Source organism: Glandiceps talaboti, chromosome 18 (assembly GCF_964340395.1).
Source record: "Glandiceps talaboti chromosome 18, keGlaTala1.1, whole genome shotgun sequence".
Classification (NCBI taxonomy): Eukaryota; Metazoa; Hemichordata; class Enteropneusta; family Spengelidae; genus Glandiceps; species Glandiceps talaboti.
The window spans coordinates 19,188,167-19,260,255 of NC_135566.1; the positions used below are offsets into that span (position 1 = coordinate 19,188,167).

The window sequence follows — 72,089 nt, forward strand, 5'->3', positions numbered from 1 at the left end:
AAGCTCAATACCAAAATCACTTGCATCATCTACAAGACAGACAGACAGACAGACAGACAGACAGACACAGACAGACAGACAGACAGACAGACAGACAGACATGCATTTTACCTTGAACCAATCTGTAGTTGTGTTAAAGCAATGTTTCCAAGCAACCTCAAGGAGAGATTAATCCAAGTGCCATTCACATACACTTGTTACATTATGTTAAGTACCCATGAAAATTTAATGGTTTAATGAGATCAATAAACTAATAATTTTTGTACACTCCTTTCTGCCTAAATATTCTTGACAGACATTTAACCAAAAAATCCAGGTTTTTAGCCCTAATTTGCATATCGCTAATGGGATCATCATGCGATTAATGTCACTTGATCTGTACATCCCCAGAAACATGCATTCCTGTGAAGTATCAGCCAAATCAACCAAGTACTTTTGAAATTATAGACTTTTGACTAAAACACTACATTTTTAGCCCTAATTTGCATATCACTGATGGGATCATCGTGTCATGAACATTTCTTAAACTAAACATACCCAAAGAACATTTCCATCAAATTTCAGGCCAATCTGTCGAGTAGTTTTTGACCAAATCACATTTTTTGACCCAAAACGCACATCTCTGATGTGATCATTTTCATTTGAACAATTTTCCAACTAGATACCAAAATTAATGTCCCCACCAAATACCAAGCCAGGCGATTTTTGACTTTAAGTTTTACACACACACACACACACGCGCGCGCGCACACACACACACACATACACACACAGACAGACAGACAGACAGACAGACAGACAGACAGACACGGACACCATGCCTATAGCACTACTGAACCTATCAGTTCAGCTGTGCTAATAAACCAGCCACTGTATGGGCTGATATAAACAAACAGCGCGGTATTATCGATTCTCCTCAATCTTCCCGTCTTCATCCTCGCCTGTCATCACATTCACTTTTTTTTAAGCACAAACCGATGTAAATCTGGGGCATAGTGATATCGAGAAATAGTTGACATACTAACGAAGTATTGCCAGACCTAATTCTGTAAGTCGGTTTCGTTTTCTAGGCTATTCGGTCAAAAGTTAATCTGACCGGGATGTCTGGCATACAAAAGTTCATTTCAGGTGCAGGACATACGTTAACATTTATATGTAACGGAACTCCCTAGTCTCTCTGCACTTAGCTTGTCGTGGCTATTAAAACAATGAAACCTGCAACAAAATGTCGTCTGGTTCGACAAGAATATCTCTTACCAACAGTGCTACATTTTGTCGTCTGACTTAACAAATATCTTACCAAGAAAAATATTTCTCGTGGAAGACGATGAAATGTAGCACTGTTGGTATGATATTTATTGAACCAGACGATAAAATGTAGCAGTGTTGGAAAGCTATAAGTTGAACCAGACGATAAAATGTAGCACTGTTGGTAAGATATTTATTGAACCAGACGATAAAATGTAACAGTGTTTAACTTTAAGATTTTTGTCGAACCAGACCATTTTGTTTCAGGTTTTCGTGATTTTAATTGCAAAAGTGAAAATCACCGAGTCAGAGACTAGCCTTGGATATGATACCTAACACACTGTATGTAATTTACAATAAATTAAATATAATTCTACCATATTTTCACGGTTAAACCAGTAATGATGAAAGCTCTCGACTTAAATCTAACAAGTTATCTAAGGCCCGCAGATATTATTTTTTCTGTATTTTTTTTGCAACGCATGAAATCATAACTCTCCTGAGTAATAAGGTTTTGCTAAATGGGGAACACAAGTTACGTTTACCGACCCTGCAACATGCAACCGTGTGGGGGGGGGGGGGGGTAAATGAGATAGGGATATAGAAAAAACCTTAGACCGAAATTACAGTCTCTCTCCTGATTCATTTATTTGCTGCAACTTTGTAAACACAACAATCCAACTTCTCAAGTCAAATTACGTCAGGGCAACCATCCAGTCACCACAAAAACAAAAGAAACACACTGAACTAGCGCGTGTGGCGCTCGACAACGTCCACAGGTAAAGTGTCATCAATGCCAGAACGTTTGTTAATTTTCTTCAAAAACTCTCGGACAAATGATTAACATTTCATATTATTACAATAACAGACTGGTCCTGATTATGGAAGGGGATTTCCTGGTAACATACATTACTAGTGACATCAGAAACAATATCTGGCATAGACTGTCACTCTAAAACAAACATACTTTTGTTTTTAAATAAACCCCCTGAGCTGTCTCTCCTAATCAATATACACACGATATATCACTCAATTTACACAACTGAGTATTCTTACTAAGGAAAATCCTGAAACACTTTTTACAGTAATAATTTTTTAAAGTTCAAAAACAAATGTCTACAATGAGTTTTGAATACATGTAACTCGTATGTTCACATTTTTAATATTAATAATTCTACTCTGTTTTTCTATTACTAGACTGCACCATACAACCGTTTTGGACACTATATATTTAAAATCATAGAAGTGCCATTGGACACTGTATCTTACTATCTATCTTGTCATTTCCTTTCAAGGAATTTCATTTTGGGGGTAACTGAAGATTGGTGGACACAAACAGTATGTACCAATCAAAAGAATTTGTATAGTGCCAAAATCCAATATGACGTAATGTTCTATGGTGCTAATAAAGTTTTCACAGATATTTGAAAAGTGTCAGAAAAATATGGCACAAAAAACTCGTGTTTTAAATTTTTTTGTTTGCTTCATTGCCATGGGTAGCCATGTCCATTAATCTTTATTTCCCCCCCCCCCCACTGTTTTCGAGAAAATGACTAAATTGACAGATGGGGGGGGGGGGGGTTACATCAAAGAGCAAGAACTAAGAACACTGGTCTGGTTGTACAATAGATACTATTTTCTTTTTCTTTCTTTTTTCTTACACACAAAAAAAATAGATACTTTTTGTAGTCACACTTGATAGTTATGTAAGGTGCCAGTTCAACTTGACTGTTACCTTCCTCAGGATGAACTGACAATCACAGTTCACTACTAGGAGACAGTCTGGCGAAAATGTCCCAGATGTAAATGCGCCAATCCACCCCCCCCCCCCCTTTGTATTGTTATTGTTTCTCAACGAACATTATTCTCATTATTTCAAGTTCAAAACTTATGAACCTGTTTACTGTTATTCTCAAATCACAAATCACAATAGCAATCTTTGCCATGTCATCTTACTTTGGTAACTTACACCTCTAGGATTCAGTGATAATAATAATGTTAGTTTTTATACAGTGCTGAGGCTTTTCCAATCTGAGCTCAAAGTGCTTACAATCATTACCCCTAGCACAGATCTAATCATGAATAAACCAAGTTTCAATAAGAAAAAAAACAAAAAACAAAAAACAAAAATGGAATTCGTGAATCTTACAAGAAATTCATCATTCTTTTTATTTAGATTGATATCCATGTAAAGAAAAGTCACAATGGCAAGCTTTGTAAGTTTTCAGTCGCTACCAAAACTAAATCAATTTTTTAAATTTTAAAACAGTAGTGGATTCTATGAAAGCTTCTCTTAACACCCTGACTTAAATAAACTGTGTGCGAAGTGCTGTAAATAAAATGTACACTAAGTGAAAACAAAACAAGTCTTCATCACGGACACATCCCCCAACCCATACTTACATAGCATTGTTTGAATTCAACAAAAAGAAATTACCAATGGTGGACAATAATAACTTCCTGTAATCAGAACACAATCACTTACAATTAAATGTTAACTTGAACAAAAGTCAAGGTAATCTTTGAACAATAACTAAAACATGGTTGCAGTGTTATAATGTAGCTAAACATACCCTGGTTTAGGACAGAACATCGAAAATATGCCCTCACTGTATATTTGACCTTGACAAAATTCCAAGGTCAAATTCAAGTTTAATGGGAAGTACCGTGGTTCAAGCATACTTGAGGAAACATAGTACTGTACGCTTGAACCACAGTCCAAGTTGCCATGGATGTGAGAAACAGTTTTAGAAGGTGTCATACTACATTCGTGACAGCCAGTGCTCATTAGGATGAATGGTGTTAAACGCTTGAACCACTGCGAGTTACTAAACTTTAGAACTTGACCTTTTGACATGAACTTTGAAACTTGACCTTTGACATGAGGAAAGGTTTCACAATGGTGTGACTGTGTCTTATTTGTAATCAGATAGAGTAACAGAGATTACATACAATCCTGCAGTTCTGTTTAACGTGAACAAAGCTTAGTCCTATGTCTACCAGAAATTGACTATCAACAGTTTCTTTTGGACTAGATTTCTTGTAAAAATACTGTCTATGTTGAGGATGATTTGGTCAAAAATAGACATCTCTCTGGGTAATAAAGGTAAAACAATCCTAGAAATAGAGAAAGAATTGTAATGGATGGCCTTGCTGGTGTTAACTATGGTACAAGTGATAAATCATAACACTCAATGCATGCATATGAGATGAAGTGGTATTTGTAAGTTTTCATCACTCAGACAACTATACTGAAGTGAGGGGTGGGTTTCAAAAAATAAACAGCATGGATCTGATATAAACTTATGGTACAATCTCCCTACAGGATGATTAGGATAAGAACTTCACCCCCTACATTTTTTTGTTGTAATCTCAAGTGGTTGTCTAACTTAAGTCTGAACACAGATCTCTGCGGTTAATGAAGGTGAAAATTTGGAAACATAACATAAAGGCTTTAAGAATAAAGGGCTGTACACAGTTGTACTGTCTTCAAAGGACGTCATTTATTGTAAGGGCGAGTGTTTAAACGGCACCATGATACGGGATTCCATTTTACGAATCAACGGAACTGCAAGAGAAGGAGAAATGCTCAAATTATTGCCCAATGTTGTCGGAGAAGGAAAAAAATATACATACTTCAATCGATTATCAAACCCCAAGAGACAGAAAAGATATTAAATAAGGCCATTATTTCATAAAACTTAAAGAAGCTGTATGATCAGCGCCCTCTAGTGGCTAATTAGGGTATTGCTGCATTGTATGGAGTGACATGGGCTTTCCTTTGATTTGATCACAACAAAAGTGTCTATTTGGTGTTTATGAAAAATAAGTTTAACGGCTACAATGACAAAGGTGAGCATTTTTTGGTCTGATCTTGTACTATTCATAACATGTTGTTGTTCTTTCCTGTGAGTACAGTTTATGTAACTACTTACCAGTGTATGCCACACACTGATCCCAACCTGGTTTCTGCCATGTGTTTTCACGGATATCCTTACGAGCTTGTAAATTCTCATAAGCTAGGATGAAAACAAAGAGAAACATGAGAAGTTACCTTACATATGAAACCTTGCAAAATAATAACGAGAGCAGTTCTACGTGGGTAAATCATAGTTGATGTTTATTTTCAGGTTATCTCTGGTTATTCAGACTAAGAAGATTTTCAATAATATAACACGTATACTAATTCTTATAGTCGATAATGATTTGTAATTACTCTCTTGTTGATGCTTTGCAGCAGTTATTTATTCATTTATTCATTTATTTTTTGTTTGTTTATTTATTTATTTTGTTTTGTTTGTTTTTGTAAACATAATTAACTAAGACTGCATGCCCTGTGATAATACAACCAAGACTAAAGTTGTGGGGAAAGTGGAGAGTGGAGAGTGGAGAGACCCAAAAGACAATTTGATTTGATTGATCACTGAGTATATAGCTACAAAAAAATGCATTGTTAAATTCTATTCTATCTAACAAACCAGTAGTAAAATGTTCATTCTACTAGTTCAAAGTACTTTTCACAAGTTACCAATGATATAATGAATAGTGCTAACAGAAGCTGCTTTCATCTGTACATGAGCTAGCACAATCGAAACCAGTGCCGAATTTGAAATGGGTAACAACTTGAAGTTATCAGTAATGACTCGCACAACTGTGGCACTTCTTTGAACTTACAGTGCTAAATTTTGTAGAAAGACACAAAACTACTTTTATAAGTAAGGTATCAATATGTTGCACAAGTTGATCATTCAAAGCATTTTAAAACGTCTAAACTACCATAATAACTATGATTTCCTACAGGAAACATTCACACTTGACAAAACTGTGCTGATATATAGAATGAAAACTGTAGACAATGTCATGTGGAGCTTCTGCCAACTGTGGACATTCTAAATGTCAGTGTTTTGTTTATCTATCAAGACTATGATGACAAAGATGGATACAAAAATGTGAGTCCACAGTTGAAAGAAACTCCCTCTAGATAGTTACATCAGATAAGATCATGATATACATTGACATTATGTTATTTGTACAGATTGACAGTATGTTATTTGTACAGATTGACAGTATGTTATTTGTACAGATTGATAGTATGTTATTTGTACAGATTGATAGTATGTTATTTGTACAGATCATTGATAGTATGTTATGTGTACACATTGACAGTATATTATTTGTACAGATTGACAGTATATTATTTGTACAGATTGACAGTATGTTATTTGTACAGATTGACAGTGTGTTATTTGTACAGATTGACAGTATGTTATTTGTACAGATTGATAGTATGTTATTTGTACAGGTTGACAGTATGTTATTTGTACAGATTGATAATATGTTATTTGTACAGATTGAGAGTATGTTATTTGTACAGATTGACAGTATGTTATTTGTACAGATTGACAGTATGTTATTTGTACAGATTGACAGTATGTTATTTGTACAGATTGACTGTGTTATTTGTACAGATTGACAGTATGTTATTTGTACAGATTGACAGTATGTTATTTGTACAGATTGACAGTATGTTATTTGTACAGATTGACAGAAAGTTATTTGTACAGATTGACAGAAAGTTATTTGTACAGATTGACAGAATGTTATTTGTACAGATTGACAGAATGTTATTTGTAAGGTAGAAATGTAGGTATCTTTCATCTTGACCCAAATCCTGGATTACTAGGATAGAGATAAAGAATGAATTAATGATGAAATATTAATGTTTGTATCAGTAAAGAGACATGATTTGAGGTATAAACACTGAAAGGATCTGTTGAAAAATGGCAGGAAAACTCAATTACAATGAAGATGATACCAGTTCTATTCTTGAAAACTCAAAGTGGCTAAGGATCTCAATAAATTATTTTAGCTGAATTTTATCACAACATGGTAGACACCATATCTGTTATAGTACATTGTATGTTGTAGTATAGTAATGAAGTGTCCATCCTTAGGTGAATGACTAAAATACTGTATTGTTATCAACCTTTCTGTTTGTTTATTTATGAATTTATTTGTGCAGTGATGTTATTTTCTTGTACAAATGGTGTTTGACACTCTTATTACATGGATGAAATCATTACCGATACATACTGTAAACATGGACGTTTTTGCTAAAGACTTATTTTCGCTAATTTCGCTTGAAAAAATATCCCCCAAAATAAGAAGTGACTAAAATGCCTTTTTGTACATGAACACAATGTACCAGTCTGGTAATTAGTAAAAATTAGTCTTTGAGAACAAGCTGAAGACTGTCAAATTGCAAAATGAAAATATTTAGGTTTTACTGTATTCTGATACAGCAAGGTTTAAATAAGGCGTTATATTGCATGTCCCCAGGTTTCTTTTGTTTATTTGCAGAAGACTACCCAAAATACAGTGAGCAGGGAGTATAAGAGTTTAAGAGTATCTCTCAAATTTGGTGTGTTTGCGTATTCCAGTTTGTGAGAAGAATCTTTAAGTAAAGGAGAACATTAACAAATGTATTGTGTGATACCTCCACACAAGTTTGATGGACACCATGCTTTGAGCTATCAGAAACCTAACACAAATGTATTGTGTGATACCCTCCACACAAGTGTGATGAAAATGATTCACAGAAACAGACTCTCCTTAAACACCAAAAAGAAATTAGGAAATAGTGTTATGTCACCAACACCAGTACAATCTATGCATACAACACATTATGACTTTGAACTGAGAACACAGACTATTGCATTGACGTTTAACATTTCACAAGGCGACAAGAATTTTACCAAATATATGATGGACCATATAGAGTTGACCAATTTGGGTAAACAGTCCTCTCACGGCTTCCTGGTTCTCGTTGCGCAATTTTATAGCTTTGGCCCTGTGATGTTCAAAAGTATAAAAATACAATTTATAATACATAGAAAAAATATAAACAATTGTCTTTGCATTCAGAGTGTTGGCTGAGAAGAAACAATGATACCATATGGTCACTTGCGATAGAGTTGGGACACATCTATATAGTGCGCCCCCAACGTCATGATGATAAAATCTTTTTTCTTTCATAGTTGATAAGTCATTAGCACCCTCTAATTGCACAGTAAATTCTGTTTGGAATGCTGTATATCCCTGCATGTCACCATTATTGTACATTATTTTGGTAAATTTCTATCATTTGGGGTGAGATGGGTGACAATAGAACAATCAAATAGGGTAAATCATAGATAGTAGAGGGGATACTGATACATGTTTCAAATCATCATCAAGCATATAACTTCAGTCACAATATGCAAATTTAACTCCTATCAGTGAACAGAAGTAATACTTTAACAAAGTTTGTTTATTCTGTGACTTTTAAACTGAACACAGGATGGCACTATCAGACATTTCCTCTCAGCAAACATTCAGAAAGAAAGACCAAATGACTATGTTATTATAAAACGAAGAGTTCCTCCTACCCCAGACGTGATGAACCTGATATAAATCACCAATTTGGGTGAAAAGTCCAGTAATGTTCTCACCGTGAGCACGACGACACTCTATACCACGTGCCCTTAGAAGGAAGAAAACAGTTTCTCAAACATACATTAGGAGTCAGTACTGGCTATGTCTGTTGCAATTGTATGTTTCATTGTAACAATTATATCATATACCAAATATGGTAATTGTATGTTTCATTGTAACAATTTTATCATATACCAAATATGGCAATTGTATGTTTCATTGTAACAATTTTATCATATACCAAATATGGCAATTGTATGTTTCATTGTAACAATTTTATCATATACCAAATATGGCAAGTGTATGTTTCATTGTAACAATTTATCATATACCAAATATGGCAAGTGTATGTTTCATTGGGACAATTTTATCATATATCAAATATGGCAAGTGTATGTTTCATTGGGACAATTTTATCATATACCAAATATGGCAAGTGTATGTTTCATTGTAACAATTTATCATATACCAAATATGGCAAGTGTATGTTTCATTGTAACAATTTTATCATATACCAAATATGGCAATTGTATGTTTCATTGTAACAATTTTATCATATACCAAATATGGCAATTGTATGTTTCATTGTAACAATTTTATCATATACCAAATATGGCAAGTGTATGTTTCATTGGGACAATTTTATCATATACCAAATATGGCAAGTGTATGTTTCATTGGGACAATTTTATCATATATCAAATATGGCAAGTGTATGTTTCATTGTAACAATTTTATCATATATCAAATATGGCAAGTGTATGTTTCATTGTAACAATCTTATCATATACCAAATATGGCAATTGTATGTTTCATTGTAACAATTTTATCATATACCAAATATGGCAATTGTATGTTTCATTGTAACAATTCTATCATATAACAAATATGGCAATTGTATGTTTCATTGTAACAATTTTATCATATACCAAATATGGCAATTGTATGTTTCATTGTAACAATTTTATCATATACCAAATATGGTAATTGTATGTTTCATTGTAACAATTTTATCATATACCAAATATGGCAAGTGTATGTTTCATTGTAACAATTTTATCATATACCAAATATGGCAATTGTATGTTTCATTGTAACAATTTTATCATATACCAAATATGGCAGTTGGTTTTGCCAAAGTATTATGTACACAATGCATTGTCTATCCCCCCCCCCCCCACAAAATTTTGTTCTTGATGTTAAACTGTAGAGTCAGAAGTCATGGGACTACAAATACTTTCATCTTTTATGACTAAGTCACTTGGAAATGTACTTTTGTGTTCAGTTGTCTGCTAGAAACGTTAACAAACTGCAAAGCACAAAGTCACTGGACATTCGTTTATGTATCTAATTAATTTGGTTGAATGAATAAGAACACTAATTTTAGAGTAGTTAGGGGGTGAGATTGTGCACACAGGGTGAACTAAGTGGGACTACCATACCCACCATTATATTATTATGTGTCGTTAAAATAAAGCCAGTAGTGAAGAATGTAAATAAATAGGCACTGGATGAACAATAAACTAAAACAGCATACACACATTTATGCTAATGATTGAGAAGGGCAACATGTGACAAGCGTGGCTTTGAGTTGGGATAACAAGCATAGAAATAGTGAGTGATAAGGATATGACTGCCAATGTTCAACTTCTTCTACAATCAACACCCTAGGGTGGCTGTTTATTCTAAGCTGGTGTATATGTTTCTTCCTACTTTTCAGGGAAGTGTCTAGGAGTACTTTTATGGATATACAGTGTTATACAAATATCAATTATTTATTATCACTATCATTATTAAAAGAATATCAACACCTGGGTCCTTTCTATAAATCTAATTTTTTAGTAATTTTTCTTATTTTATTTCATTATATATTTTTTTCATGTGTGAGTGTCTAGTTCAGGTTTTCCATTGTTTTCCAAATGGTCTCAGTCTGTGTTTATTTATTTCTTCCTATCAGATGTACAGCCATTACAGATTGGAAGAAGAGTTTTATATTGTCTTTTTAAGTTGATGTCAGTTTCCGCATCCACTATTTCTTGTGAAACTTCCCAATTTTTGCAATATTATTATTTTTTTCATGAAAAAGTTAAAAAAAAAAGGTTTAGGATCAGCAGTGAAAAAATAGGTGGGGGTCGGGTAACCGGAACCAAATAATTATATTTTTTAGTCCTCAGTCATTCAAATATGGACATGCTGTTTTGAAATGAGAGGATCATTTTCAACTAAGTCATTTAAAATAGTACATTGAAATAAACATTAGGTTAAAATTGTGTTTGAGAGTACAAACATGGCTTTTTTCTTATCTTAGTTTACAAAGTTGTTTTTTTATTGAATTCACAAAAAATGGGATGCTTTATGCAGAATTTGAAATTGGCAACCATTTCCTTAGTACACAGAGTTACAACAATAGGGAATTTCTAGGACTGTGAACAAAACAGAGGGAAACATCATGTATATGTAACCTGTCAATCACCTTGGAATAGGAGGAACCCTTGACTCATCCACTTCCTTATATGTACATAGAATGCACCATTTCATTTCAATTGCAGAGGGGTGGACAGCCCTGCTTTGCATTCATTTTGGTTAAGTCTTTTGCTTTCCCTAGAAACACCCGCTTGTACCAGCGTGCAGGAGTTTGTCAATTGGAAATACTGATGAGTTGGCAATGTAAAATTTTCACAGAAACATGCCTATACAATTTGTTGATATTTGCATTCACAGATTTTGAAATTAGCAAACTCGCAACTTAGGAAAAAGTTTGCGGTCAATACAAAGCATGGCAGTGATTTCAGTAGACCTTTCAAAGATCAGCACCCTCTACAGACTACTACATATAGGCTTTTACCTATGACTGAAACCATGTTTTTTTTCAGAACTGACATTTACATGTAGTACATCCTACGTATTTGAAATATTATTAAAAACAAGAAAATCATACAATCGAACTTTCACCCATCATTTCTACACAACACCACTAGAGGGCAGTATTGCTTTGAAAGGTCTATATCGGATAAATCATCAGTAATAACAGCAGCTGTTATTTGGCTGCATGCATTGCACCACACAGTGAGCAAAGCAGAGCTTTGGATTTACTGCTGCAGATGTTAGTGCAGTATACCTACCAATTATTTCCCCACTCAATCATGGTTCCAGGCTGAAAATACAAAAATGTGAAAAAATATAAATTTTGCTTCAATATTTGTAGTTTCCCTGAATGTAAAAGAACATTTTGTGATTACATATTATATATTACATTGCAAATACTGGTATTTGTCCATGAGGAGAACATGATTGGTGGACTGTTGAGAAAAACAGATAATCTCCCAATCCGAATACAAATATATTAGGGGTGGTAGCATTTGTATTACATGCCAAGAAAACATTTATGGGATGGGATATCAGTTTTTTTGTAATCAAAATTACCATACAGCCAGCTTACTGAAATATAAGTTCAGAATCTTGCAAAATCATAATTTTTGGAAAAGTACCACGATACTATTTCTTTCATACTGCCCATACAAAGAAAATCACAAAATCTGAAACCAAATGTCGTCTGGCATGACAAAAATCTTGCTAACAGTGCTACATTTTATCATCTGGTTCGACAAAAATCTTAGTAACACTGCCACATTGACATCTGTCTCAACGAAAATCTTACGGATGGTGATAAATTTTATCATCTGGCTAGAACTAAAATCTTACCAACAGTGCTACATTTTATTGTCTGGCTCAACAAATATCTTACCAACAAAAGATATTTCACATCACTTAATATAACTAATCTAATATTGGTTCCAGTAAAGTGGGCTTGATTCTCTAAGTCTGACTAATCATTTTGATGGGATTACAAATAATAAATATATAATTTGTTCTTACCTTGAGTTGGTAGCTTCTCATTTCATAAATGTTATTTTGATGTTCTCGTGGCTCTGGTTCACCCCAAAAACTGAATGCCTGCAGTAGCTGATTTCTGCGAGATATCAACATCTTGGCCCTTGCCTTCTTGTACTTCAAGTAGTACTAACAAAACATATCAAAAATAAACTTTAGTGTTGTTCAATTTTTTTTAAATCTAATCTTGAACTTTCTATCTCTTTCAATGAGTTGTGTCACCTGTGGATGTCTTAACATTGTCTGAGTGTAAGTACTGCCTACACACACATACACACACACAAACACACACACATACACGCACACACATACACACACACACATCCACACACATCCACATACACACATACATACACACACATACACACACATACACATACACATATATACACACATATATACACACACATGAACACACATACACACACACATCCACACACATACACACACATACACATACACACATACACACACACATACACACACACATACACATACACACACATCTATATACACACATACACACACACACACACACACATACACACACACACACAACAAACAACAAATACATGTACACGGATATATACATCACATAGCCACATAAACAAACAAATAAGAACACACAAAAAAGACACATTTATAAAACAACAAAGTTACACTGCCTGATGTTGACATGCCAGTGCTGACCACCTATGTATGAATTACAGATTTTCCTCTCCCCTAGATTCCAAAATCTGAGTAAAAACACTGAGGATCTATGTTACTATTCTCTCCTAGATTTTCTAATAGTGTATCAGATAAGAATTAAAAATTTTTCAAATACACACAACATACGTTTGATAAGCTGAGAACTTTTAACTGTATCAGATATGCATATAAGATAATTTGCATATTAATGGTATTTTTTATATGTTGATTGGTATCAATTCTTCAGATACAATAAGATACATGTATGGGTCTATGATCTATAAACTCTCCTGGGAAAATACTGATTTGAAGTTAACCAGATTTCCCCTTCCTATTACATGGGTTCCCAAATTGTTGCAAAAACAATGTACTACTCTGGTAGATATGGAGTTTTACCACATTTCCTTTCCCTGCTACCTTGGTTCTCAAAACATTATAAAAAACAATGTACTAGGTAGAGAAATCTCTTAAAGTTGTACTAAAGATTCTTCAATGACTCTATTACTTAGGTTCCAAAATATTTGTATAAAGACTGTACAAGATATGGAAATCTATGTAAGTTTTACTTGATACCACATCCCCCACCCCCTGTTACCTGGATTCCAAAAAGCTTTGCAAAAACACAGTACAAGGTATGGAAATCCTTGCAAGTTTTACCAGATTGTGTCATAATACTTAGCATAAACAGTAATACAGACTTACTGGATCAGTATTCAGCATACTCCTTGTCTGCATAATATCCCTGTAGCCGTTCTCATAAAGCCATAGATGTACTATCAAAGTAAGAATACATTTTTTGTATTTAACTAAATCACATACGGTAGTTAAAGTGCCACATGTTGAATTTATAAACCTTACATAAAACCTTGAATCAACTATTCTAGTATAATATCAATGTTAATGCATATCTTCTATGACATTACAATTGTCTTCTGGCATTGTTAGAATAGTTTACTGCCTAGTATGGATTCTGTAACATTTTTTCATACATATTATAAAAGAATTACTTTAACAGATCGTTTGTAAGTTATATCTTAATACCATGTTTGAGTTCAGTCAATTGCAAGTTATGGTTAAGTATGGTTCAGTACGTAGAATACTATGAGTGACTTTAAAATACACAGGATAAATCTCACCAAAATTAGTTTAAACTCAGCTTGTGTACCTTTAATGGATACCTTGTAAATTCACTAGTATGTTTACTAAAAACTTGGATATTAAACAAGATACAGTGCATTGTTTTCATTCACTTTTACTTTTCAGTACAGTGCTGGCATCAATCTGTACTTAGGCACAAGTACTGTCTCTGATGAGTTTAAAGGCCTACTCTGCAAATAAACACTCGTTATGCAACATGACTTTGACCATGTAACACATTCACAGAGAGTGTCTATGAAACTGCTGTTTGAGAGAGTATTACATATTTTTTTTATTTCCTAATGTTGGACTACGGTATTATTAATATACAGGAAAGAAATCCGTCACTGTATTTTTTGAAATTGCATTGACTGTATTTGTGAAAATGATGGCATGAAACAAGTTGAAAGTGTGGAGACACTGACCCAGGATTGAAAATTAGCCCTTTTAATGAGTTTGCTAGCAAGGCCCTTACTTACCTGCTTGGTCCTGATGTCCAAATGTAGTCACCCAACTTCCAAAGAGTTTACATGGAATACTACCATCTTCATGTCGATTTCGTAAATGTTCTTCTCTGTAATAAACATAGTTTGATGATTAAAACACATGTACCAGTACTTTCTTCATCAGTTTTGATGATTACAACATAGAAGAATTACATTTATAAAATACCTCTCTACAATCATAAGATGCTGATGTGACAATTACCACATAACAAGGGAGGGTAAGACTTATAATCCATTTTTAGGGGGGGGGGGAATTATCATATGAGGGGTTACAATTCTCGACAGGGAGGAACCTGAAGAACTTTTTCTCCAAGTCCAAGTGACAAATCACTGCTGCTTTTTGTATCTAACATTACCTTCTATTTTACATATCTTACACAACTATAAATTTCAAAGCGACAGACATGTGCCTCCATTATAGAAAGATCACTGTACTCCACCTGTACTTGAGGTCAGTATTTCTTGATGAAAGGGGAAATGTGAACACACACCTCAACTTTCAAATTAAGTCTGCTAACACTACCAATTTACTATCATCAGTGTTTTTGATATGCATGGCAAGTCAAGACTGCCATCACTTCCCCAGTATTTTAGTAATCAAAATTATGATAAATGTACAGTTTTACCAGAGTTCCCACTTTCTGTTACCAGGGTTACCAGCAAAAACATGTATCCTGCAATGTTCCTTTTATGTTTGGAAAGTGCGGGAACAAAGAAGGAAATCTAGTAAAGGTTGCATAGCTTTCCATACCTGTTACCATAGTGATAATTTTGTTGGAAACCATAATAAAACTCAGGTAGAATTTTACCCACTAATTAACTACTTTCATTGCTTTCTTTGATCTGTGGATGTTCTTTTGGCAGTGGTGTGGCTCCTTGTGTTGCTCTTCCATGATTCAAGGCCTTACCTCTTTTCTTTTTTGTATTAACTCTTTTTCTGACAAGTCTCGGTGCCATAAGTATGTCAGTAGGTTCACTCTATATTAATAAATACACCAACTCTCCACACCACCACCAATTGGATGACTTGGGGAGCCGATGATTTGAAACTGTCACACAAACTGCATAACCTTTGACATTTTGGTAGCTACTAAACCACCGTTCTGTATATGTAATCACACACCATTCACACACCTTTCCTATTTTGATATTGGCTATCAAACACATGAAATACAGCTCAAGTAGACAGGCAAAGTTCATGAACACAATGCTCTTTGGGATTAGTGTATGTAAACAGCATTCAATTTGCACCTTTGAGGTGTCCACAGAGCATCTCATTAACATTTAACACTGCATCAGCATCTCATTATAAACATTGCATCTATTGGCATCTCGATAGCAGAGTACATGATTATTACTAAGTCACAATGCATGTATACATAAAGTGCTGTGTATTTTGTGTCAGAGAATCAGATGCAAGCATTGTTCGATGCAGATGCTTTGATGGTGCCACAACAACAGCGCCCCAATTGTGCTAGAAAGATCCTTTTGTGATGTGCACACAGGTGATGGTTTATGTGAGCTGAACTGTACATTATTACACCCACTACCTCAGTACAAATGTAACTGGGTAGGGAGTGAATTATATTTATGCAGACAAATGGTTGGACTTTTCAGACTAAGCTATATTATTAAGAAAGTCAGACAAGGCTAGATATATATGTACATGTTAACTACTGGAGTATTTTAAAAGGTTTATAACATTGCTCTCATAGCCTACAAGTTTTATAACATTGCTCTCATAGTCTACAAGTTTTATAAACCAAAACTCTCATAGTCTACAAGTTTTATAAACCAAAACTCTCATAGTCTACAAGTTTTATAAACCAAAACTCTCATAGTCTACAAGTTTTATAACCAAAACTCTCATAGTCTACAAGTTTTATAAACCAAAACTCTCATAGTCTACAAGTTTTATAAACCAAAACTCTCATAGTCTACAAGTTTTATAACCAAAACTCTCATAGTCTACAAGTTTTATAATCAAAAGTACAACATTTGAAAAATGAAACACTTACGAAGCCACTTTGTATTCTTCAAAGCATTCTGGTTTAATATCATGAACTGAAACATAATGAAGAGAGGGTTAGTGAAGTACAGTAAGTACACACCTCATCACACTGTGTATCATATATCATTTTTACATTTTGACATGCAATATTCTTCCTGAACATAGTAACCTTCTGGTAAGCACCTTGATAAAATAAAAATCATGCTAAAAAAACAACTTCATTTTATACAAAAAATGGTATAAAAGCAACCAAAGTACTACAAATTATTCCTTTACTTGTTGAATTGTAACTAGTATTGTAGACTGCAAGATACAATGTACGATGTGTTGTTCCACCCTCAATGACCTGTTCTGTCTGAAAGGGGTTGTACCTTACAGACTACCGGTACTAGATATGGTGCTACAGAGCTGAAATCTCTCTTGTGAATCACATTCTAGAGGGAACACTGACATGATCACATGTACAAATGTACATGTAATGTAAATGGTCATTTTACAACTTGTTCTGAAGTCCATTTCAACATTACAGCCATGCTGTTGGATCCATGAACTACCTATCTGGTCTTGAGTGAACCATCTCCCCTCACCTGTATTTTAACATACATGTACTTCAATATGATAGATAACAACATGTATTAAACTATACCCTTTATTATGTCCCCCTCCCCCTCCCCTCCATCCGCTATAAGATAAAAAGTTAAAAGACTTACTTTGTAATTCATACACGTGTTCTTTAGTAGCTAATAGTCTAGAGTGGGCATCCTTTACAGGAGCTACAGGCTGTACAAATAACTTGGACAAAAACCCTTCTTTCTGTCCTTCACTCTCAGTTGTGTTAAAACTCCTGTAAAAGATCACATGGTCCAAGTTATAGATAATATTAGCAGTACTGGTAAAGAAAAAATTATGAAAAATCACCTAAACTGTACATGAAGAATTTTTTACATACAAGGTCACCTTGATGACCTTGACATGACCCTGTGACCGTGACATGACCTCAATGAGAATGTAGAATGAATGGTATAGATATTTCACACAACTAAATGTTGAGACACAATGACATGGTATGGCCCATGGAAGGGTTTTGCAGACAGAGGTTATACGGTGGAAGGGCCAAATCTTGGGAAGGCCTTTGAGGTTATACATTGTACGGTGGAAGGGCCAAATCTTGGGAAGGCCTTTGAGGTTATACAGTGGGCCAAATCTTGGGAAGGCCTTTAGTGTCAGCTGTACTACCAAGGCCTACAAAAGCCATACATGTACTTGAGCTGTAAAGATTAATCAATATACTCAATGGAAACATGAAATGTATTTTAGATAAATAATTTCCACATTTTGGCAAAGATGATGTAGAGTCAGTGACAGGCAAGCATGTACATGTACAAGCAGAACTTGTGATGATGGAATATACTACTTGTCTCTGTCACTCTGTGCCAAGTGTTATTAATCCCAACTCATTTGTTTACTTTATCTTTTTATAAGAAGTTCTGCTTGTAAACGCTTGTCTATCACTGGCTGTATACATCATAAATGATTTGAATCAGTAACATTATCAAATGACGTCTACCTTACACTAACTTATCCTGGTTATGACATTCCTGTCCAAAAATTAAAATCATAATTCCATTTACAAAATAGTACATGTATGTCAATTTAACCAGATTTTCTACTTTTTGCAACACTTCCTGTTTTTTTACAATAAAACACATGCTTCACTCTGTATATAGGTCATCAATAAAAGAGACAACTATTAAACATGAAAGAATGCTCACAAGAGGTTGCTAAACCATGAAGCTTGTCTGCATGCCAGATAATGATTCCCTTGTAAAACCCTGTGTAATACAGGGAATATAACCCTCTTCTGTTTCCATACATGTGCCATCGCATCACATGTAAACTATTTGATTTAACACGGTAGCAGCTCCTCACAGTGTGTTCAAAGCATAATCACTTCTGTAGGTAACCCTGCACATTGTTTGAAAGGGGAGCCAGGGTTCAGAGGTCACTTTCCAACAACAAATCAGAACATCAGGAACATAGGTACAATGTATATGGAGGTGTGTCAATATATTATCTAGTCAAATATTAATGAATTAAGCATGTACATATATGCACTTTAACAGGGTAAACTTTATATATCACATTTCCATAGATTGTGTAAGGGACACACGAGAATAGCCTTTCAAAGCAAAAATATCAGGTATGTACAATGTATCCTGTTTCATTGATTCCAAATATCACCACAGTGTGTTCCTAGTATTGAGAGGAGAGGGTAAGGAGGGGGACATAGAAATTGAAAGAGGCAGAGACAGACAGACAGACAGACAGACAGACAGACAGACAGACAGACAGACAGACAGACAGAGACAGACAGAGAGAGACAAAGACAAACAAACACAGAGAGGGCAAGAGACACTGACAGACAGACAGACATACAGACAGACAGACAGACAGACAGACACAGACAGACACACACAGACAGACAGACAGACAGACAGACAGACAGACAGACAGACAGATAGATAGACAGACAGAGTGTGGAGGAAGGGAAGCGAAGCTACAATGCTATTGGCTGATCAACTGGTGGTCATGTCTTTCTGAAGACATACATGCAGATAAAGTATACATTTGTATGACAAATCCTAATTCTCTACATCTTGTCTTCACAAAAATATCAGTCCCTCCTAGTATATGCATGTATGTACCCCCTAGTAAGTTAGTAAGTATGATATTTTTATCTTCATGTTCTCATCATGTGGAAATTACAAAATTGTTCTTGCAAAATCAAAAATATAGAGGGTTACAAGGTGATTAGTTATTGATGAAATACAATTACAGTTAATGAATGTACATGATATAGAGCTGCCCTTTTCCTTTGACCTTTCCATGTCTACTTCAACTGCTTACTCATTCGTCAAGACAAAATACTTTAGTTGGTTTGAAGCTATTACTATACAGTCAGGCTAGCTATTACAGTCAGGCTAGCTATTAGAGTCAAGTGAACAATTAAAGTCAGGCTAGCTATTACAGTCAGGCTAGCTATTACAGTCAGGCTAGCTATTACAGGCAGGCTAGCTATTAATCAGGCTAGCTATTAAAGTCAAGTGAACAATTATAGCCAGGCTAGCTATTACAGTCGAGCTAGCTATTGCAGTCAGGCTAGCTATTAGAGTCAAGTGAACAATTACAGTCAGGCTAGCTATTACAGTCGACCTAGCTATTGCAGTCAGGCTAGCTATTAGAGTCAAGTGAACAATTACAGTCAGGCTAGCTATTACAGTCAGGCTAGCTATTACAGTCAGGCTAGCTATTACAGTCAAGCTAGCTATTACAGTCAAGCTAGCTATTACAGTCAGGCTAGCTATTACAGTCAGGCTAGCTATTAGAGTCAAGTGAACAATTACAGTCAAGCTAGCTATTAGTCAGGCTAGCTATTAATCAGGCTAGCTATTAGAGTCAAGTGAACAATTACAGTCAGGCTAGCTATTACAGTCGAGCTAGCTACTACAGTCAAATGAACAATTACAGTCAGGCTAGCTATTACAGTCAAGCTAGCTATTACAGTCAAGCTAGCTATTACAGTCAAGCTAGCTATTACAGTCAGGCTAGCTATTACAGTCAGGCTAGCTATTAGAGTCAAGTGAACAATTACAGTCAGGCTAGCTATTACAGTCAGGCTAGCTATTACAGTCAGGATAGCTATTACAGTCAGGCTAGCTATTACAGTCAAGCTAGCTATTACAGTCAGGCTAGCTATTACAGTCAAGCTAGCTATTACAGTCAAGCTAGCTATTACAGTCAGGCTAGCTATTACAGTCAAGCTAGCTTTTACAGTCAAGTGAACAATTACAGTCAGGCTAGCTATTACAGTCAGGCTAGCTATTACAGTCAGGCTAGCTATTACAGTCAAGCTAGCTATTACAGTCAAGCTAGCTATTACAGTCAGGCTAGCTATTACAGTCAAGCTAGCTATTACAGTCAGGCTAGCTATTACAGTCGGGCTAGCTATTAATCAGGCTAGCTATTACAGTCAGGCTAGCTATTACAGTCAGGCTAGCTATTACAGTCAAGCTAGCTATTAAAGTCAAGTGAACAATTACAGTCAGGCTAGCTATTACAGTCAGGCTAGCTATTAAAGTCAAGTGAACAATTACAGTCAGGCTAGCTATTACAGTCAAGTGAACAATTACAGTCAGGCTAGCTATTACAGTCAGGCTAGCTATTACAGTCGGGCTAGCTGTTACAGTCAAGCTAGCTATTACAGTCAAGTGAACAATTACAGTCAGGCTAGCTATTAATCAGGCTAGCTATTACAGTCAGGCTAGCTATTAAAGTCAGGCTAGCTATTACAGTCAAGTGAACAATTACAGTCAGGCTAGCTATTACAGTCAGGCTAGCTATTACAGTCAAGTGAACAATTACAGTCAGGCTAGCTATTACAGTCAAGTGAACAATTACAGTCAGGCTAGCTATTACAGTCAAGTGAACAATTAAAGTCAGGCTAGCTATTACAGTCAAGTGAACAATTACAGTCAAGCTAGCTATTACAGTCAAGTGAACAATTACAGTCAGGCTAGCTATTACAGTCAAGTGAACAATTACAGTCAAGCTAGCTATTACAGTCAAGTGAACAATTACAGTCAGGCTAGCTATTACAGTCAAGTGAACAATTACAGTCAGGCTAGCTATTACAGTCAAGTGAACAATTACAGTCAAGCTAGCTATTACAGTCAGGATAGCTATTACAGTCAAGCTAGCTATTACAGTCAAGTGAACAATTACAGTCAGGCTAGCTATTACAGTCAAGTGAACAATTACAGTCAGGCTAGCTATTACAGTCAGGATAGCTATTACAGTCAGGATAGCTATTACAGTCAGGATAGCTATTACAGTCTTAGCTAGCTATTACAGTCAGGATAGCTATTACAGTCAAGCTAGCTATTACAGTCAAACTAGCTATTACAGTCAGGATAGCTATTACAGTCAAGCTAGCTATTACAGTCAGATGAACAATTATAGTCAGGCTAGCTATTAGTATTACAGTAAGGCTAGCTATTACAGTCAGGCTAGCTATTAGTATTACAGTAAGGCTAGCTATTACAGTCAAGCTAGCTATTATTCAGGCTAGCTATTACAGTCAGGCTAGCTATTACAGTCAGGCTAGCTATTACAGTCAGGCTAGCTATTACAGTCAAGTGAACAATTACAGTCAGGCTAGCTATTAAAGTGAGGTGGATAATTACAGTCAGGTTAGCTATTACAGTCAAGCTAGCTATTATTCAGGCTAGCTATTAAAGTCAAGTGAACAATTACAGTCAGGCTAGCTATTACAGTCAAGTGAACAATTACAGTCAGGCTAGCTATTGCAGTCAGGCTAGCTATTACAGTCAAGCTAGCTATTACAGTCAGGCTAGCTATTAATCAGGCTAGCTATTACAGTCAGGCTAGCTATTAAAGTCAGGCTAGCTATTAGAGTCAAGTGAACAATTACAGTCAAGCTAGCTATTACAGTAAAGTGAACAATTACAGTCAGGCTAGCTATTGCAGTCAGGCTAGCTATTAATCAGGCTAGCTATTACAGTCAGGCTAGCTATACAGTCGAGCTAGCTACTACTAGCTACTAAAGTCAAGCTAGCTACTACTAGCTACTAAAGTCGAGCTAGCTACTACAGTTGAGCTAGCTATTACTGTCTGGCTAACTATTACAGTCAGGTAAAAAATTACAGCCAAGCTAGCTATTAGTATTACCATCAAACTGGCTATTACATCCAAGCACACAATTACAGTCGAGCTAGCTACTACAGTCGAGCTGGCTATTACAGTCAGGCTAGCTACTATAGTCAAGCTAGCTATTAGTCAAGTTAGCTATTTACATTAATTCCTTATATACATATGATCACTTTAGGGCCAGTGCCCTCTACTACATTGTACAGTAGCAGATTTTAGTCACCTTCACAATGAGCAGAATAGTCTGAGGGGTCTAGCAACTGAACATATTTTTTGAAAATGTTTTGTTACATACTATAAGTTACTTGCAATACGCACACACTGAAAAGTATTGCATCATCTGTGCTGTGGGCATATACATTGTACATGATAAATCAAATCAAATTGATTTTTGGGTCTGCACCCAAAATCGGCACCCTAACGACACGATCACAATTTAAACCTGTTATTGCAATTTACTAAGGGATAAGATAGACTACTATTAATTAACATGAACAATGTCTAATTATTGGTATTTTAGCATTTTTCAGTAAATATATTGTGGTTGTGTGATCGAAAAACAATACTACAGTTACAAACTAGAGCAGTTTTAAGATGGCAACAGATTCAAAACCCAGCTCAAGATTTAAACTTGTCACTACACTACCTATGGATAATATGGACGACTAATTAACAGATAAAATGTCTTTTCATAAGTAAGTGACCAATTAATAGTGAATAATATATATTTGGGTACTTGATGAAAAAGAATTACTCCTGTTGCAGTTACTGCAGCTTTAGAACTTGCTGAACTATGGTTATTTGAATTTCTTGTTTTTACAGTAAACATTTCAAATCTATCATTTTGAAAGAAACAATTACAATATATAGTCAGGCTTTCAGAGCAACTTTTTGTTTGTCAATAGCCTGCCGCCTAGATATTTGATGACCTGGCTTGACAATATCATTCCCCAGTATGTCAAGTCAGACAGCGTAACGTCTCTAGACTAGCTCTACATGAATCATCACAGGTAAGGCAGGCTGAACAATCAAATTTGTATTACTCCCCAATATTTTTCATTGTTCTGCCAAGGAAAGAATGAGTGACCTAAAGGGCTTTAAGAGTCACTAGATGAGTAGTGACAAACTCTTAGGTCATGACTATTTTTCTTGGTAGAAACACATGTTATGACTGACTGTGTTTGTGCACCATCATACATGACTTTCCCTCAGGACTGTATCACCCAAACACAGAATGTTTCCCTCGAGGCCTTGCCCTCAGGAAACAGTCTGCGTTGGGGTGACCCACAGTCCCTTGTGGAAACAGACGTATGCTGCTGCCTTCGCGATCAGTCAACATGTGTATATTTAATCATCACAGTTGTAACTTGTATGGTTTCAATCAGTACATGCAAATGTGGTTCATATTATGAGAATTTCTTCAACTTGAAAATCTGTATTGATAGAATTACAAAATGTATAACTGATCTGACTGAGTATTCTGACCTAGTATTACCAATATATATTATACACTTATAAAATGTACACTTAATCTATCCTGTGTAATGTCTACCTATCATGTCCTATTTGTGGCTTATTCAATGACAATAGATAAGAAACACAATGGACTTGAACAATACCTACATAGTTATAGTTAATGTTTATCATTCACTCAGGGCTTTCTATTTATCAGTGTCTAGACAGGCACCTGTAACCAGCATGGCATGCTCAGGTTCCTGTCACCAGTGTGGTGTGCTGGCAACAGGCTGAGATTTTTATGGCCTCAGTTCAGTGTGTTTTGGTACCAAAAAAAAGCACTGGTTACCTTTGAAAATGATTGCCTCAGTATATCAAATCCACAAAAGTTTGAAAATATTTAGTACCCTTTGCCCTTTGATAAATCATGCATTTCCAATCAGCAAGCATGATCTGAATAGGTAGGCTGAGGAGACTCTAACTTGAGTACGGAGGCATATATATTTTGTCGGCATCAGTGACGTGTGTGCCCTCTAAACCAATTTACGCACATAATTTCTAGTGATGCACCAAGTTTTGATGTTCTCCTATCTCTAACTATGTGGTGACTCACAAGAAATCCCTGTTTTTATCATTTTGACTAACAACAACAAAATTTGGCTATCGTTAGAGAGCACACTGATGCTAGCAAGTGGCCTCAAACTTGTGATCAAACACTGATGCTGACTCTTTTGAACTTAGCACCAATCTTCTCCATGTGGAATATGTAAAGTTGTCAATAAATCAGTTTACTACTCTCCAAACCTTCAAAGTTAACCTTTCAAATAATTTTCAAAGAATGTTTTGAACTGCACAACTCAAGAACTATAACTTTTGTCTCAAAAAATCACATTCTAGAGAGAAGCGATGTCTTTACAGCATATAACAGCACAGTCTGCATATTGTGTTTGTCTACTTCTGAATCACATAATTGTCTTCATTTACTTCTTTTACACCTCATCAACTGTTATGGAAGTATTGTGACCAATGAGTATCTTGTCTTTGGGTCAAAGTAAAAATAAAATATAAAATAAAATTCCAACCTACATGTACCTATCCTATTTTTGGAAGTCATGTTATCGAAAAACAAGCATTTTTTTCTATTTTTGCCAGAATGCATTGTTCGAACCTCCTTGGACTACTGAATAGGCTACATACCATTACTGTATACATTTGTATGTAATGGTTACATATAACAATGACCATTGGTATTTGTGTAATTTTGTAACCTAAAGCAGCATGTCAAAGTCAGTCACCAGCACATGGTCCTGGTGACAGGTACCTGTCAGGAGACTCAGCCTTATTTTTTGATAACATGCCCCCTTCCTCCCCCACTGTTGAGTGCTAGTAAGGCCTAAAGAAAAAAAAATGTTTGGTTCTGGTTCCCCGACCCCACCTAGTTGTTCACTGCTGACTCTATGTATTCGAGAAAAAAAAATTGTGTGATGTCTCGCAAATATAGTGGATGCGGAAACTGACATCAACTTAAAAAGACAACATAAAAGTTTTATTCCAAACTGTAATGTCTGTGCATTTGATGGAAAGCAACCAATAACACAGAGACCATATAGAAAATATCAGAAAACACAACTACCTGAACTAGACACTCACATATGAAAAAATAAAATAAAATAAAAAATCTACCTACCCCAACAGTTCTAAAATTGAGCGTAATCAGAACCACACAATTTTTTTTTGTTAGGCCTACACTGTATGTTTCTCAATTAATTGCCAGTGTCAAATTTGTAGGGTATATTTACTGCACTAAAACAAGGTCTTATGGCCTGGGACCAATGTCGAGATGTGCTTTGGCAGACATGGTGCCACAGTCACCTGTGAGCAAATATTCTATAATTTCAAGGCTGGTCATAATACAAAATTATGATATTATTTCGGTATTTACGAAATATTAAAAAAAAAAAATACATGCATAAACACCACTGGTGGTACTTTTTGAATATTCGTAAATACCTGATAACGTCATTATTTTGTATTTATGACCATCCTTGAATAGAATATTAGCTCACAGGTGACTGTGGTCAGTGTGCATAGTGCAACACCGATCACAAGGTCATATATGGGTCATTTGGACAGTGAACCATATTCTATCACTACGTGAAATCAGATTGGTTTAAAGAAGTGTTGGCATTAAGTAACATGCACTCTCTGATACATCGAAAGAAAGGACGTGGACAAGGCCACGATTCCCACGAATATTTCTCGTGTCTGAAAAAATGTCGGACAGTCGCAGTCCTAGATGTGACACAGCCTGAGGTCATAAGGGTCGAACTTTGAAGACTCTCAAATAAGTACCAAATTGTATCCGTTTTACAACAATTTTGTCATCTAGGACCGTGTCTTACTATAATTAGGTCGATGTCTGTTTAACAGAGAAAGATCAGGCTTACCTGCACACGACAGGCGCAACCAGCCTGCTGCTTGTACGCAAATGTAGGGAGAATCTTCGGACGAGAGCCGCCATGTTCACTTGCCTTGCGTGTTTTGAAGCCTCACTTTCATAAATGTCTGGCATTACAGCGCCAACATGCGACGGGGTCCGGATATGCACCGTTTCTTAGCAACTCCGCCATATTGTTTTCCCTCCATCAATTCTGTTATTATTGTGAACCGATCCATTCGGTTTTGCGTGCCGCGTTTGTCTTTTTTTGATCCCGTCTCGACAAGGTTACATTCAAGATGGGGTCAGTTAGCCTCGAAGAGTATTTCAGGACCACTTTTGAGGACAAGCTCCTCGTGTAAGTACCAAAAATGAAAACGATTTTATAACATGTTGGAATGTTGTTGTTGGAAATTGAACTGAAATGTGCAGTTCATAGTTAACCATGGTTGGCACTTTGCACGTTGTCGATAAATAACGTTATTTTGACAATGACATAGATACAAATCAAAATGAAAAATATCTTTCCTGTTGTTGTGCCATATTTTTTAAGTGATTTGTATTGTAACTTCCGGTAAACATCTCTGCTGTACACAATAGTATTCACATCGTAACACTGTAAATAAATAAAAAAAAAAACATCATTAATGACATCGTGTATATTTTATTGCAAACCGTAGAAAAATGCCTGAGAGGGAGGATGACCATCTTACCCCAGCAACTAGGCTTCTAGAAAAGAGACGAGAGATGGCAGAGGTGGAGCAGGCACTAGCTGCACAAAAGGAGGTATGACACGTTTCATATGACAGTTTGTTATTACCATTGGGTTCTACTTCCATGGTTATTACGTACAGCAGTCGACTTGCACCAGTCCCTTGGAAGATATTGTTTGTCTCATAATCCAAATGTTTTGAGTTTGTTATTCACTTTCACGTTTCCCCAGTTACTAGGCATCTCCCAAGTCATCTTTCTGGGCTTAGGCGTTCACCCAACTTTTATGGAATAACTCACTCTGGTTATAATTTCACATAGAACACAGTTATGTGTGTGAATAAAAACAATATATTGTTTCATAAAGAATGGAAAAACGCCTGGAAACTTGAGCAAGGCTAAGCATGAATGTGTCCAGCTGGATGTGTCTCTCGTAATACATCCATGATCTAACATAGCAGCAGAAATGGCTTGCAGTATAGTAGCTGTAGTGTCTGTGATCTTGGCAAATTGATTTCAGCTCAGTGGTGATGCCACACATACATGTACACCTACTGTCATTTAATGATTGCATTTTTGCTTTGTCAAGTTTTGGCAGATACCTGTGAAAATTGACTCTCCCTATTCACTACAGCCAATGTGATGAACCAATTGAACAGTACACTTTTTGGCATCATAGCCAAGGGCAAAGACACTAATTGAAGACAGAAAATCCAAATGAAGCCAACCAATTTAATAGAGTGATACAATTTCACAAGAAAAACAATTGTAATAATTTATTTTTATAGTGGATTGCATTTGTCTTCAAAAGATTTGAATGAATTGGTTTGAATCTTTCTTCTTCTTTTCGCTTTTTTTTCATACTGCCCCTTTCCCCTCCTCCCTCTACTTGTTATACAACATTATACTTATTTTTCATCGACTAGGGAGGTGGAGGAGGAGGAGGGGGAGGGAGGGGTTACATCCATCATGCAACCATGGTGGAGGGGGAGTTACTTGAAGGAAATGTATATTACATGTGAGAGTACTCCAATTGATTGTAGTAATAATGCTTTGTTGCTTTGTTGTTTCATTCCTAGCCATCATTCCATTGATGTGAATTACTAAAGACATATTTGCTAATTTTCAGGAATTTCAAATGAAAATGGAAAGTCTGCAACAGAGAAGAGAAGAATTAGAAAGAAAAGAATATCAACTGAAAGAGTCACTTTTGAAATTTGATAAATTCTTAAAGGTAAGTTTGCATTGATTTCAAACTGTTGTACATTATCAACTGTTCCAATGACTTTTACCAAGTGAAGTATTCTTAGTCTCAAGAGTGTGATGCTAGAATATGGAATATCTCAGTGAAATCATGGAAGTATCACCCACATGGTGAAATCATGGAGGTATAACTGTTAGGGGAGATCTCTAATACCTCCATGGTCAAATCAAACAGAAATTATCACCATGGTAATCTTGAAATTCAGATGAAATAAAGCAAATGGTGTGATAATGAAACAGTAGTTGCAAGTGACAATGTAGTCTGTAAGATGCAACATAGACAGTTTCCTCTCCACTGCCTATGGTGGCAATAATGCCAGATACAGTTATGAAATGACAATGGGAGAAAGGTGTAAATGGAAGTAATTAATTGGTGTGAAAGGAAGTAACTAACTGCTGTGAATATGAAGCAAAGGGAATGAAAAGATGTGAAACAGTTAGGGTGAGGAAAAGAAATGCAAGGGTGACTGTAGTTCTGAGTCCTGGGCTAGATTTCCGTTTGACTTTTTTACAAAATGACTTTATCTCTTTCCTGGAATGACACTACAACAAAAACATTGTCAATAGTTGTGTATCTTTGTTAAGAATGCTGACATGAAAGTACACTATTGTTATCTCTATCCTGGGTTATCTTACTAAGACACAGACAGGTAAGGAAGTCCGTGCTAAGGAGTACATGAGGTCATTCTTCTTTTTTTAGACCACCTTTTTTATATGCAAAAATATATGGACAAAGTATTACATCCATCATTTGATAAGAACAGTTGTGTGGCCTCTTTACATGATAATAGTAGTTCACATTCACAAACAAATTAGAAGTTCCCCAGGCATTTCATGCACACATAAAGAGGCAATAAAACTATCCTTATCTAACCATGGAATGTAATATAGGTCTCTGCTGTTCCAACATGCTGTGCCAATTGTTATTAATCTAATTCATTTGTTTACTGTCCCTGTTTGTAACAGGTTCTGTTCATCAATACTTCTGATATCTGCAATTGTACTGCCAAGCAACCACTTTTTATACCTAGAGTTTAGTCCTAATTCTAAAAATGGGCCTTTAACAATAATAGGAACTGGAACTGCATTTAGGCCAATGTATCTCACTTCACTAACTTTTTTTTCATAATAATTTACTTATGGGTAGATTATAGATAACAATAAAAAAAAACTTATGTAAGATTAAATAATGTCAGATGATAGACAATAGAAGGGGAGGGTAGTAAAGAAGGAATGCTGGTGCCACAAATCAGTTCTATGATTATTACTATTACTATATCATTGTTGTATTTTTATGTACACATCAAAGTGTTTTTGTCAATCATTAGATCTTCATCATCATTGTTTTCATCACCTTATGTTTATCCATAGGCCTCTATAGAGTAATGGGCTCCACCCTTTCATTTCTCAAAAACAATTGAACTAAATTAACTTTATGATCCATTCCTTTGCTATGCAAAATGCCGCAGCTGAATCATTATTGTCAAAGCTGAGAACACTGACTTCATGTGTGACTGTAAGTTAGTAACTACGTTTCCATTATTTAGACTACATACAAATCATGACAAGTTATACATTTACTGAAATTGATCTGATTTTTGTCTCCTGTAGGAAAACGACTCAAAGAGAGCAAGAGCCGTCAAGAAAGCACATGATGAAAGAGATCTTAAGAAGACGAAAGTCAAAGAAATAGGAAGACTTCTTGATGAGAAGAGAGAACTTGAACAGACTAGAGATAAACTAGCAACAAAGTTATCAAAACATACCATCTTCCATAAATACCTAGAAAGAGTATTGGAAACGGCAGATGAATTCCATGAAATCAGAGAGATCATTGCTAGATATGACACACTGGTAGCAACACATGAGGTAAGTCTCGTTTATTTCAGTACTGTAAAACAATAAAATTCAGGACTCAAGTAGAATATTGTTTTAACCCTCTTTGAGTCAAGTTCTTGTAAAAGATAATAAATGGCTGTGGTAGGATTAGAATGAAAGGGCCACAAGCTGAGTTTAAAAATGTTTTGGCAGTATTTTTTAAAGCACATTTAAGAGATATTGTTTTCCAAGGAGGAGTAAAAAAATTAGCTAATTTTGACAAATCTGTACAATCTAGAATTACTTGTTGATGAGAAAGAACATTCGGACCTGTTACATTTCTTGCCACTTGTGCAGCACCCTAGTGTTAAAGGAGGAAACCTAGTCAAGCTGAGAGCACCGTGATGCTTTTTACACACTGGACTGGGAATTTTTAAACCCAGCCAACTCTTGGTGGGTTTGAACCCAGACTGCAGTGGTAAGAGGCACACAAGCTAACTGCTTGGCCACCGACAACACCGATTTTAATTTGCACTTGTGTAACAGTAACAGTTGTTTGTGATCTTGTGTGTATAGTAGAAAGCAGATTATATACCTGTAAAATGTATAACCAGCTGACAAGAAAAATTACTGTTATTATGTTTTCAGGACTTGATAGAAAAGGACCATGAAAACCAAGAAGCTGTTGAAGCTGAAAGAACTAGAATTCATAAATTTACAGAAGACAAAAATAATGAAATATTAAATTACAACAACATGCTAGCTAATCTCCAAACAAGATTAGATAGAGCTCAGAGTGAGGCCGTCAAATGGTAAGTCAAAGTCAAGATTAATTGTCATGCTGATTGTCTTTTCATATGTGTGTTCATGTGTAATAAGTTTGTATGTTGAAATGAGTTGTTACCTTAGCAACAAGATAATAATGTTGTAATGAAATGGAAGACAGCCTTTCATTAACCTTTTATACAAATATTGTTTAGTAAATAGGTCTCATTGACAATGTTATTTTTGTTTTCCAGGGAATCAGTGTGGACCCACATCAAGAACACTGCAGCCAAGAAGACACTGTTACTGGGTAGAATTAAAATGTAAGGCATTATTTGGGGGGGGTTTTTCACCTCAAATTGAAATAATAAGCTGTTTTAATTGAAGTCTGTTTTGCAATCCCCAGAGTAAATGGTTTCTTCCTCCACTCTCACCTCCTTTAAAAACTTAAGACAAATAGTTAAAATGAATACATATCTTCTCCTATGTCACAAAATGATTGAAATATATGTGAAGTTTGGAAGAGGAGAATAGTGGGGATATGATGTACTGATGCGCTAGCCAGGTTCAACACAAAATATGGAATATATACTCGGGTCGCTCTACGTCATGGCAATGAGCATCTATGTCACGACAACGTGTGCCTACATCACAGGTTCTGCTGTGTTCGAAATATGAGTCAAAACACTTAAAATTGCCATTACTTTCCTCAATTTTTCTTTGATACTACTGGGGCTGGTATATTTACAAATGTATGTTATTCTCCAATATATTTCTTCAGTCAGTCGGAAAATACTGTCAGTACTCATCTAGTGACTTGTAGTGACAAAGGCCTCTTACGTGGCTCTCAATGCTTTGAAACACAAATAGATTTTACCTTCATAAATTACGACAACAATTCTGATATTGTCCTTCATTCATCAGATTTGTCTCATTTAGTGTTTTTGACAAGTTTTTGAAACCCAGATATTATAAAGTTGAAAATCAGGTAAAACTGGTATACATGTAGTTTCCCAAATGTTCTATAAAATAGTTGTATTGAACCCCTGCCCCAATATAAGTGACTTGGGAACTCAAGATATATTTTACCTACTTACATTGTTATACTCTCATTGAAAAACACTGTTAGAAAATATTGTTCTTTATGTTAATTCAGGAGCCTTTCAGATTGCAGTTTTTTTTAGGGCTACACATAACTTGTTCAATTTCTTGTTATTTCTAGGGCTACACATAACTTGTTCAATTTCTTGTTGTTTCTGGGGCTACGCATAACTTGTTCAATTTCTTGTTTATTTCTAGGGCTACACATAACTTGTTCATGCTAGTTAACAAACATCTAAGACAGCAGCAACTGGTAGAAGACACAACAGAACAACTTAGCAAGGTGAGTGATGTGTTGAGTGTATTTAAGTCACGGTTATGTTAACTTCACTGAAATCAGTGGGCTGACTGTGCGGGTTAAGTGACAGTCTTAGCATACACTTACATAAACTTGGTTTGATTTGTCAACACTGAATGTGTACACTTGTTTGGCTGCATTATTTAAAGTGGCAAAATGGATATGAGGATTGGGTATTTATTTTGGAGTTTTAATTTATAAAACAACTTTATCATAGCTTCCTACTTGAAAAATCAATGTGAAACAACACATGCCAAGTCCTTGTTTGTAACTCAATAAATTGCAAAAGATTAATAAAAAATGTGTAAAATCTTTGCTATTGTACGTACAATAACAAACTTTACACAGTTTTCAGCTTCTTGCAAAGTCTTGAGTTACAAACAGATTTTGTCCATGTTTCACATTGATTTTCAAGTAGCAAGCTATCATGAAATTGTTTAATTAATTAAAAATCCCAACTAAATACCCAATCCTCATCCATATGGCCACTTTAAAGAAAACTGTTGGGACTATTATGGCCAAGTCTATGTCAGTGCATCAGAACAAGTTCAGTCATCTATCAATAATGTTGCAATACTTCATTCAAAGTTGGAGAGAAACAAAAATTAATAATTTTTTATTTAAGTATATCGATAGGTATCAAATTTATCTGTATTATTTTAAAATTTGAATTTGAATTATCATATCCACCATACTTAGAATTATTTACATATGTACCAGAGATTAGTTGAACTGGTGTGCATGCATACATGCATGTGATTGATATGCAAATGAGAATGTGATCATTCGTTACACACAAAATCATGTATACAATTTTAATGGAAATTTGCCATTTCATTTAAATGTATGACATGTAATATTAGCAGAACCTCATGCCATGTGAGTTCCAGTGTGGGTACTCACAGGTATTTGCACTCATAGTCATACTTGCAGTGTTTTCTGCTGCACTTTGACAAGTACAGGCATAGAGAACATGTGCTAATATTCCGAGTACGCCACACTTGAACTCACGTGTCATGGGGTTCTGTCATGGACAATTTTGAATCACTTGTTTCTTTTGATTTATTGATTTCTTCTTTTTTGTCTTGGCAGATTCAAGTATTCATAATGGACCTGACACAAATCACACAAGAAATCAAACGTGCTGAAACACTTGGTACGTCAGTTGGAGGGGGATCATCAAGTTAAATATTTTATAAAAAATAATTGACTGTATAAATGAAAGATATTTATGTGATGACACTATCTATACACGGGTGTAGTTGCTGAAGAAGAGTTGCCACAAAAAGTGTCCTCATACTAGGCTGGCAATGTACAATTTTTTTTTATTAATGTTGTTATTATTTTGCAATGATTGAAGATAGAAAGGTCTGTAGTAATACAAGTGTTTGTAATGTTGAACTGAGTGCAAACAGCTTTTAAAATATGAATGCATCTGTTCAGATTGAAATAAGACTAAATTTTCATATAAGTGTTATGTCGTGTTATCATGATGAGTAAGTGGTTCAGGTGCCTGGTTCATAGTCTGCTAGCCTGTTTACTGTACTGTCAAGATACATTGTTAGCTTGTATTCTCCATTTGTGTTGAGAAAAATTTTCAAATTTCAATTTCAAATGATTCACATAGCCACACCACCAAAAGTCATTATCATGGTTATCCAGTGCCTGTAGGGTTAAATTTACATAAAATGTAATGTATTTTACCACATCACATAGTGTAACACACGTATACTTACATTCCTGATTCATTTGAATAATGACATTCTGACTAGTTGTCATGGTTGAAGGGATTGTACACTGTCATCAACCAGGCTATTGTGTGAAAATTTTCAATTCATTATTATCAGTTTTAATACTGTAATCATTACAAGCAGAGATTACGATTGAGGGTTAGGAGGAGCGACCAGAGAACGATGTATCTTGACAGCACCGTAAACAGACTTATAATCTGCACACGACTGGTCTTGATATCTGCCACTGTCATTCACTCATCATAGTTTGAATCACTGTTGAGCCTTGATTTACTGGTACTCACCATTACAGTGATATTATTGTTTTGATGAATTAAATCTTCAACACTTTACTGTGAGCTGTCCAGTGAATACAGCAAATATATCAGGTTTGCCGTTAAGGAATTTTTTACCTCAAAACTAAAATTTAAAAAAATCAAAGCAGCTTGAATAACCCAAAACTTTACCATATGAAAACGTTTTCCTATTCCTTTTCAAATCCACAAATAAATTTGTTTTGAAGATTCAATGTCATGTTATCAAGTGTTATCAACGGGCACTCGTCATTCCTTTCCACAAATATGACTGACGATGATATGTGTAATTGTCTTCTGCAACAAAATGTTGTTGCATACAATCATATCACTCCTTTTCAGTTGAGTGACAGTCACATCCTACATGTTCATGATCAAAATAGACATAGTGTGGTCAAAACGAGATAAAAAGGCAGGTAGCTGCCACATGTGTGAATGTTCATATTTGGCCCCAGAATTAGGAGATTACATAGCATAGACCTATATAAGCAACATGTTTACATATCGCCACATCAGTGCAGTAAGGTCATATCTGCCTATACAATTGCATAGCTGATACGACCTTAGCAGATACGACCTTACTGCACTGACGCAACGATATAACTGTTAGCAACAGTAGGCAGATTCTTTTTTCTTTATTTCCATCATGCTATCCTAGAGTGTGCCTACAGTCCTAAAGTGTAAGGATGATAAAAACCCTCTTTAGTGATGTAACCTACATTCTAATTATCAATGTGATATCTTCCCATGAAATTACCACAGGGGAGTCATAATAGTGAAATGGTTAAATAACCATGGATGTATTACGTCTCCCCAAATACATCCATGGAGTAACTGACTTGGAATCTGCAGGTTACAGGTTTAAGTTTTATCGTTGTTGTTTGTTTCTGAATGGTTTAAGTCCTTTGGCCAGATTTGAACCAAGATTTGTGCCCCAGTCAACCCAGCTGTATAATTTGGGACCTGCTAGGATAGAGGTTGCAATGTGAATGCTTTAATTTGAAAGTGTTATATGAACAAACTAGCATTATTATTATTAATATTATTATACAGGGTTTGATGGCCATTTTGGAATATATTATGTGGATATATTCTGAGGTCATTTTATTCTGTATTAAAATAATATTGCATGGTGTCCTTAATATTTCTCCTTGATTGGATGTTTTTTTGAACAAAGTAACAGTAAAGTTAGAGACTTATTTCTATGGCAAATACTACAGTAAAGGTCTGTGCCAGGGTTAGTAATTGCATATCTTTATTAAATGCACCACTATTATTGAATAAACCTGTTGTCGGTTCCAAGATGCATTGCGCGTCTCTGCATACAATGCAATGTATTGTGTATGCACACGCAGAGGAGGGATTTACATGCGATACTCAGGGGGGATAGTTGTCACCTGACCATACCCTGGGTTCACCTGTCAAATTCTTCTCTGCCATTGATGGCGTTTAGACTTTGTTATAATTAAAGAGTTCAACATATCTTTATATCATTTCCTGATGAAAATGGTATTTCAAATGTAATAAAGACAAAACGACTAAATGTAACAACATAGTAAGTGACGTTCTATCGTGCAATGCATTTTGGAACCGGGAAGTTGACTATTACATGTGTTATTAACATTATTATCAGTAGACACAGATACAGGAGAAATGAAGATGGCTTGAGGTTTCACTCACAATACTCAATGTTTTTACACACACATGCACGCACGCACGCACATACGCACACACACACACACACACACACACACACACGTACGCACGCTCGCACACACACACACACACACACACACACACACACACACACACACACACATAGACAGCTTCAAATGCAAAAGAAACAATAGAAGTAGACAAATTACCATGTTGCTCATTGGTGGAAAGGAAGCCATCAAAATCATCAAGTCTGTATGTAATTTTTTTCAAACAGAATCCAGTTTCTTGTGCACTGTAAAATATTTGCAATACTTTATCACGTTTCAATATGATAAGGTAAAGGATCAGGCTATGTGTGTTGTGTTATTGTTAGTTTATCAAATTAAATTACGTCTTATCTTTGTGTGTAAAAAAAACCCACCACGTCTCATGAGTGAAACACCAAGTCAACTTCATTTCTTCTGTAGCAGTTTTGTTAACTATGTTTACCCATAATTTTGTGTTCTGTCAGATGTCAAATCAGTTAACGCTTTGATTATCTACCATTTACAGGCTTGCTAGGTGTGCTTTGGAAGGAGCTGTAATATATATGTGTGTGCGTGTGTGTACGTGTGTGTGTGTGCATAGACTAGGATGGATGGCTAGATGAATGGTTGCTGTATAGTATGCTGTATGTTACTGTTAGGCTAACTTATAGGAAACCATTATCTTTGTTACCACTTCTCAAACCAATATATTGTATATATGCCATGGGTGCAATGGATGTTGGCTTCTTATATGCTATTTAGCATGTTCAAATAAAAATAATTATATCAAGTTTTTTTATTACCATGAATATAGTGTTGTCTCATTTTTAGCACAACTGAACTAGCTTCAGTAGTGCTATAGGCATCGAGAAATGTGTGTGTGTGTGTGTGTGTGTGTGTGTGTGTGTGTGTGTGTTTGTGTGTTTATGTAAATAACTTAAAGTCAAAAACCGCCAGGCCGATTGGCTTGATATTTGGAGGGGATATTACTTATGGTATTAAAAAATGCTTTGACTCAAAAGGCTCTTGTTTTACAATGAAATCATTAAATCTGTTATGGACTACTTCACATCTCAATGTCAATGGCATAAAGATTAACCTCTGTTTGAGGTTGCTTGGAAACGCACAGCACAGCTGAATTAAACCACAGACACTGCCTATGATTTAAACAGGTTCATTCATCCGCGCGCACGTGTATGTGTGTGTGTGTGTGCGTGTGTGTGTGTAAGCAATTTAAAAATCAAAAACCGCTTGACATATTGCCATGGTATTTGATGGGTTTATTACCTCAGGTGTCAAGTTGGGAAATTGTTCAAATCAAAATGATCTTACCACAGTGGGATTTTGGTCAAAAAATGTGATTTTTGATCAAAAACGTAAACTCAAAAACTACGAGGCTGATTGGTCTGAAATTTGTTGGGAACATTCTTAGGAGTGTTTAGATTAAGAATTGTTCATGATATGATGATTCCATCAGTGATATGCAAATTAGGGCTATAATTTGTCTTTTTGGTAAAAAATCTTTAATTCCAAAGCTGCTCAGCAGATTGGGCTGAAATTTAATGGGGATGCATCTTTGGGTGTATAGATGAAGAAATATTAAGCATATAATGATCCCATCAGTGATATGCAAATTAGGTGTAAAAATGTGAATTTTGGTCAAAAACATATCTCAAAAAGTACTTGGTCAGTGAGACAGGCAATCGTATCCCCCTAGTCTGTAAGGTACGCTGTGACGGGCCGCCCTCACACATGATCGGTCAACCCCTCCCAGAGAGAGGAGGGCGGTGAGGGCGGAACGGCACAACGTATCTTACAGTCTATCGTATCCCCACAATCAGTATTTTTCGTGTTTATAAGGTGTTTGTTCTGCATCCTTGCAAACTGTGCATCATTATATCTACTCAATGATAACGAAGAGTATCTGAATATTTCCCATTGCATAACCTCTACTCTTAGCGCAGGTAAGGAATTGCCCCTATACCTCAATCCACAGTGACTCTAGTCTAGTGATCTAAAAAATCACCAAAACTGAATCGGTTCGAATTTCGAAATGTGGACACCTTTTGTGAAATCCTTTTTACAATATCAAATTAGTATATAGCTCTTTCGGTATCTCAGGTAGATCTCAAAATCCGACGTATCTTTTCCATGTATCTCATGTCTATTCCTTACGCAATCAGACCAATTGGATCTACCGCAACTCAAGAAGACACTGGCCTCTGTTGGGAGTAAAAGTACACTTTGGTAAAATTATTATGAGCAGTACAAGTCTAAACATTTCTTGTATTTTAGTCTTCTTCTGGAACTTTAATTGCATGTTGTCACAGCTTGTTAATGATTATAGAGATGGTTAAATGGCGGTTGTGAACAATCCTACGAATAGGCTCTCTCTCTCTCTCTCTCTCTCTCTCTCTCTCTCTCTCTCTCTCTCTCTCTCTCTCTCTCTCTCTCTCTCTCTCTCTCTCTCTCTCTTATTATTTATGACAGAATGGGATTCATATTATAGTGCTGAAATAATTGATGTTTATTGTTCTATTTAATGATATTTATTTGTTCATTGTTTTGTGCAGAGTTTAATTTTGCAACGATTCAGAGGGAGAATGTTAATGTGAAGTACAGATTTCAAAGGCTATACATTACCCTTACATAAATCTCTCACTAAATTCTAGTGAGAATCTAGTAAGAATCTTATAATAATCTATTAGATATTAGTATGCAAATTAGAGAAAACAACAATAATCTAGTAAGAATCTAATAAGAATCTAGTAAATTATCTATTATATATTAAACAGTGAGAATCTAGTAAGAATCTAGTGAGAATCTAGTGAGAGTCTAGTACGAATCTAGTGAGATTGTAGCATTAACCTGTTAATGAAAATATATTGAAAATTAATGAAAATTAATAGATACTGATAAGAATCTATTCTATCAGAATCCTACTGGCTGTACGCATTCCCTACAAAATGAAAATATTATAAATAGGGCATTATGCAATGAGAGTTAAAAACGTTATTACCAGTGTGTGTATATACATTAAATGAAAATGTGTACATGAACATACAAGATAAGTAAATTATTTGAAGCTTGCCAGTACATCTGTATGCTTTTTTAGGATGTAAATTACAGAGGGAGAATGTTAATGTGCAGTGCAGATTTGAAAGTCTGTACATGATTATATTTCTTCAATTAGAGTGATAAACCTGGCACCGGTTACGATAACTATTAATTATATGTAGTTGATATTACTAGTAAAGTAATGTTTGTATATTTCTATTTAATAGTCTAGTCATTAAACCATATTTGGAAGTGCTCATTTGCATTCTATTTACATATTTTGTTTACTTTGGACACGTTTCAGCCAATGACAGCGCGCTAAATTATTTCGGAAAAATATAGCAGTCGCACCGTTTGCCAACAAAATACACCATTTGAAATTGATTAGTCAATTACGACACGAAAACGATAATTGGGGGATGTCGGGTAACTATATTCTTGAAATATGATTTTCAGCCCTTCACATCACATATTTGAGTAAGAAAAATTTAACGAGTAGTGCGTTCGTGAAATACCGGATTGAAATATAAAAATTCAGTTACGGCACTATTTACCTGTTGGGCAAGCTTTGTCAGAAATTACGTCACTTCCTTCATTTACAGCCTACATTTATATGATCATGCAAGAGAGACAATATCTACTGTCTACACCAATTTGAAACAGAAGGGGTCTTGATGTCACATCGTTACACACGTACACAGAACATGGGTATGCGTGTTGTGTTAAAAAGCCAAGCTATACAAGATGATCGTTACAATGTTGCGAACTATCGCCGTGAAACCGAAAGTAGAAGTACCACAGACATCAATTTGCTACAATCTGAATACAAGGGTGACTTTCATTCTTTTGTCATGTAATTAAACTTCTACAAAGAACACGAGTTTTAGGATATCCCAGGTAGATGATTGTAATATTTATTTTTACGGTATAGTTTATATCCGATTTAGATAAAAATTCACCTGTGCATTTTCGAACTAGACATCATCACACTAGTAACCATGATAGCGGTGAGTAAGGTGAGTCGTGCTTCACTTCGTAGAGAGTGCACGTGAGTACATAATGACATGTCTGATAGTACATGTAGTTTGTCATCCACGGCAATCAACGAAGTGTGTGTTATGTGTATTTACACCCTACCCCTTCCTTGCTTGTTTGACGTATTAAATATCATTCGATGAATACATAGAATTTGTTTTAATATCGTATTAAGATTTCTTTATTTTTGACGCGGTGCACGGGGCTGGCATGAATACTAGTACTTAACTTGTCTAGTAGATGTGTGACTAAATACAGTTACCATTTGCAGTACGGATTCCTCCAGTAAATCATGCTCATTGTATGAACTCGTCAGACATTCAATGGGATTTGACCGAAAACATTCACGAAAACCGAATAATTCTTTTCGTATTATCAACCTTATTCAAAAATGTCCAAATAATTGTTAATATACTTTACTTCATTCTTACTAACATTGGCAAGGACCGACACGGAAAAGTTATCAAAAGTATGTCAAAGTTCAAGTACACAGGTACAGGTACGAGCGTACGAGTACAGTGCGATGAAATAAAATTGTCGACAAACCTAAATAGTAATTACAGTCAATAAAAAAAAATGTCTTTACAACAAATATGTGGATGATAAAAAACTTACATTTTGTGAGCTTTTTTCACGTGTCACTCGTTCGAAGGAAGCCTATCTAGTATTGGGCTAAGTACGAGGAGTTGGGAGACAATCATACACGATGACGATCGTGCCGCTGTCGGGTATCATTCATAAATTTATACGTGAAAATATAGGCAAAGCATTTCGATAAACCCTCACGAATTTTTCTGAAAGTAAATTTCAAAATGCACGATCAAATTATTGGACCCCAGACACGCGTACGACACACTTGCACTTGTCAAGTGTTGTCTGAGACTGGACGAGCTACGAGTAAAGTCTGATTTGCACGAGTTGTCCACATGATGTCGGATGTCGAGAATACAGATTTTGAAGTGTACTGAATCATATCTTGGTATTTCAAACAAGCACGGGGGATTATGTGCCAACTCAGGTATATATTATTGTACGTATTTTCATTTTAATGATATTTATTATAAACTGTATACACTAGTATCACCAGATTGTTATTTTTATCACGTTATTCGAATGAGCAAATTGACAATATAGACGATCGCTATGTATGTACTTAGAAAAGTACCCCTCTTCTCTTTGAATTTATCCATTGCAGGTTACATGTAAAGCTACAAATAACAGACACCAAGGACAAGCAATGCTCTCCAAATAGCTTTGCCTCACCTGTCGAACACTACGAAAACTTTGAAGGTCGAGTTAGGCTTGAGTGTCTGTCTACGTCTGCAACATCGTGCAACTTTTATGATTTATTTTACAAAGGAATGCATGTTTATCGTTCAAATTGCCGCCGTCACCCATCAGAGGTGTCATAATATACCACGGAAGTAGTGATTACCATGGAAATGGTGATACTTCCATGAATATACTAAGTTACGTACTAACATAAATTTTATATAATGTTGAAAAAACACTGGTAATTTGTTTTCTAACTGGGATATGTGCAAGGCAGAAAAACGTACTTTATGGAAATATAATGACGAGACATCCACCAAAAATTTTGTTTTCATGTCTTAACAATTTTGTTACAAATGTACAAAGCTTGACATCAAAGATATACATGAACAATATGTTATACTAAAATAGTTTATCGTATAGTTTGCATACATTTGGAAGTAACATAAAACATAGACTATGATTTATACTTTGATTTTAAATCGGAGGAAAGTTATTCAAGTTATCGATGAAACTATGCTAACGACGCCTTCTTGTACATTTTTACTTATGGAACTGTGATATTAACATATATAGAGATGGAAAATCGCAAACTTTCTATAGATACACGTTCGTTATACCACATTGTAGGTGAAGTCCTCCTATTTTATTTGTTGGGCTCTGACATTCCATTTTATTACTAAGGTATGTCATTCAAACGGGGGTGACTCATCCCGACTTTTGCGTTCAGAGCGCTTCCACAAATCTTGCACCGTTTTCCGACTATTTGCATTTCGCGAGAAACAATTGATTATAATATGGTGTGCACCCACGGGTACGTTATGTAAGGATGTTGTTAACACCACTTGTAAATTCCCACTGAGTAAAATTCTGACTGTATGTAGACGTTGATTGGCTGTCACTCAATATAACATGTGTAATACTTGCTCGTTCATACTGACCTCACATATAGACAATAGTGTCCCGCCAAAACGTAAAATCACAGGTGATGCCCATGGATTGGGGATTCATTTATGCTCTTCATTTTGATTGGTTCTCAATACCTATTCAAATACATGTAAATCCGTCTAGCTGCGACGACAGCTCAAGTTCAAAATGGCTACATATCTATCTGTAATGTCTGTCTGTGAATTGCTGAGGCTCGATGGAAGATGCGACTTGCGAAGCCCAAAGTTGTACCTACCTGTTTGGTTGGGATAAGTGATATCATGCTAGGATAGATTTTAATTGCTTTGTTTTTGACATCATGCTATTTTTTCTCTTGTACGGGTTGGTTGGGTTGGGTTGGGTTGGGTTTTGTGGGCAATGGACAACAGTTTGGCCAGTTCCATTGTCTAGAAGTAGCAAAAAGTATAGGATCGATTAGTTGAAAAATTTGGGATAAAAATTACATGACTACATAGTTAACGTGAACAAAATTAATGAAAGCGTTCCATTTTGCCACTACCAGTTCAAAAAGAAGCTCAAATAAATTTAATGGCCGGCACTTTCTATCTTGCACTTCGCACATTTCGGCACCAATAACTTTAATTAATTCACTAATATTTACATTTCTCCTCGTTAATGCATGTCAAATTGTCCTTTTGAAATGGTATTGTATCATAGATCTCAGCCTTTCATTAAACTTGTTCACGATGAAAAAAAGGGAATTCAGCAAAGAAAAATTAAAAGCCAACCAGGTGGGCACAATTATGGAGCTGGACAAGAAGACCAGTGGCGGTTGGATGTGATTATCAATCTCAAGGCAGACGTGAGTTAATAATAATTATCTTATAAAGTGATTTTACCTGATGTTAATCAATGTTACTGGAACATTAGAAGTTAGAAACTTTCATGTCTGCAGTATGTAACAAATTTAAAATAAGAAGATATTACAATATCAATGAATGCTGTATATTGAAAAAGTAAATTTTTAAACTATTGTTTGATTCATTCACTTTCAGATGGAACATCCCCAAGATAGATGGATGTGATTTCCAATCTCAAGGCAGAAGTGAGTCAATAATTGTCTTATATATAATATATTTTTGAAATGGTAATAATAAGGTTTTATTGCTTTACTAGGCCACCGGCCCATATGCAAAAAGAGTACATAACATGAAACAAAAATAACATGCACTTATTGCACAGGTACAGCATTTATAAATGAAGTTCTCAATTTCAGTGCTTGGAAAACAAATTTACACAAATTAATCAGTAAGTCATCATCAGATGTACACATTAATCTTTTGAATTTGTTGAAGTTTGGTTCTAAATATACAGAAGGTGGTAAATACTCAGGTCTCAACAAATTATAGTGTTTGTAATTTGAAATGGCATTGGTGTCTTAGGTCGCTCGCTACAATAATTGTAGCGCTTGGTGGGATTTTGAGGGCTTTTTCGTCTGTTTTCGTGCTTTTTTTTCGTTCCGACGTTTAACCCGAATCAAACGCTACAATTCCTCTAACGCAAATGCAAATAGACGAGACCAGGTTGACAACGTGAGCGAGGTGTGAGCGTACTGCCCGTTTCAAACTGCTGCATGCCTTGCTATATTTGTCGATTTTGACGGAATTGGGGTACCTCTGAACACGTCTTGAAGGCTCCGTTATTAATGTCGGAGTTAGGAAATGTGCGATATTTTGCCAGGCAAGGCGTGATTTAGCAGAAAAGTCAGCCCAACTTTGCGATTCAGATCTGAATCGGTTCCGTCTATTTGCGTTTGCGTTAGGCCCCTTCAAGGGGGGTCATATAGGTGAGAGTATCAGGCTACATAACACTTTTGAGTCCAAACTGACCATGTTTGACCATATATAACCATATATTTTTGGAATCAGTGTATATCAAATATATGCAAGTTTTGATCATGTGACCTCATTAAATATTCAAAATGGCCGCCAGTACAATAAAGTTATTGAATTTTACACACATTCTTCAATTTGTACTGGTGAAATTCTAAATTTTTTGTTCCATTTTAGTCTTCAATATCTAAAGCCTATGGAATAACATGGAAATATTACAACATATGTAAAGATTTAGCCATAGAATTTTGATTTTCTGCACATAAAGTATCTGGTAAACATAAGTGGTAATTTGGTACTTTTGCATGGGATTCAGAGAGTCAAGGCGTCATATTACAGGATTGTTTGAATCCAAACTGACCATGTTTGACCATATATAACCATATATTTTTGGAATCAGTGTATATCAATGCTTCCAAATATATGCACATTATGATCATGTGACCTCATTAAATATTCAAAATGGCCACCAGTACAATCAACTTATTGAATTTCTCACACATTTTTCAATTTGTATTGGTGAACCTAAAAAACCTTCACTTTTCATTGCACTTTTTTGTTCTATGTCATAAACCTGTGGAATGATCTGCAAATATTATATAATATGAAAATATTTTGGGCTTAAAATCTGCCTTTTTATAGTCACCATGTACATGGTAAACATATGGTAATTTGATACATTAACATGACATTCAAAAAGTGAAAGTGTCATATTACAGGAGTGCTTGAGTCCAAGCTGACCAAGTTTGACCAGGTATAACCACATATTTTTGGAATCAACATACAACAGTGATCCCAAATAAATGCAAATTTTGATAATATCGCCTCATTAAACATTCAAAATGGCCACCACTACAATAAAGTTATTGAATTTTTCACACATTTTTTAATTTGTGTTGGTAAATCTAAAAAAATCTTCATTTTTCACATGTGGAATTATTTGCAAATACATCATAATATGTAAATATTTGGGCACAAAATGCTGGTTTTTAGTTATCATATAAATGCTAAACATCTGATATATCTGTGTGACATGATGCAAACAGTGTAAATACATGTATCATATTACAAGAGTGCTTGAGTCCAAACTTGCCGAGTGTCATCTAGTAAACCATATATTTGTGGAATCAAAATTCAAAATGGATCCCAAAAATATTCAAATTTTTGTCACATGACATCATAAAATATTCAAAATGGCCTCCAATACACAGAAGTCATAGTTTACTTCATATATTTTTTTCTCTACTTCGAAGGTGGACGTAAGACTTTCTTGACTTTTCATATCATTGTATTACTCATTATCACATGGTTGTGCCTCAGCATGCAAATATACAACAATAAACAAAATCTATAACATAAAAATGATCTTTAATATTCATCGTGCTGAATGAATGCATGCAGTAAATCTGAAACATCATCCTGGAATTCAAAAAGGAGGAGTATCATACCACTAGGGCCCTATGCCCTCGTCCAGTATGACTTCTCTTTCTCTAATATTACTACACACTTTCCAACTCAGTGTGACAAAAAGGACCCAAAAATAAATAATTTGGTCAGATAACTTCATGTTAGTCTCTAAAAAAATTGACAGAATCTGATTTTTTTTTTTATTAGCATTGGTAATATAAAAAAAAATAGAAATTAGACACTAACATGCGGGAGAAGTCAGGGAGTAGATAAATGGCAAAGATACGGTAAATTGTCATTGCTACTTGTTACTACTAGTGGCAATGTACATGTATATGCACAGTCAATTTACAGTTCCTTATTTACCTATCCATGTATGTTATTACATGTGTATTGTTGACCTTGTTTTTGGTATATGAAACATTTTCAGGATACTTCTAACGGTCCCAAACACCAATGGCAGCATCTGGTATAAAATGCATGGATATTGTAATCTCAACAGTGTCATGTGACATAATTGGCTATTCAAAATGACTGAAAATCTTATGTAATCTGATATCAACTATTTTTTCGGTTGTGTTCATCAGAAGTGTTGCTGATTGAACTTATGATGGGCAACACATGTAGCAATAAACTTACATGAATTCAGAAAAAAAAGTATTTTACAATGCACATGTGCTACTCGTTAAATTACCTGTCAATCTCGTTGGCATGTAACACATTCTGTGGCATCTAAGGGACCGGTCAGTTTCTCCAGCCTGGGGGGGGGGTGGATTCTTAAATCGGGCCGACAAAAAGTCACTGACCCCCCTATCTGTAAAACCCAAAACAGGCTGACCCCCTATCACTTAATTCTAAAACATGATGACCCCCCCCCCCATATATGATATTCGCATGAGTGACAGGTATTTTTTGATCGTGACTCAGTGTGGACTGCTTGACTGTCTTGCATCTACTTTATAAGATCCCGGGTTAGCACTATCATAATTATAATTATTGACTACACAGGGTAAATATATTTGAAAAGGAGTTTAATAGCATCTTGACAGTGAAAGGTAGGGGAAAGCTTGAGAAGGGAATATGTACAGCTGTCATGGGGGTCCTAGGGGGTCTAGAAGCCCAGGAGGTTTTTAACCCTGGAAAGTCAATTTTGAGACTATTCAGACATTTTTAGAAAATCATTTCCAAGCTTTACAAGACAGCACCAACATGTAAAAAGCAACTACATAAGGTTGAAATATTTTTGAAATATAGTTTGATAGGATCTTGACAGTAAGAAGTGGGGGAGAGATCTTGAGACTGGGATGTGTACACTTCATGGGGGGGGGGTCCTAGGGGGTCTCCCCCTAGAAGCCCTGGAGGTTTTTTCCCTGAAAAGTCAATTTTGAGACTATTCAGACCCTTTCAGACAATAATTTCCAAGCCTTACAAGACAACACCAACATGTAAAAAACAACTACATAGGGTTGAAATACTTTTGAAATATACTTTGATAGCATCTTGACAGTAAGAGGGGAAGAGCTTGAGACTGGGATATGTCCACCTCATGCGAGGGGTCTGAGGGGGTCTCCCTCTAGAAGCCCTGAAGGATTTTTACTCTTATAGCCAATATTTACGCTATTTAGACCCTTCAAGCAATAACTTAATCCATGCTTTACAAGACAGCAAGTATCAGAAACTATTCTTTATAACTTACACTAAGGGTTGAAATATGTTCTTAAAAAGTTAAATGGCATCATTATATACATGTAGGTCAGCACATCTAATGGTAGTATCATTGGTAGAGGAGATTTGGAGATTAAGGCAATTTTAGACTTATCTTGGCAAACATTTCACATCTTGAAAAGACAATATCATCTCAAATTAGAATAGGGTGAAAATATTTAAGAAAAGTTTAATACCATTATGACAGTAAAAAGGTTGTTGGTGCATCTGATTGTTGGTTGAATGCATGAGTGACCTCTGGGGGTGAGGAAGTCCTTGGGGTTTTCCCCCTGGCAGATATGGAGATTTTTGCTTGAGATACTAAGGCAATGTTTAGGTTATTCATAACCTTTGAGGTAATATTTCCAAGCTTCGAAAAGCTAACCTAAATGTACGTTTTAAATGAGTTTCCTATATCACATAAAATAGACATGTAACATTAGTATAGGGGCATTAATATATGTATAATAAAGTCACCGGTATGTTAGAGAACTTTAGGTGGTCATACCTAGTGTATAATAGAAACTGGAATCTGATGAGATGTGGTGATTTGTAGTGTCAATAACATGATGAGTAGAACAATTGAGATTAACTTCATTTATAAACTATCTATGAAAATTGCCATTACGAAACCTTCAAGTCACAAGTTCACTTTTGCCCCAAACTGCAATATAAGTGAAGCATTGATTGTGAAACAGCGAAGCATTTACATGACATGTTCTGTAACTAGTGTGGTAGCTAGGTAATACATGTATATGTATATGTATAGTTATGTTTGAACTAATAAGTAATATTAAAGAATTCATGTAAGAAACAGGGACATGAACAAATATTGACATGTACCACATTTCAGACAAGGCTATATGCCATTGTAGAAAGGATTTTTTTCTTCCATCACAATTTAAAACATAATGACCCCCCCCCCCCATCCACAATTTTCAAAACAGCATGACCCCCCCCCCCTACTGCCAATTTCAAAAACAGGGTGACCCCCCTACCAATCCACCCCCCCCCCCAGGCCGAAGAAACTGACCAGTCCTTAAACTATCCAGACGCATATACATAAATCTACATTGCTTCATTTGTGAACTACAAGTAAAACTGTAAAACCAAGTTGGTACAGGAAGATAACAAACAAGACACTAACAACATCTTGTATGATGCCATCAAATAAACTAGTGATACAGAATAAGAATTTGAGCTAAAAACAGTTACATGTATACAGCACTATTTGCAAAAGTGTTATGTTATCAAAAAATGCAGACAAAAATATGTTGATGATAACATAAGGTACAAATCATAGACAAATATTGTCATGAACAGTTATACATGTGCATGTAGTTTTTTTTCTTCCATTTTGAGAATACACATGTAATACCACCATCAATGTTCATCCTTATTTCTTGAGTGTGTAAGGAGTTGTAGCTCACTGTTCAATCAAGTAATGCCTCTTCCTGGTACACTCTTTTGGGTATGAAAATTGTCCATACGCAGCTCATCATCAGCATTGAACACACCCTTCAAAATATCAATTTCAATAGGTGCAGGCTTATCATAGATTTATTGTACTCTCTTCCTGAAATTCAATAACAAGAATGACAAGGTGTATTATTCGCAATATTTCTTTTGTATGCTGACTCTGGCTGATGTCAAAATTGCAAATCATACAAAGCACTAACAACAAAACACTGAAACTGAAATTAAAAATTGCAACAAGGAAAATGTTTCATTGAACATTGGAATACTATTACTAACATGTTTGTATGCATGTCTACATTTTTATGAACTATGTGTATCTTGTTATCACTTCAATGAAACATGTACATAAATAAATGTTCATCTCTGAGATACACTTCAAACATAACATTACATAAACAGATGACTTATCTTGATAGTTCAATAGTTTATGTACTCATGAAATTCAGTTGAACACATGCCAAGAAAAGTTACAATTTGTTTCAATAATTTATTACACATTTTCTTTGATCTGAACTGATTGATATGTGTAACCTGATGACTTGAACATACAAGTGAAGTATCAGAAATAGTATTGTGAATGCATGTCAGATGTATATAAAGAATATGTAGATCCCCATACTTCAATACTATAGGTGATGTGTGGTTGAATGAAAGATTTGTATATCAAATTAGAATATGTTGAGGTACAAAATGTCTTAATTTGAGTAAAATACCAACTTTATTCCTGATAGTGGAGTTTACCATCTGAATATGCTTTGACCAACTGAGGTGTCTTATTAAAATAATACCAATAAAAGTTGTTGATTCCACTTCATTAATACCTCTATTACAAATGTGGAGAAAACCTTCAAGGAAGATTTTTCTCTCAGTGCTTCCCCAAATATAATGTAGTTTGTTTTTAGATGATCAATGGTAAGCCTATTTGCATTGCACCAGTTTAACTGAATTGAAAAAAAGGTGGATGAGGAACCAAAGCAATGTCGTTGATAATTAACAAAAACAGGGTGGGACCCAAAGCAGAACCTTGTGGCACTACACATTTAATGATATGGGTTGATAATGTGTTGGTACTGGCATGGATATATTAATGTCTATCACATAAATAATCCTTGCACAATTGCAAAGGTAATCCCCTAATGCCATAATGGACCACATTTGAAAGAAAAATTTCATGATTAATAGTATCAAAAGCCTTGGAAAAGTCCAGGAAAATGTAACAAGAGTAACTCTGCCTTCATACGTCATCGTACGCATCTAAACTCAACCCAACGTGTGTTATTTTAGTGTTTATCTTGCATCAATATTTGATCGAATGTCATTGGTGTAACTAACTGATTTTTATATCATTTTTATTTCACAATGAAAAGCTGCTAGCTGCAACTATTTTAAAACAATATTTAGTTTTGTAGCTACAGGACCTGGTGATATGCTATCGAGATCATTCATTCTTGTGTGTGAAATAGTAAGAGTTCACATTCGTGATATAAGAGTTCAGCCATGCTGATATAGTGAGGTCTTGAGACAGTTGTCATTATTCATATTTCGCTGTATGTTAGATGTACAATACTAATAAATCTTGTCATAATTTCTTGCAAGTGAAGTAAGCTATAAATACTATCAATCACACTTTAGCAATGATTACTCGTAATAATTCGGAGGTAATTGTCAGGCATACAATAAGAAGACCAGTGAATCTCATTTTTTCAGACTGAATGATAGTCTAAGAGTATTTGTAAGCAGACATGTTCATCAGAGCTCACACAGAAATCTTTTATACTTTGTCTTGGGAATAGTACAGGTACACTAAACAATGACATGTACTGCACCTGTCCTTTGCTAACTTGTTGGGGGGGGGGGGAGTGCACTTGATCCCCTCCTGGGCCCCCTTTCTCTTGATTGGTCGTCTGCTGTTTTCAGCAGGTGAATGCGCATCTTGGGTTGTTCATTATTCAAATAAGCATTTATAAGGCAAGACACACCCCAATCCGAGACACTTTCAGAACTGGTACCTTGCCGTAGGTAGGGCCTGCACTCAACTGCCACTAGATTCAGCCAATTTGCGAGGCATGTGAGTTCATGTAGTTTTAATTCATTATATTTGTGTGTTACTTTAATAATTAGTCCTGCTTAATGAATTTTTGTCATGTTCGCCTTATCATGTATACATGTGTATGTATATGTATATGTATATATATATATTTTTTTCTCCCAGTTATGTTTTCAGTCATCTTAATGACTGAACCCTCTTATTGTTTTCATTCGCAATATACAATGTTGGGGATCAGGCTAGACTAGCTGTAAGCTATTTCTTGACTCCCCATTTACTCTTCTCTCTTTTGATTTTTGTTACCATTATTTTGTAATCATTTTATATGCTTGGGTAAATAAACCACTTATACATCTACTAGTAGCTACTTTTAGCTATGTAAACTTTCATGTACTTTTCCTTTTTGTATACTCGGCATTGTAGGTTTGTTTCCTATTACAGCCGTTCGCATAAATGTGTTCAGGTTTTATGGTCAAACATGTGTGATAAGGGAGCGATCAGTTTTTACGGCCGGGGGTGGGCCGGTAAATCAGAGGGGGGGTGGTTTACCTCAATTTGGGACTCAAAGAAGGGGGGGACATCATTTTTATGAGGCGAATAAAGGGAGGGGGGGGGGTCACCTTCTTTTCAACTAAACAAAATCATGAGCCATGCTCCTGTACTTCAATGTCCATACATTTAATATCATAACTAGGCCAAAGCCCCTAAGCTCACACAGCTGGGTAGAGTCATTTGTGACCGGCTGCCTCACAATGATATCATAGATAGCACCCTTGGCGTGGAGATTGCACATCGTACATACATGTAGAACTTGCATGCGTAGTCATTGTACCGCAATGCATCCTTGGGTCAAACCACCAAAAAAACATCGCTTAGTGTATAGGACACGCATGCGTACTAGTCATTGAGCCGCTATGCTGCCGCTTGTGGGCGCTGTGCAAGCTATTAAACAAAAAATGTAAGTGCATAAAATAAACCATAAACAAATAGCTATAAATATACATTCAAATATAACATAAACTCTGTCTCTTGATATATCCAATACATATGGTATGGCGTCACAACACTGCACCATGGCCACCTTTAAGCAACAGTTATTTGTTAGAAAATTGACTTCTCGCTATTGCACGCCATGAGTTGCATTGTGTCATCTTGTGGTACAAAAACTTGCATGTGTAGCTGTACATGTAACACATAAGAAATGAAATACCTTAAGATTTACTGGCTCTAAAATCTGTTACTCCATTGACCTGAACATGTTGAATTGTGTACAAACATAACCAATTTAGGACACTTTGAAATAATATGTGGCAAACACTGTGACTGAAAGTGCCTGACCCAGCCTGTGTCTAGATATTGGATATTCAATGTCCATGTGTATAGTTAGTCTAGTTCCTATACATTTTGTACATATAATGTATGATAACTATGATCATCTCCATTAGAAGTTCCAAATTGATTTATGGTTGAGATCAATAGTTCAATTTAGGGTAAAAACTAAATTCTTTTAGTGAGGGGTGGGATGAGAGGAGGTCCTTTATAATGAAAGCTGTTTTATACCCCAACACAAACATTTCTAAAAATGTCAAATTGAAAAATGGGAAAAAAATGTGTTATGCATGGCCCTAAAATACATTATTGTGCCAATGAAAAAGCTATTTTTTCCTCACTACATACTGGCTTTGTATTCATAGCACTACATGATACTACATACTGATTTTAAATTGATTGTGCTGTCTGCAACAATTTTACCAATTTAGTTAGAAGGGGTGAGGAAGGGGTTCTGAGGCCTTACTAAAAGAATTAGTTTTTTTACCTACTGATCTCACCCCAAATATGTTGATTTATCATACATGTACAAACTATTGTACTGTTACTTGGCATAGCTATAGTACGAACTACATGTCTTATCAAAAATAACTTTCCTGTGTTTGTGTTTCACTTCTTCTCTGATACCTGTGACCATCACCAAGTTTAATACATGTTACCAGGCTACATGTGAAACCCCCTTTTCTCTTGCTATTGTTTTACACCATAAACTACCAAGAAAGAAATATATTCCAAGGTGAACACAATATTAATCGGATTACAGAGAATATATATTATGTGAATGACTGATAAACAAAGTTATAAACACAGACTTGTTTGATGATGATCTAGTAAAGGGCTATTTACTGTAGCCAGAACTTCTATAGTACTGACACGGTGCAAAGTTATGAGAAAAATTAGACTGGAATATCTAGTATCCACATTGAGTGACTGTATACTGAGAGTAAAATTTTGTCAGCAGATCATAATGTTACATTTCCTTGGTATTAGAGTGTATTTATTTTCAAGGCAATCATGTTGCCAGCAATATACTTTTATATACTGGACAACATAGCCAGTAGTGAGTGAATTGAATTAGTAATCTCGTTTAGAAACTGCTGTAGTACACAAAACATTTTTATGACATTTTTTAATTTCTATTTTGAAACCAATGACATTTATCACATTTCATTATTCAAAACCTTTCAAAATTATCAGTGTGGTCAATGAATGGGGGGTGGGGGGGTGGGGGGTGGGTGGAGTTTTGAGTCAGTGCCATGATTAAACTGAACAGTCTAAAGAAAACAATATATTGACTATATGATGTGAACATATCTTTATATGATGTAAACAATTCATTATATGATGCGAGTACATCATTATGTGTGACAGTTATTGACATTGGTTTACAAGTATATTAACCCCATTTATAATACTGTACTTGATAATTAGCTGAATTAATAAATATTAATAGTTCACTCAATCTAAGAGATATCCTAGAACTTTTGGTTACTAAACCATGAATATTTTGTATGTCCGTGAACAGACAATCATACTTTTCATAGGGTTCCTATCTAAAGAGCTTTATATATGTGAAGCAATGGATTTGGGATAGCAATTTACCAGATACACTTAAAATTACTGAAAATGTAACGTGTAAAATTAACTGCGGAGTGTGCGGTATTATGCTTTGAGAATAGAGTGTCTTTTGCAAAATCAAAAAGAGTGTTTCTTGTCAACAGATGGAGGGGGGGGGGTCATTGTGTTTTTTTATTTGTCAGAGTGGGGGTTGGATTGTTTTGTGAATGAATTGCAGGGGGGGGTTCACTATTTTTAAGTACAACATGAACAAAAAGTCACAGGCCCACCCCCGGCCGTAAAAACTGATCACTCCGGGCTAAAGGCCGCATTTAATCAAGTAACATCAACAACAAATGAGATAAGTACCGTCTGTCCAACTAGTGTTGTACCACCATGGGTGGGCACAGCCCATCTCGTCCACCAATGAATCCTGGACATGTGTTCAACCTGATAGTGTAGTCCTACATGTACTTGCATATGTAGTAAGACGTCCCTTCGTTCTCCGAAGGCGTGCACAGTGACGAACAGATTGACAAAACACTGTATACAGTTTATATGTCTGTACAACTTGATCAGGATGAATACATGTATCAATTCATTGGAAAGATGGTATTCATCTTAATCTTGCTGCTAGACGTTCGGGCTTTCTTCCGATACAATAAAGCGAACGAAGTTCGCAGTGAAGGCTTGCGCCCTCATCGATCACATATAATAGGGCTAACCTTTCGTTAATGTGTTAGGCTTCGTGATCGATGAGGGCGCACAGTACAGGGATACTCGTATACGAGTACAATTATGCAGTAGATACATACAAAACAATCTATAGCTAAAACAATAAAGTTTTAGCTATTTATGCGAAGCTTCGAGGACTGTGAGAGAGTCTAGCCTGACATATATAAATGTTAATTACATTTAATACTTAATAATTTTCTGAAAATAAACCATTGGAAAATACCGTTTGTCAAATGCTTTTGTGGTTCAGAAGTAGTCAGACCGGCCTGCTTGTACTACCTTCACACATAATCTCACAACCGTATGTTTTTGTTATTGTTCAGGCCGTTTGACATGATATGGTTTATGGCTTCACAAACAAATGGGCTCACGCATGATTAGAAGCAAATTAAATCTCAAGAGAAGTCTGAACATTCAGACCTCAGGAGTAGTCGTTTACCCTGTAGTTTGCAACAATGTCTACTTCATTTACCTACCATAAATTTAATCATGAGGCAGTCAATAGCCAAGCAAGTGTTTGTATCTGCCAAAATATCTCCAAATAGGAAAGTTGACTTGAAGTTGAAAGTTGAAAATAACATAGCCATACAGTAACTTGGGTAATATTGGCTGATACCTGTAGTGTACTATTGGTAGCATGCTGTTTTGCAGCTGTTTTACAGTGCCAATCAACATGAATTAGGTCAGCCGTCACTGTGCCGATGGATATATGGTAGTGATATGGGGCAAGTGTCAGATCTCAGCAGGGGCATGAGGCAACAATATCTGGTGAAATCCGAAAATAAGAAAAATGATAATGATATACATGTAGTAAAAGCCCAAGACAGATGAATGTGTATGAGTTATATATTTACATACTTGCTCCTCTATTTCTAATATATTTTATAAGCTTATAACATGTTTACACATATTTGGTACGGTGGATATAAGCCAAAAATGTTGGAAAAACCGGCGTCGTGAAATGCATGAACATGTACATTTTCTGATCTTACAAAAATGAGAGCATTCTAATCTCTAATTGCAGAATAAGTTTATAATATGGTAGACAAATGTGTTTGTAATGATTTTTTGTTATCAAGATTAAAAGGAACATAACCAACAAGATCAAGATGCACATGCAAATTCGATGTTTTAAATAGTAGTATTGCACGCTTGCACTTGAAAGATGCCAGCTGATGCACTGCTCTACTAGAGCTCAAACGCATTCATATAAATAGTTCTGTTTATATATCCCTGATTCCTAGTAAATGAGCAAACTCAGCAAACACTCAGCTCATAGAGGTTCAATTATCAAATTCCAGTGTATGCATGGACATTAGCCAAGATTCAAATCAATCGAACTCATGGTCGAGTGACAAGAAGAAGTAAATTCAACAATTTTGAGTGTAAACTTTACAATTTGGATGAATTTTATATCATTCAATAAATAAATAAATTTATTCTCTCTTTTATTTATTCACTTTAGGATTGGACTACAAGGACATCGAAGATGGTGTGAAGACCGGAGCTGGATGGATGTGACAAGACTCCAAACGCCACAGAAGTGAGTCAACATTCTTAATTTTAAATTAAGTTGAATTTCATCAAGGTGTTATTGGACAATATTAGGGGTAGACCATTTGATATGGGGGGGGGCGCTTGGAAGATTGGTGGATTTGTTTGTATTTAGTGGGTGGAAGTTTGTGTGTGTATCTGTCTGTGTGTGTGTCTGTCTGTGTCATCGTTTTCTCCATAATGGCTTGCTCAATTCAAACGGAATTTTGAAGACATATTCCGTAGGGTAATGGCAAGACTTGATTAGGTTTTGGTAAAAATCTCAGGAATATTAATGAGCAATCTACGTAACTAATGATTTTCGGTAATTAGGCTATATCTCAAGAATGTACGCTTCAAATTCATTATAACTTGGTACACAAACATTTGCGATACCAAAGTGCACCTGTCCTGAAAATATTACTAATGTAGCTTTTATTTTTAATAAGTTATTGGCATTTTTCGATTGGCCACAAAAAAAAAAAAAGTTTCTGTCAGGAAATGTCGTCTAAAGTGGTGTGACTTGATCACCATTTTTTAAAACACGACTGGCTCAATTCAAACAAAATTTATTGCATGTGTTCTGTAGGGTAGTGACAAGAACTGATTAGGTTTCGGTAAACATCCCAAGAATATTAACGAGAAATTTACATAATTAATGGTTTTCGGTAATTAGGCTATATCTCAAGAATGCACACTTCAAATTCAATATAATTTGATACATGCATTTGCGATACCAAAGCACACTTTTCCTGAAAAAATTATTGATGTAGCTTTTAGTTTTAATCAATTATTGGCATATTTTTGTAGGCCACTAAAAAGGAAAAAATAGTTTCGCGTCGGGAAATGTTGTCGAAACAATGCGCTTATTTTTTTTCCATTCTCAACAAATGTCACAGTACATGTTGCGGTAGGCCAGGAGATCACTAACAGCAATGAGCAAATAGCAAGCAATGAGAAAAAATAACTTATTTTATATGTTCTGTTGTATTCCAACAATTGTCTGTAGGAATGATAATCTCAAAACTTTGCCCTTACAGAAGGCATTCAGTTTAAATCTGGTTTTCCTTCGCCTATGCTGGCAACTTTTTTTTCTTTCTTTCTTTGAGATATCCAATTTTTTTTCCATCAATGTTGAACACCTACTTTTGTTGCCACAATTTTCTGTTTGGTTTTCATACAGGGTAATACAAAGAGTAAAAAGATGCTGTTCTATCACACACAGATTATATTTAGAAAACTACATATTTCAATACATGTTTGATTTTCAATAAAATAAACATCATTGACAGTTTTTATGCCATGGTATGATGACACACTGAAAACTCAAATCGGAAACTTGATTGGTGAGCTCAAACATTCAGACAGACCAGTAAGTTTCTCCAGCCTGGGGGGAATAGGGGTTGGTCAGTGTTTTTTCCATTGGGCCGACAAAAAGTCACTGACCCCCGTGAATAAAGTTTCATAGCATCTTGACAGTAAGCTGTAGAGGGAAGAGCTTTGAGACTTGGCTATATCCCCCTCTTGTGTGAGTGTGTGTGTGTGAGGGGGAGGGGGGGGGGGTTCTAGGGGGTCTCCCTAGAAGCCCTGGAGAAGTTTTACTCCTAAAGGCAATTTTCAGGTTATTCAGTCACTTTCAGACAATAATTTTCAAGCTTTACAAGACAGCTCTAACATGTAAAAAGCAACTACATAAGGTTGACACATTTTTGAAATAAAGTTTCATAGCATCTTGACAGTAAGTGATGAGGGAAAGAACTTTGATTTGAGACAGGGACATGTCTACCTCTTATGGGGGTCCTAGGGATCTCCCCCTAGAAGCTTTTGAAGGTTTTTTTTGCCAATTTTGGTGATTCTTATTGTTGGTTTAACAAATGAGTGGCCTCTGGGGTGATGGAGTTCAAGGGGTTTCCCCCTGGCAGATCTGGAGTTTTTTGTTTCTATTTCGGCAATTGTCACGTTATTCATAGCCTCTGAGGTAATTTTGTCAAGCTTCGAAAAGCTAAAGTACATATAACTTTTTAGTCCCCGTTGGATGAAGTACGGGACGGACTTATGGATTGCGATCCATGCATACGTCTGTGCATGCGTCCGTCTGTCTGTCCGTCAGTCCGGAACATTTTTATGTATAGTTATGTTTGAACCCTTACTTGAATAATATTCAAAAAGTTTACGAAAGAAACAGACAAGAACAAATTTATATATGTACCGCAAGCCAACGAAACTGTCTGGTCATTGACATTTGTTTGAAAATGTTTGTCGTGATCTGACAACAGTCCGAGTTGGAGAGATATGAGCATGACAAACAGTACACTGGAACTTGTGCGTCATTTCCCTGCCAAGACATTTTTTTTTACTCCATCTCTTTTTTCCATCACCCACTCATATCCGGATTTTTTTCAAGCTACTCCATTTGGCATCTTTTGAATACCAATCATGTGACAAGTAGGAACAACCTTTAGTTCATGAGTACTTTCTAGCTGAATTAAGTAATATTTTCTGGAGTAAAATAGTTATGATATTGAAGTAATATTTTTAAAAGTTCATAGTAAGTAATTGCAATTTTATGCGTTAATGTTACAATTTGAATGAATTTTATTTCATTTAATAAATACATTTATTCTCTTATTTATTCACTTCAGGATTGGATACAAGGCCACGGAAGATGGCACAAAGACCGGACCTGGATGGATGTGACAACGACTGCAAACGCCACAGAAGTGAGTCAACATTCTTAATTTTAAAATTACTCGACATCAAGATATTATTGAGCAATATTTTTCTGCCGTCATCCATAGAAAATACAAGTTATCTAAGGGGGAAATGGCCTTTTGAATACCAATCATGTGACAAGTAGGAACAACCTTAGTTCATGAGTACTTTCTACCTGAATTAAGTAATATTTTCGGGAGTAAAATAGTTATGATATTGAAGTAATATTTTTAAAAGGTCAGAGTAAGTAATTGCAATTTTGAGCGTAAATATTACAATTTGAATGAATTTTATTTCATTTAATAAATACATTTATCCTCTTATTTATTCACTTCAGGATTGGATACAAGGCCACGGAAGATGGCACGAAGACCGGACCTGGATGGATGTGACAACGACTGCAAACGCCACAGAAGTGAGTCAACATTCTTAATTTTAAAATTACTCGACATCAAGATATTATTGAGCAATATTTTTCTGCCTTCATCCATAGAAAATACAAGTTATCTAAGGGGGGAAGTGGCCTTTTGAATACCAATCATGTGACAAGCAGGAACAACCTTAGTTCATGAGTACTTTCTACCTGAATTAAGTAATATTTTCTGGAGTAACATAGTTATGATATTGAAGTAATATTTTTAAAAGGTCAGAGTAAGTAATTGCAATTTTAAGCGTTAATGTTACAATTTGAATGAATTTTATTTCATTTAATAGTACATTTATCCTCTTATTTATTCACTTCAGGATTGGATACAAGGCCACGGAAGATGGCACGAAGACCGGACCTGGATGGATGTGACAACGACTGCAAACGCCACAGAAGTGAGTCAACATTCTTAATTTTAAAATTACTCGACATCAAGATATTATTGAGCAATATTTTTCTGCCTTCATCCATAGAAAATACAAGTTATCTAAGGGGGGAAGTGGCCTTTTGAATACCAATCATGTGACAAACAGGAACAACCTTAGTTCATGAGTACTTTCTACCTGAATTAAGTAATATTTTCTGGAGTAACATAGTTATGATATTGAAGTAATATTTTTAAAAGGTCAGAGTAAGTAATTGCAATTTTAAGCGTTAATGTTACAATTTGAATGAATTTTATTTCATTTAATAAATACATTTATTCTCTTATTTATCCACTTCAGGATTGGATACAAGGCCACGGAAGATGGCACGAAGACCGGACCTGGATGGATGTGACAACGACTGCAAACGCCACAGAAGTGAGTCAACATTCTTAATTTTAAAATTACTCGACATCAAGATATTATTGAGCAATATTTTTCTGCCTTCATCCATAGAAAATACAAGTTATCTAAGGGGGGAAGTGGCCTTTTGAATACCAATCATGTGACAAGTAGGAACAACCTTAGTTCATGAGTACTTTCTACCTGAATTAAGTAATATTTTCCGGAGTAACATAGTTATGATATTGAAGTAATATTTTTAAAAGGTCAGAGTAAGTAATTGCAATTTTAAGCGTTAATGTTACAATTTGAATGAATTTTATTTCATTTAATAAATACATTTATTCTCTTATTTATTCACTTCAGGATTGGATACAAGGCCACGGAAGATGGCACAAAGACCGGACCTGGATGGATGTGACAACGACTGCAAACGCCACAGAAGTGAGTCAACATTCTTAATTTTAAAATTACTCGACATCAAGATATTATTGAGCAATATTTTTCTGCCGTCATCCATAGAAAATACAAGTTATCTAAGGGGGAAATGGCCTTTTGAATACCAATCATGTGACAAGTAGGAACAACCTTAGTTCATGAGTACTTTCTACCTGAATTAAGTAATATTTTCGGGAGTAAAATAGTTATGATATTGAAGTAATATTTTTAAAAGGTCAGAGTAAGTAATTGCAATTTTGAGCGTAAATATTACAATTTGAATGAATTTTATTTCATTTAATAAATACATTTATCCTCTTATTTATTCACTTCAGGATTGGATACAAGGCCACGGAAGATGGCACGAAGACCGGACCTGGATGGATGTGACAACGACTGCAAACGCCACAGAAGTGAGTCAACATTCTTAATTTTAAAATTACTCGACATCAAGATATTATTGAGCAATATTTTTCTGCCTTCATCCATAGAAAATACAAGTTATCTAAGGGGGGAAGTGGCCTTTTGAATACCAATCATGTGACAAGCAGGAACAACCTTAGTTCATGAGTACTTTCTACCTGAATTAAGTAATATTTTCTGGAGTAACATAGTTATGATATTGAAGTAATATTTTTAAAAGGTCAGAGTAAGTAATTGCAATTTTAAGCGTTAATGTTACAATTTGAATGAATTTTATTTCATTTAATAGTACATTTATCCTCTTATTTATTCACTTCAGGATTGGATACAAGGCCACGGAAGATGGCACGAAGACCGGACCTGGATGGATGTGACAACGACTGCAAACGCCACAGAAGTGAGTCAACATTCTTAATTTTAAAATTACTCGACATCAAGATATTATTGAGCAATATTTTTCTGCCTTCATCCATAGAAAATACAAGTTATCTAAGGGGGGAAGTGGCCTTTTGAATACCAATCATGTGACAAACAGGAACAACCTTAGTTCATGAGTACTTTCTACCTGAATTAAGTAATATTTTCTGGAGTAACATAGTTATGATATTGAAGTAATATTTTTAAAAGGTCAGAGTAAGTAATTGCAATTTTAAGCGTTAATGTTACAATTTGAATGAATTTTATTTCATTTAATAAATACATTTATTCTCTTATTTATTCACTTCAGGATTGGATACAAGGCCACGGAAGATGGCACGAAGACCGGACCTGGATGGATGTGACAACGACTGCAAACGCCACAGAAGTGAGTCAACATTCTTAATTTTAAAATTACTCGACATCAAGATATTATTGAGCAATATTTTTCTGCCTTCATCCATAGAAAATACAAGTTATCTAAGGGGGGAAGTGGCCTTTTGAATACCAATCATGTGACAAGTAGGAACAACCTTAGTTCATGAGTACTTTCTACCTGAATTAAGTAATATTTTCCGGAGTAACATAGTTATGATATTGAAGTAATATTTTTAAAAGGTCAGAGTAAGTAATTGCAATTTTAAGCGTTAATGTTACAATTTGAATGAATTTTATTTCATTTAATAAATACATTTATTCTCTTATTTATTCACTTCAGGATTGGATACAAGGCCACGGAAGATGGCACGAAGACCGGACCTGGATGGATGTGACAACGACTGCAAACGCCACAGAAGTGAGTCAACATTCTTAATTTTAAAATTACTCGACATCAAGATATTATTGAGCAATATTTTTCTGCCTTCATCCATAGAAAATACAAGTTATCTAAGGGGGGAAGTGGCCTTTTGAATACCAATCATGTGACAAGTAGGAACAACCTTAGTTCATGAGTACTTTCTACCTGAATTAAGTAATATTTTCTGGAGTAACATAGTTATGATATTGAAGTAATATTTTTAAAAGGTCAGAGTAAGTAATTGCAATTTTGAGCGTAAATATTACAATTTGAATGAATTTTATTTCATTTAATAAATAAATTTATTCACACTAATTTATTCACTTCAGGATTGGATACAAGGCCACGGAAGATGGCACGAAGACCGGACCTGGATGGATGTGACAACGACTGCAAACGCCACAGAAGTGAGTCAACATTCTTAATTTTAAAATTACTCGACATCAAGATATTATTGAGCAATATTTTTCTGCCTTCATCCATAGAAAATACAAGTTATCTAAGGGGGGAAGTGGCCTTTTGAATACCAATCATGTGACAAGTAGGAACAACCTTAGTTCATGAGTACTTTCTACCTGAATTAAGTAATATTTTCTGGAGTAACATAGTTATGATATTGAAGTAATATTTTTAAAAGGTCAGAGTAAGTAATTGCAATTTTAAGCGTAAATATTACAATTTGAATGAATTTTATTTCATTTAATAAATAAATTTATTCACACTAATTTATTCACTTCAGGATTGGATACAAGGCCACGGAAGATGGCACGAAGACCGGACCTGGATGGATGTGACAACGACTGCAAATGCCACAGAAGTGAGTCAACATTCTTAATTTTAAAATTACTCGACATCAAGATATTATTGAGCAATATTTTTCTGCCTTCATCCATAGAAAATACAAGTTATCTAAGGGGGGAAGTGGCCTTTTTTGAATACCAATCATGTGACAAGTAGGAACAACCTTAGTTCATGAGTACTTTCTACCTGAATTAAGTAATATTTTCTGGAGTAACATAGTTATGATATTGAAGTAATATTTTTAAAAGGTCAGAGTAAGTAATTGCAATTTTGAGCGTAAATATTACAATTTGAATGAATTTTATTTCATTTAATAAATAAATTTATTCACACTAATTTATTCACTTCAGGATTGGATACAAGGCCACGGAAGATGGCACGAAGACCGGACCTGGATGGATGTGACAACGACTGCAAACGCCACAGAAGTGAGTCAACATTCTTAATTTTAAAATTACTCGACATCAAGATATTATTGAGCAATATTTTTCTGCCTTCATCCATAGAAAATACAAGTTATCTAAGGGGGGAAGTGGCCTTTTGAATACCAATCATGTGACAAGTAGGAACAACCTTAGTTCATGAGTACTTTCTACCTGAATTAAGTAATATTTTCTGGAGTAACATAGTTATGATATTGAAGTAATATTTTTAAAAGGTCAGAGTAAGTAATTGCAATTTTGAGCGTAAATGTTACAATATGAAAGAATTTTATTTCATTTAATAAATAAATTTATTCACACTAATTTATTCACTTCAGGATTGGATACAAGGCCACGGAAGATGGCACGAAGACCGGACCTGGATGGATGTGACAACGACTGCAAACGCCACAGAAGTGAGTCAACATTCTTAATTTTAAAATTACTCGACATCAAGATATTATTGAGCAATATTTTTCTGCCTTCATCCATAGAAAATACAAGTTATCTAAGGGGGGAAGTGGCCTTTTGAATACCAATCATGTGACAAGTAGGAACAACCTTAGTTCATGAGTACTTTCTACCTGAATTAAGTAATATTTTCTGGAGTAACATAGTTATGATATTGAAGTAATATTTTTAAAAGGTCAGAGTAAGTAATTGCAATTTTGAGCGTAAATGTTACAATATGAAAGAATTTTATTTCATTTAATAAATAAATTTATTCACACTAATTTATTCACTTCAGGATTGGATACAAGGCCACGGAAGATGGCACAAAGACCGGACCTGGATGGATGTGACAACGACTGCAAACGCCACAGAAGTGAGTCAACATTCTTAATTTTAAAATTACTCGACATCAAGATATTATTGAGCAATATTTTTCTGCCTTCATCCATAGAAAATACAAGTTATCTAAGGGGGGAAGTGGCCTTTTGAATACCAATCATGTGACAAGTAGGAACAACCTTAGTTCATGAGTACTTTCTACCTGAATTAAGTAATATTTTCTGGAGTAACATAGTTATGATATTGAAGTAATATTTTTAAAAGGTCAGAGTAAGTAATTGCAATTTTGAGCGTAAATATTACAATTTGAATGAATTTTATTTCATTTAATAAATAAATTTATTCACACTAATTTATTCACTTCAGGATTGGATACAAGGCCACGGAAGATGGCACGAAGACCGGACCTGGATGGATGTGACAACGACTGCAAACGCCACAGAAGTGAGTCAACATTCTTAATTTTAAAATTACTCGACATCAAGATATTATTGAGCAATATTTTTCTGCCTTCATCCATAGAAAATACAAGTTATCTAAGGGGGGAAGTGGCCTTTTGAATACCAATCATGTGACAAGTAGGAACAACCTTAGTTCATGAGTACTTTCTACCTGAATTAAGTAATATTTTCTGGAGTAACATAGTTATGATATTGAAGTAATATTTTTAAAAGGTCAGAGTAAGTAATTGCAATTTTAAACGTAAATATTACAATTTGAATGAATTTTATTTCATTTAATAAATAAATTTATTCACACTAATTTATTCACTTCAGGATTGGATACAAGGCCACGGAAGATGGCACGAAGACCGGACCTGGATGGATGTGACAACGACTGCAAACGCCACAGAAGTGAGTCAACATTCTTAATTTTAAAATTACTCGACATCAAGATATTATTGAGCAATATTTTTCTGCCTTCATCCATAGAAAATACAAGTTATCTAAGGGGGGAAGTGGCCTTTTGAATACCAATCATGTGACAAGTAGGAACAACCTTAGTTCATGAGTACTTTCTACCTGAATTAAGTAATATTTTCTGGAGTAACATAGTTATGATATTGAAGTAATGTTTTTAAAAGGTCAGAGTAAGTAATTGCAATTTTGAGCGTAAATATTACAATTTGAATGAATTTTATTTCATTTAATAAATAAATTTATTCACACTAATTTATTCACTTCAGGATTGGATACAAGGCCACGGAAGATGGCACGAAGACCGGACCTGGATGGATGTGACAACGACTGCAAACGCCACAGAAGTGAGTCAACATTCTTAATTTTAAAATTACTCGACATCAAGATATTATTGAGCAATATTTTTCTGCCTTCATCCATAGAAAATACAAGTTATCTAAGGGGGGAAGTGGCCTTTTGAATACCAATCATGTGACAAGTAGGAACAACCTTAGTTCATGAGTACTTTCTACCTGAATTAAGTAATATTTTCTGGAGTAACATAGTTATGATATTGAAGTAATATTTTTAAAAGGTCAGAGTAAGTAATTGCAATTTTAAGCGTTAATGTTACAATTTGAATGAATTTTATTTCATTTAATAAATACATTTATCCTCTTATTTATTCACTTCAGGATTGGATACAAGGCCACGGAAGATGGCACGAAGACCGGACCTGGATGGATGTGACAACGACTGCAAACGCCACAGAAGTGAGTCAACATTCTTAATTTTAAAATTACTCGACATCAAGATATTATTGAGCAATATTTTTCTGCCTTCATCCATAGAAAATACAAGTTATCTAAGGGGGGAAGTGGCCTTTTGAATACCAATCATGTGACAAGTAGGAACAACCTTAGTTCATGAGTACTTTCTACCTGAATTAAGTAATATTTTCTGGAGTAATATAGTTATGATATTGAAGTAATATTTTTAAAAGGTCAGAGTAAGTAATTGCAATTTTAAGCGTTAATGTTACAATTTGAATGAATTTTATTTCATTTAATAAATACATTTATCCTCTTATTTATTCACTTCAGGATTGGATACAAGGCCACGGAAGATGGCACGAAGACCGGACCTGGATGGATGTGACAACGACTGCAAATGCCACAGAAGTGAGTCAACATTCTTAATTTTAAAATTACTCGACATCAAGATATTATTGAGCAATATTTTTCTGCCTTCATCCATAGAAAATACAAGTTATCTAAGGGGGGAAGTGGCCTTTTGAATACCAATCATGTGACAAGTAGGAACAACCTTAGTTCATGAGTACTTTCTACCTGAATTAAGTAATATTTTCTGGAGTAACATAGTTATGATATTGAAGTAATATTTTTAAAAGGTCAGAGTAAGTAATTGCAATTTTGAGCGTAAATATTACAATTTGAATGAATTTTATTTCATTTAATAAATAAATTTATTCACACTAATTTATTCACTTCAGGATTGGATACAAGGCCACGGAAGATGGCACGAAGACCGGACCTGGATGGATGTGACAACGACTGCAAACGCCACAGAAGTGAGTCAACATTCTTAATTTTAAAATTACTCGACATCAAGATATTATTGAGCAATATTTTTCTGCCTTCATCCATAGAAAATACAAGTTATCTAAGGGGGGAAGTGGCCTTTTGAATACCAATCATGTGACAAGTAGGAACAACCTTAGTTCATGAGTACTTTCTACCTGAATTAAGTAATATTTTCTGGAGTAACATAGTTATGATATTGAAGTAATATTTTTAAAAGGTCAGAGTAAGTAATTGCAATTTTAAGCGTTAATGTTACAATTTGAATGAATTTTATTTCATTTAATAAATACATTTATCCTCTTATTTATTCACTTCAGGATTGGATACAAGGCCACGGAAGATGGCACGAAGACCGGACCTGGATGGATGTGACAACGACTGCAAACGCCACAGAAGTGAGTCAACATTCTTAATTTTAAAATTACTCGACATCAAGATATTATTGAGCAATATTTTTCTGCCTTCATCCATAGAAAATACAAGTTATCTAAGGGGGGAAGTGGCCTTTTGAATACCAATCATGTGACAAGTAGGAACAACCTTAGTTCATGAGTACTTTCTACCTGAATTAAGTAATATTTTCTGGAGTAATATAGTTATGATATTGAAGTAATATTTTTAAAAGGTCAGAGTAAGTAATTGCAATTTTAAGCGTTAATGTTACAATTTGAATGAATTTTATTTCATTTAATAAATACATTTATCCTCTTATTTATTCACTTCAGGATTGGATACAAGGCCACGGAAGATGGCACGAAGACCGGACCTGGATGGATGTGACAACGACTGCAAATGCCACAGAAGTGAGTCAACATTCTTAATTTTAAAATTACTCGACATCAAGATATTATTGAGCAATATTTTTCTGCCTTCATCCATAGAAAATACAAGTTATCTAAGGGGGGAAGTTGCCTTTTGAATACCAATCATGTGACAAGTAGGAACAACCTTAGTTCATGAGTACTTTCTACCTGAATTAAGTAATATTTTCTGGAGTAACATAGTTATGATATTGAAGTAATATTTTTAAAAGGTCAGAGTAAGTAATTGCAATTTTGAGCGTAAATATTACAATTTGAATGAATTTTATTTCATTTAATAAATAAATTTATTCACACTAATTTATTCACTTCAGGATTGGATACAAGGCCACGGAAGATGGCACGAAGACCGGACCTGGATGGATGTGACAACGACTGCAAACGCCACAGAAGTGAGTCAACATTCTTAATTTTAAAATTACTCGACATCAAGATATTATTGAGCAATATTTTTCTGCCTTCATCCATAGAAAATACAAGTTATCTAAGGGGGGAAGTGGCCTTTTGAATACCAATCATGTGACAAGTAGGAACAACCTTAGTTCATGAGTACTTTCTACCTGAATTAAGTAATATTTTCTGGAGTAACATAGTTATGATATTGAAGTAATATTTTTAAAAGGTCAGAGTAAGTAATTGCAATTTTAAGCGTAAATATTACAATTTGAATGAATTTTATTTCATTTAATAAATAAATTTATTCACACTAATTTATTCACTTCAGGATTGGATACAAGGCCACGGAAGATGGCACGAAGACCGGACCTGGATGGATGTGACAACGACTGCAAATGCCACAGAAGTGAGTCAACATTCTTAATTTTAAAATTACTCGACATCAAGATATTATTGAGCAATATTTTTCTGCCTTCATCCATAGAAAATACAAGTTATCTAAGGGGGGAAGTGGCCTTTTTTGAATACCAATCATGTGACAAGTAGGAACAACCTTAGTTCATGAGTACTTTCTACCTGAATTAAGTAATATTTTCTGGAGTAACATAGTTATGATATTGAAGTAATATTTTTAAAAGGTCAGAGTAAGTAATTGCAATTTTGAGCGTAAATATTACAATTTGAATGAATTTTATTTCATTTAATAAATAAATTTATTCACACTAATTTATTCACTTCAGGATTGGATACAAGGCCACGGAAGATGGCACGAAGACCGGACCTGGATGGATGTGACAACGACTGCAAACGCCACAGAAGTGAGTCAACATTCTTAATTTTAAAATTACTCGACATCAAGATATTATTGAGCAATATTTTTCTGCCTTCATCCATAGAAAATACAAGTTATCTAAGGGGGGAAGTGGCCTTTTGAATACCAATCATGTGACAAGTAGGAACAACCTTAGTTCATGAGTACTTTCTACCTGAATTAAGTAATATTTTCTGGAGTAACATAGTTATGATATTGAAGTAATATTTTTAAAAGGTCAGAGTAAGTAATTGCAATTTTGAGCGTAAATATTACAATTTGAATGAATTTTATTTCATTTAATAAATAAATTTATTCACACTAATTTATTCACTTCAGGATTGGATACAAGGCCACGGAAGATGGCACGAAGACCGGACCTGGATGGATGTGACAACGACTGCAAACGCCACAGAAGTGAGTCAACATTCTTAATTTTAAAATTACTCGACATCAAGATATTATTGAGCAATATTTTTCTGCCTTCATCCATAGAAAATACAAGTTATCTAAGGGGGGAAGTTGCCTTTTGAATACCAATCATGTGACAAGTAGGAACAACCTTAGTTCATGAGTACTTTCTACCTGAATTAAGTAATATTTTCTGGAGTAACATAGTTATGATATTGAAGTAATATTTTTAAAAGGTCAGAGTAAGTAATTGCAATTTTAAACGTAAATATTACAATTTGAATGAATTTTATTTCATTTAATAAATAAATTTATTCACACTAATTTATTCACTTCAGGATTGGATACAAGGCCACGGAAGATGGCACGAAGACCGGACCTGGATGGATGTGACAACGACTGCAAACGCCACAGAAGTGAGTCAACATTCTTAATTTTAAAATTACTCGACATCAAGATATTATTGAGCAATATTTTTCTGCCTTCATCCATAGAAAATACAAGTTATCTAAGGGGGGAAGTGGCCTTTTGAATACCAATCATGTGACAAGTAGGAACAACCTTAGTTCATGAGTACTTTCTACCTGAATTAAGTAATATTTTCTGGAGTAACATAGTTATGATATTGAAGTAATGTTTTTAAAAGGTCAGAGTAAGTAATTGCAATTTTGAGCGTAAATATTACAATTTGAATGAATTTTATTTCATTTAATAAATAAATTTATTCACACTAATTTATTCACTTCAGGATTGGATACAAGGCCACGGAAGATGGCACGAAGACCGGACCTGGATGGATGTGACAATGACTGCAAACGCCACAGAAGTGAGTCAACATTCTTAATTTTAAAATTACTCGACATCAAGATATTATTGAGCAATATTTTTCTGCCTTCATCCATAGAAAATACAAGTTATCTAAGGGGGGAAGTGGCCTTTTGAATACCAATCATGTGACAAGTAGGAACAACCTTAGTTCATGAGTACTTTCTACCTGAATTAAGTAATATTTTCTGGAGTAACATAGTTATGATATTGAAGTAATATTTTTAAAAGGTCAGAGTAAGTAATTGCAATTTTAAGCGTTAATGTTACAATTTGAATGAATTTTATTTCATTTAATAAATACATTTATCCTCTTATTTATTCACTTCAGGATTGGATACAAGGCCACGGAAGATGGCACGAAGACCGGACCTGGATGGATGTGACAACGACTGCAAACGCCACAGAAGTGAGTCAACATTCTTAATTTTAAAATTACTCGACATCAAGATATTATTGAGCAATATTTTTCTGCCTTCATCCATAGAAAATACAAGTTATCTAAGGGGGGAAGTGGCCTTTTGAATACCAATGATGTGACAAGCAGGAACAACCTTAGTTCATGAGTATTTTCTACCTGAATTAAGTAATATTTTCTGGAGTAACATAGTTATGATATTGAAGTAATATTTTTAAAAGGTCAGAGTAAGTAATTGCAATTTTAAGTGTTAATGTTACAATTTGAATGAATTTTATTTCATTTAATAAATACATTTATTCTCTTATTTATTCACTTCAGGATTGGATACAAGGCCACGGAAGATGGCACGAAGACCGGACCTGGATGGATGTGACAACGACTGCAAACGCCACAGAAGTGAGTCAACATTCTTAATTTTAAAATTACTCGACATCAAGATATTATTGAGCAATATTTTTCTGCCTTCATCTATAGAAAATACAAGTTATCTAAGTGGGGAAGTGGCCTTTTGAATACCAATCATGTGACAAGTAGGAACAACCTTAGTTCATGAGTACTTGAAGAGTCATGATGGGTGAATGGTTAGCGTGACCGGCTTGGAATCTACAGGTTGCAGGTTCGAGCCCCGTCGCTGCCTGCTGTTTGTTTCTGAGTGGCTAAAGTCCTTGGGCAAGATTTGAACCACGACTGTGCCTCAGTCAACACAGCTGTATAACTGGGGACCTGGTAGGATGTAGGTTGCAATGTGAAGGCTTTAATCCTATGCGCTTAAATGTCTGCAATGGATTGTATGCTCCCCGGGGAGTTGAGGAAGACTAAATGGCCGTTGTGCTGTTCTGATCCGAGCCAGGGGGAATAATTGTAAAGTGCTTTGAGCACGGAGTGGGAAAGCGCTATATAAGAACCCAACATTATTATTATTATTACTTTCTACCTGAATTAAGTAATATTTTTCTGGAGTAACAGTTATGATATTGAAGTAATATTTTTAAAAGTTCAGAGTAAGTAATTGAAATTTTAAGCGTTAATGTTACAATTTGAATGAATTTTATTTCATTTAATAAATACATTTATTCTCTTATTTATTCACTTCAGGATTGGAGACAAGGCCACGGAAGATGGCATGAAGACTGGACCTGGATGGATGTGACAACGACTGCAAACGCCACAGAAGTGAGTTAACATTCTTAATTTTAAAATTACTCGACATCAAGATATTATTGAGCAATATTTTTCTGCCTTCATCCATAGAAAATACAAGTTCTCTAAGGGGGGAAGTGGCCTTTTGAATACCAATCATGTGACAAGTAGGGACAACCTTAGTTCATGAGTACTTTCTACCTGAATTAAGTAATATTTTCTGGAGTAACATAGTTATGATATTAAAGTAATATTTTTAAAAGGTCAGAGTAAGTAATTGCAATTTTGAGCGTAAATGTTACAATTTGAATGAATTTTATTTCATTTAATAAATACATTTATTCTCTTATTTATTCACTTCAGGATTGGATACAAGGCCACGGAAGATGGAATGAAGACTGGACCTGGATGGATGTGACAACGACTGCAAATGCCACAGAAGTGAGTCAACATTCTTAATTTCAAAATTACTCGACATCAAAATGTTCTTGAGCAATATTTTTCTGCCTTCATCCATGGAAAATACAAGTTATCTAAGGGGGGAAGTGGCCTTTTGAATACCAATCAT

The 72,089-nt window shown here is 35.1% G+C and overlaps 2 protein-coding genes across 3 annotated transcripts; one reads left to right on the forward strand and one right to left on the reverse strand.

Moving 5' to 3' along the window:
* Positions 1–3,093: 3,093 nt before the first annotated feature.
* On the reverse strand, positions 3,094–26,679 carry LOC144449027 (protein NipSnap homolog 2-like). Of its 2 annotated transcripts, none has more exons than XM_078139430.1 (10): positions 26,586–26,679; positions 17,667–17,800; positions 16,964–17,009; positions 14,919–15,013; positions 14,005–14,075; positions 12,598–12,741; positions 11,844–11,875; positions 8,004–8,098; positions 5,184–5,267; positions 3,094–4,816 (listed from the first exon to the last, which is right to left on the reverse strand). In XM_078139430.1, exons 1-10 carry the CDS (start codon positions 26,657–26,659, stop codon positions 4,752–4,754), a joined length of 840 nt encoding a protein of 279 aa, XP_077995556.1. In that variant the 5' UTR covers positions 26,660–26,679; the 3' UTR covers positions 3,094–4,751. The 2 variants fall into 2 exon arrangements, with proteins under 2 accessions (XP_077995556.1, XP_077995555.1); XM_078139429.1 differs by lacking the exon at positions 8,004–8,098 and adding an exon at positions 8,676–8,770.
* Positions 26,680–26,788: 109 nt separating this feature from the next.
* LOC144448988 (coiled-coil domain-containing protein 42 homolog) lies at positions 26,789–36,314 on the forward strand. Its single transcript, XM_078139383.1, has 8 exons — positions 26,789–26,933; positions 27,256–27,361; positions 28,416–28,520; positions 30,161–30,418; positions 31,016–31,179; positions 31,387–31,455; positions 32,432–32,516; positions 33,624–36,314. The coding sequence occupies exons 1-8, from the start codon at positions 26,875–26,877 to the stop codon at positions 33,717–33,719; spliced, it is 942 nt and encodes a 313-aa protein (XP_077995509.1). The 5' UTR covers positions 26,789–26,874; the 3' UTR covers positions 33,720–36,314.
* The last annotated feature ends 35,775 nt before the right edge of the window (positions 36,315–72,089 follow it).

Coding starts and splice junctions, on each gene's coding strand:
- LOC144449027 (XM_078139430.1), bottom strand. CDS start 26,659: ATGGCGGCTCTCGTCCGAAGATTCTCCCTACATTTGCGTACAAGCAGC. Junction 17,010..17,666: donor ACACGTGTATGAATTACAAA/GTAAGTCTTTTA, acceptor ATTATGTTTCAG/TTCATGATATTAAACCAGAA. Junction 14,076..14,918: donor TGGACATCAGGACCAAGCAG/GTAAGTAAGGGC, acceptor TTACTTTGATAG/TACATCTATGGCTTTATGAG.
- LOC144448988 (XM_078139383.1), top strand. CDS start 26,875: ATGGGGTCAGTTAGCCTCGAAGAGTATTTCAGGACCACTTTTGAGGAC. Junction 27,362..28,415: donor CACTAGCTGCACAAAAGGAG/GTATGACACGTT, acceptor GCTAATTTTCAG/GAATTTCAAATGAAAATGGA. Junction 32,517..33,623: donor CAACAGAACAACTTAGCAAG/GTGAGTGATGTG, acceptor TTGTCTTGGCAG/ATTCAAGTATTCATAATGGA.